The sequence below is a fragment of the Protopterus annectens genome, chromosome 2.part0 (genome assembly GCF_019279795.1).
Source record: "Protopterus annectens isolate FY-2018-M chromosome 2.part0, PAN1.0, whole genome shotgun sequence".
Taxonomy (NCBI): Eukaryota; Metazoa; Chordata; order Ceratodontiformes; family Protopteridae; genus Protopterus; species Protopterus annectens.
Window position 1 is genome coordinate 292,713,036 of NC_056728.1, and position 72,089 is coordinate 292,785,124.

Below are 72,089 nucleotides of genomic sequence, written 5' to 3' on the forward strand. Positions count from 1 at the left end.
CAGGAATCCGTCCCTCCAGCATCTTCCAGTTATTGTTGTGGTAAGGTTCTGCTCACTACAGTGTGTGGCTCACTGTGACATGGATTCCCATAGGTGGAGCATATCCATTAAGCCTGAGTTTGACGTGGCTGTGTTGGCCAGCAGAGATCATCTCTGAGTAAATGAGATGCCACTGAGTAATTCAGGAGTTTATTCAGTCTGGCTGCATAGGGCATATGTTTGAGGCCAGTAATCCCCTTGGCAAAGTACATTCATGGACCTTCCAGCTGTTGGAAGTGTCTTCTGAGGTACATCCCAAATGGGTTATTATACCCTATGATGGGACTGATGAGTGATGAGTAAAGGGGCACTATAAGCCCAGTATGTCTAGATGGGAACCCTTTAGTAATCATATGGCCTACATTGAAGGATGTCCTAACTACTTTGGAGATGTGATTGTGAAAGGGGATATCACTATCTACCTTAGTCCTCAGATACCCCATTACCTCATCCGTATTAAAGTGGCTACCACTTATGTGTTAATATGTGGGTGCTTAATATTCCACAATGGAATGACCATGCAGTTAGTGGCACTTGGCTGGAGGCCATAATGTTGACATCCTGTGTCGGTCTCTGTGAGGCCCCTTGAGGGATGTCTGTGTTAGCTGGACTATCAATCATGGCTCCCAGTTCACAGTCATTGCCAAAAATGGTCTGCCATAGTCCACCTGTGTTTGCCTGTACCTCTGAGAAGTATATGCCAAACAGTAGGGCTCCCAGGACTGAGTCCTGTGGGACACCAGTCATGACTGGTCAAGAGTTGGACCTGGAGACCGCTATTCATACCATGTGGGTTCTGTGTGTAAGCCTGTTGGCAACCCAACCTGTGATGTATGTGTGTATGTACAGGCTGGTGTGTTTATCAATAATACCTGAGTGGGGCATGGTGTCAAAAGCCTTGGCGATGTCCAGGTAGTATGTGTGAACCACCTCTCCCATCATTTAATGTCTTGGTGACTGTATGTAAGACGTCAAACAGGTTCAGTAAGCATGAACTGCACTCAACCAAGATGACCTGGGTTGGGTCACGTGTTTGGAGGTTTCCAATGTCTTTGTTAATGAGTGCCATGAGGATGCAATCCATACCATTGCAGACCAGGTTAGTCAGGCTTATGGGGTGGTAGTTACCATGGTCAGTTGTGATTCCACCTTGACGGAGTGGAATAATCGTTGCCATGCGCCATTGTATGGGCATGTAGCCTGTGGAGAGGCTGAGGTTTAAAAGCTTAATTAGGTGGGGGGGGTCAGATTGTCTTGTACAGTTGGCAAAATGCAGTCTGGGACAACATCTGCCTCCATTGACACTGTGTTCTGCTGTTAGAGAAGGCCATTTTCCACCTGTGTGTCTCTGATGTGTGGGATACTGTACCTTTTGGGTAGTGTTGTGGGCTCTTTAGGGGGTGAAGTATGCACTAAATGTATCTGCAAGGATGTTGGCGATATCAGTAGTGTCAGCATATTTTGTGCTATATTTCACTGGCAGAGTGCAAATTTGTGTGTCACCACTTAGATCCTTGACATAGCCAAAGAAGGCTTTGTGGTTATCTTTCAAATCCTTACGTATTTTCCTGCTAATGTTAGCCTTGGATGATGTCATGAGGGACCTACGTATCATACTAATAGTGGTCATGTATGTCTGCCCTTCATGGGATTTGCTGTTTGTCTGGAACACTGTCCTACTTCTGTAATATAGCCTGTGTATTGTAGAGTTCCACCAGACCTGTGTCCTTGTCTAGGAGGAGAGAGTCTTGGTTTACCAGTGATGGCATGAGCCATACATCTGCGTAGGTGCTTATAGATTGCATTTGTAAATCTGTCTGTATCATGAGCAGTGTTTCCCCTTAGCGTTTGGGCTGCGAACCCCCCCTCCCCTGTCACTAGTAGTGTAAATTTATCTGTAGAAAAGATATACACTGTGGTTTCTGTGGATGGGGGGATGCTTGGGTGTGGAAACAGTGAATAGTTCATGGTCAGTTCTAACCAGTGACCGGTTAACCTTGGCTGTGGTGCACTTGTTGCCCATGTTGGTGATGACCACTTCTAGTATGTTTCCACCCCTCATTAGGGAGGTTACCATCTGATACAGGGCATATGAGGTGATAAATTCCACAAAGCGCTGGGCCTGGAAGTGAGCACTTCAATAAGTTTCCCAGTTAATGGTAGGATAGCTGACCTCGACCAATGCCAGGGTGTGCATTAGAACTGTCATGTTCTCCACTGTCTCCAGGTAGGTGGATTGGTGGTCCTGGGTCATGGAGGGTGATCTGTAGCAGGCCACAATTTACATTGCAGTTGTGGCTGCCCCAATAACCTTGAGGTGTAAGTATCCCTGATGAATATGGCTACACCCCCTCCATGTCTGTGTCAGTACATGTTCTGTGGCTGAAATGTGTGGTATGGGTTGTAGTCTGGTAGTGCTGCTGTGCTCTCAGGAGCCTTAAGACAGATCTCAGTTACTGCTCAGATGTTGACATTCTCCATCCTGAGGAGTGCTGTGAGTGCGTGCATGTTGTGATCACAACCGCTGGTGTTGAGTAGCATAACCTTCATTGATTCTGGTATTGTGCTGTTTACGGAGCTGGTATTCACCTTTGAGACTCTCCTAAAAAAGGCAACATGGGGGCGCCAATAGCCTTCGCCAGTATTCCAAAGCCTAAGGCTGACACATAAGCTGGTATGGTATTGTTGCATGCATGTTTCCCATCTGTACTTGTTTCTCATCTCTTCTGTAGGTAACCTACTGGTATGCAATAGAAAGCCTTAAACTTATGCAAGTCTTCTAGTTTCCAAGATAGGCTTTTGGAGTGACTAAGTATCAGTGTTCTGTATGTTCTTGCTGTACTTAACTGTTTCCTGACAACATGGTGATTTCTCAATGTATATTGCGATCTGAAAGTCTGTTTATTCACATATTATGGCTGTGATGGCTTGCACTTTAGAGGTTCACAGGCTACTACCTATCTGACCAAGGGCAATTAGAGGCATAGCTACAGTGTGTTGGCTTTCTCCGCACCATTGATGAAGTAATTGAGTCTCTGTCAAGCATAGCCAATGAAGCAATTCCAGGCAGAGTTGCCAGAAGCTGTTGAAGACTGGGGTGGTGGAGGGTGATAGGGGCACTTAGTGATCTAAAGAGGGCATGTTAATGTGACAATTCAACACCATTCAATTTCCCCAAAAGGTCTCGCAGCTATCAAACTGGACAGGCTCCCCCACCCCCTGGCTGTATGGTTCTGGGACACATGATCCCGGGGTGTATATTCTGTTACCCATTCACACAACAAGGTTTCCTATGAAGTGTTTCAGTGAGGGGCTATGCCTAATGTAGTTAGGAATGTAATGTATTGTCTCACATTACATTTGTTATATGCTGTTATTTCAAGAGTAAGTGAAGCTCAGTGGGTTTGGGGGCCTCAGCCCTTTACTTAGCCAAGCTTACACATAGACATCATCTAAATAGGAAATAGGCGGAAGCAACGTTAATGTCAGTAGTGTAATGGTTACAGCATCTGCATAGTATCTGTGCATTTGAGGTCCCAATCCCAATAAAGTCAGGGATGTTTATCATGTTAAAAAGTATACCTTAACCACAGCTTGCATATATAGGTAGTAATCGTCTGTATAATAAACATTCAAAACACCCATATAAACCCATGTGTGCTGGAGAGTAAAGTCAACGGAGAATGTAATGTTATGTAAGCACAAAGTGAGATGTTACTTCACTGAAATGTTTATATCCTGAGCAGTTAGCGGATGTGACCATGTTTGCGAGCACAGGTTATAAGTTACAAAGGTTGTTTAACTGTGTTTAACCACTGCTATAATGTCACACAAACACTTTTAAACATACTTACAACTGCTTAAATGAGCCTTATTATAGAGTAAAAAACATTTTTAAAGTATCGCAGGTGTTGAACCCTGGACCATGCACACTATAGTCATGGGACTTATCACTAAGCCATCTGAGGTGTATACATGTTTCATGGTCTTTAGAATACACCTTATACCATATACATTCCACTGTAATGATCACAAATGGGACAGTCACTTTGTGTACATATGCACAGTACATTGTAATGTACTGTAGTTTGTGAACCAACACATTCAAGACTACATATGTATTACTGTTACAAATTAATATAAACAATATATATACATATCTATCTATATATATATATATATATATATATATATATATATATATATATATATATATATACATCAATAGCCATATATATAAACATCTATGAACACACTCTGTGACACAGAAGCACTTCAAAGGAATTGGAGTGTACACAAAACACAGGCAGCTCTGGTATTATAACTGTTGATATTAACCTAATTCAACATAGAATGGATGGTTGTTGTGTATGTGAAGACTGGGGTGGGGGAGGGATGATGGGTATTGAAATCATGCATCAAGGAGAGCCTGGCTCGGATGTTCAGTAAGTGAACTGGAGGGGTATACATGGAGTATGGAGACAATATAAAAAGGACACAAAACAAGAACCTTTCTCATTCATAATACACCCTGTCATGTCACATTGAAACACCTAATTTCACAAGCATATGAACATTAACATGTATCAGACATATGTACACCAACTGACTGTCACATTTGTTTTCAGTAGTGAGGAATGCCTGTAGTAAAATGTATATTCTAAACACCATAACATTTGCATGTATCTCAGATGCCTTAGTGGTAAAGTCAGTGACTGTGGTGTTCATGGTCCCGGGTTCAAGGGCTGTTAAGTTCTTTTGAGGGCCAGAATAAGGGCTGTTGAATGCAGGCGAATTAAAGCACTTTTAAGCGGGTTTCCATGGTTTTGCCCGATGGTAAGCGGCGCTGAAACATGATAAACGGAGAAGCGCTTCACAGGTTTAACCTTTGCTTAACGTCGTGCAGACCCCAGGCAAACCTGCTTACAACCACTTAAATGTGTGTTATTCACACATTCCCTACCAGTGCCTACTCCGTCCAGGATTAGAACCCGCAATCATGGACTCCATCCTCAGAATAACCTACCACTAAGCTACCGGAGATGTATTTATCCCAGATGTGTATGCAGACAGATTAAAACACAAAATGGAGGAATGTGTTGAAATAGGACAACCCGCCATGTACCCAATGAAAGGTGTATGCTTATATATATATATATATATATATATATATATATATATAGAGAGAGAGAGAGATACATAGAGACATGTCGATATATACAGATCTACATATATATGTAGATATATAGATAGGTTAAAAACATCTACATATCTATGGATGTATATATTATATATTATATCTATAGACATATACACACACACACACACATGTATATATATATATATATATATATATATATATATATATATATATATATATATATATATATATATATATTTATGTTTACACAAACATAAATGTGTGCAGATAGCATCCAAAGTTTTCTTATCTGAGTATAACATGGACCATAGCAATCACACATTTCGCTCCCTCCCCCAAACAATATGAACATAACATATGAAGAGTATATGCCAATACACTATTACAAATATGTTCTATGGACACAGTCACCAACACAACTGCAATGACTGCAAATATCCATGACAGAAATACACAGACAGTTTTCATTTAGCAAAACTTTATTACATTCCAATGTATTGCCAAAAGGATTCAAGGACTAACAGTACCTGCATGCTATGCAGGAAGCATTTAACAGTGCCTTAATGAATCAGCCTGCAATTACCATAGTATTAGTCCACTAAGGGATATGTGTTCACATAGGGAAAGAACACCCACACACAAAAAGTGTTCCTACATACCTGCATGTGCTATGTACACCCACCAACATCTCCCCCACAACCAAAATAATTACATCAATACATACTGTCATACCATAACCAATTATTCAACTACTGTACAACATCTGCTGAAACCTTAACATACCTGGACACAGACACACTTACATGGCCCTGTGTGAAATAGTTGCTGTTATACAATTGAACAGCTGCTGATGTTACACAGTTTGTATGAACTAATCCCATTTCAGAGGGTTGAATGGTTCATGCACCAGCAAGTGTTACCGAGTACTGATTATCAGCACAGTATGATACACATTAACACCAAACTAAATATGTCTGGTAAGCACAGTGTAAACCCCCTAACATTATATGCATAGCTATGCAGCCTTAAGCTGGTCAAACATCCTGGCCAGACTGAAACATATGCAAAAGTATTAGGTACAGACAAACCCTGCACAAGTAGCAATGTTCAGAAATATAACAGCAGTACTCACATTTAGACCAAATCCTCTAGGCATTACACACAACATATTACTGTTTATCTCCATACAGCTGTTGCAATAGATTTCAAACAACACTTCCAGGCTGTATTCCTCACAAGTAAGGCAAAGGGACAACACCCAAGTGGAGTACTCAGTTATACTCCACTGTAGCCATGGTATTGGCTAAGGCAGTAGCAGCGCAGCTGATGTGCATGCAATTAGCTACTTAGGAACACCAATTGGTTATCGGGATAGCACATGTTACTGATCTGTAACTATAAATGCTTGCCTTGTTACACATTTAAACCATCTGTATCTACCTGTAGCACAGTACAAAACACTGAAAGACAAACCGAAAACAAATATTATTCTAGTCAATAACACCTCCAATTACTATGAAGGTATGTATAACATGTAGTATGTCTGTGTATGTTGTACCTGTTCTAGAATTACAGTGTAATCAATGCATATAGTGGAAAGAGCTATCTTGTAGCAATGTATTGTTGAGCAGTAGTAATGCTTGTAGTATTCTATGTGTGTACTGCTGTAGGTCATACTGCACACTCCGCATACACCACAAGGGATGATATGAGCTTGGAACTCACCAATTCGCTTTCAGCCACTGTCAGTGTCAGGATTGGTCCAACAAGTATGTGCTATAACAAGGGATAGTATATGTCGATATATTGTAACAGTCGACATATGTATGGGTGTATAAGTAAGATGAACATGTCAAAGGTGGGCTTACTGTGCAAGTATGGTTTGCATTGTGGGATATTGTGTCAATAACTGTGTAATGTACAGTATTTTAGGCAGATCTGTATTCCATTCTACATAGCATTTCTGTTATGTTATGCAAACAGTAGTTATGTCTATTGGCAATTACAATACTCAGTAACAGGATACATATCACTTGTATTCATCTGATGGCTTAGCAGCATGATAGCAAAGATAATTGGAAGAGCTAGGTAACTATCCATGCACATAACACATGTAATATCCACCTCTTTAGTATCGTTTGCAAGCAATAACAGCTGTGCATGTGTACATGTTATGCAAATGTGGAGTGACCCTTTTTTACAGGTCTGGGCCAATGGCTATGTGCACACCTACATAGAGTGGATATTGAGAGTACAGACACACTGGTTGAACTACCAGGTTTGTGTAGCCTAACCTCTCATTGCCAACCTAACAGCCACTTGCACATACTGTATGTAAGGTAGTGCACAGTACTGGTAATGAAACAGGTTGCATATCATCTTTAACTCCAGTGTAACATCTGCAGTAGGACTGTAAGATGTAGGAGACTGCTGCCCATGTGTAATAGCCGCTTCATAGGTGATGGCTTACACTATCTGATTATATCCTGATCATGTTAGTAGTGGCATCAGAGTCTATTGATACATGACTCTGTTTGGGGAGTGGGTGTCTGTGCCCAGCAGAGCTCATGGTCCTGGTGGATATGTGAGTATATACTCAGAGAAGGAAACAGACCTGTAGGTACTTGCATCATCTGTAATCAACTATCAGGATGTGATGTGCTCCTCAGAGGAGGATTGCTGCTAAAGGTAGCTACAATGTTTCCATAATAGCCAGTGTTGTCATGTCCATAACACAAATATTTACATATGAGCATCACTGTCTAAACCATCTTCATAAGCAATAAGTAAACTAAATACAGTACTTGGTAATTGTAGTACTGAATGCTCATACAGTCATGTCCACTAGTCAGATTCTGTTGTTTATTAATGCCAGCTTTGTGTATGTGGCCATCCTGGGGGAATGTAATCTCTATGCCATGTACACTGCCAAACCCACCTAACACCACACCCCACACATTGTCTGGGATGCAGCTACAGGGGTAAGCTGGAAGGCAGTCCAGTCTACAGCCATGACTAGACTGGACAGTCATTAGTTGTAGGTTAACACATGCATCTCATCATCACAACCAAAACATACACTTACCAGAACACACTAAGGACACCCACACACACTACCAGAAATCACACACATTCACAGACACTTCTAAGTATCTGGCCAAACAAGTGACCTCCCAAGCTGGAAGAGACAGACAGCGAAATACACAAAATTTATGACATAGTTTGCATAATTGTGCCACACCTCAGAATACGTGGCCGGAAACATGCCCAACAGTACTTATTTGTGAATGCAAACTCTAGCACTATGTTTCACACCAACCTATACGAGGACATACATACTGTCAGCTGCCTATCTGCCATGATTAGCCACATACCAATACATTCAGACCACCTTTTGAACTATACACATGACTCTGGCATATTCCATGTTGTTGTGCAAGACCTGTGCTGCAGTAACCTGGACTGCATGGAAACACATGTAGGAACTGTCAGGTCTTGTAGCCCATGCAGGTATGTCCCAAGGCCTGGGTAGCATTCTGCCATTGGCCAGAATGATACTGCAGTACAGGGACAAAAGGGCTGTATTCCACAGTTGTCTAATATAGTGGTACAAGTCAAAGGGTATCCAGTATCTGTCTGCCTGAGATAACATGGTTGACAGACCATGATGCTTTGCCAGACAGGGCCTGCACCTGTCACCCCTGGGAATCTGGATACTACCTAGGGCTCATGCTTCCCCTATAATGCCTTCATCATGCACAGTTCAAGTGAAGGTCCACTGCTGTTACAGGGACAGCCAAGCAATAAACTGCAGGTCTCGCTACACAATGATACATGTCAGAAACACTATATGGACACACATATATCAATCCCTAATATGGAGAACATATCTGTGCAGTGGCTGAGACATGTTTCAATGCTCCGGAGAGCACACCTGCATGACCATGTTATAACACATACCTCACCTCTTGCCCATTATCCTTTATTGGAACACACAGGCCGCAGGTGTGTCCATATTCCTGAAGGATATGTACACCCCCACGCTAATTGCACTTGCATAACATCAGATGCATTATGCTGAGCAACTACCTTTGTGCCAAAGTGGGTTTCAAACTGCACCTTGCGACAGATCACCCACCATGCCGCGGATTTCCCAACTGTCATAATGTGCTGTAATGGGGAAGATTAGGTCTGAGACAGAACCATAATAATGGCTACTCTCCACTATTTCATTATTAACTGAGAAGACTCCTCATGTACTAACACTTGCGCTCAATGCATGTTGGATTCCATCAACCTCAGTGACCTGGATCACAATAGTCACACAAACAGGGCTAACAGTATGCTACACATAGTCAGTCTCCAATGCCAATGTTATGCTTCCTATGAGCAAAGTGGTGACTGTCATGGCATCCACACAGATGGACAATGCATGTGCAAATGCTGAATCCTATACAAATGAACCTTAAGCAGTCACATACGTGCAGTGATTGTGCCATTGAAACAGAACCAGGATTCAACCAAACACAAACTCGAAGGCAAACTGGTAGTACCATGCTTTAAACTGTGCCACAGATGGTAGTAACTTTTGCAAGAGTGAACACACATGAGTGTAGGTGATCCCTGGTCAGCCTCAGTAAGATACAGATACACCATATAAAACCACACAAAGCTACTGTGAAACTAATCAGCCACATATTATGAGGCCAAGCACAGAGCATTCTATAGCTGTGTCATTAATTGTAATGGTAATGACAAGACCTGCCGTGCTGCACAGCACTATGGCATGGGAAGTACTGCACCTACAGAAATAGCACCTGTTCATCCAGATAGGGTCTTGGAGAAACTAAACCCACTCCCACCTCCCCCTCAACAGGTACACATAGTTGCTAAGTGCCTTCCATTGCTGGGCTGAATAGCTGCAATGGTCGGTGTTGGGGCTTAGATGTCAGTGCTGATATAGTGGTGACCTACGTGGCCACATAGTATGCCATGCCTAGGACTCAATATTAGTAAGGTATATATCCTGCACAGCTATTTCTTGGACTATGAACTTTGAAGACTTGGCAGATCTGACTACTCACTGCCAGCATTAATCCTGAAGTATTTTAGGCCCTATTGTATGGTGTGTTAGGCATCATTCCTGGAAAAGCGGTGGTGGATGAGAGACTTAGGGTGTGCATTGCCTTAAACAGCATCTCTTGTACTGGGCAGTTGAAGTAAGGCAAAGTTGAGGTGGATTTTTAATACAATGGCTTCTGAAGATCATTTCAGAAACAGAGTCCTCTGCATAGAGCATATGCACATGCTTGTGGAGCAACAGAGACAGAGAGAACAGCGGATGGTGTGAATCTACATAATGGTGCAGGAAGAGGCCAGGAAGCGGAGAAGTGTGTTTGCTTTAAGAGAATACTAGTTTGGTGGATTTAGCAGTTTTACAAAAGACGGACTGGGAAGGGACTTTGCTGAATTCTACCACTGGTCATAAGGACTCTTTTGTCCCCAGAGACTGTTTTTTCTCCAGTGACCCAAGTGGGCTGGTCTGATAGATTTTTCACAGCTGCCATCAGTTAGTGGACAGCAGTGATGCTAATCTCTGGTGGAAGCGTACCCTAGGTGTGCTGCACTTCTTATATGCTGTACAAAAGCAACAAACAGGATTCGTGCCCGCACAAGTAAGAAATAAACCAAAGGGCGACAAATCTGTTTTATATGTTGTATACATTAGTTATTTAACTGTATCTAAATAGAATATCAATAGTATAGAAACCCTACTATTGTATGCATTTACTATCTTATCTATTTTGACATTGAAATATTTATTTTAATTGTATTCTGCCTGACGTTGTTATTGCATAACGTAAAAGATTTTGTCTATACTGCATGTAATTAAAATTAAATCACACTCTCACTCCATCAAACCCAAAACACCCCCTATTCAAACCACAAAACTTCATATAACTCTTCTCCTTCTACAACCATCCACAGCCCTATAACACAGAGAACTCAATTACCATGTTACCAACACCACTCTCCCACAACCATATCATTCCATTACTCTTGCCTTCTCTATCCATCTGTCTTTACTTTATCTCCATCATTACCACTTATCACCACCCACTTAACACCATGTACTGTATCAAATCACCCACCCTACTATACGCCACAAACAATCCCTCCACTTATCACCACCCACTTAACACCATGTACTGTATCAAATCACCCACCCTACCATACACCACAAACAATCCCTCCATACCTGCAAACACACAACTAATTATCTATTACCCTTTAATCTTACAACTCACCTCTCCTATCCATTATACCTCACAATCTAAAAAACACCTTAGCCTCAAATACCACTTCCTAACTATATTCTTCCTTAAAACCATCACCAGCATTGCAGCTCAACTACTACTAGGAGGTGATATTCACCCCAACCCTGGCCCAACAAACAACACCCATACCACACCTGACCCCAATCTCCCATTTAAACACAAATCCACTGATTTACTCATACTAAACCTAAACATCTGTAGTATCATAAATAAAATGGAACAGTTACATGGAACCATCTCTGTATATAATTCAGATATTATAGTGATTACAGAAACATGGCTTAAACCCACATTAAAGATAACTTCATAACTCCACCTGGTTTCAATATATTAAGCGTAGACAGACCTCACAGAAAAGGTGGTGGCATTGCCCTCCTTTACAAACTGATAACCAAAAGCAGGGACCAATGGTGCAAAAACAACCAAGAAATGAAAGAAGGCACCACCAACCAGGAATGAACACGAACCAATAAAGGATCCAAAAACAGTTTATTCCACAAACGCTAGTACAGTTACAACACGTTTTCGTCATCAACTTCCTCAGTGAATGAAAAGCAACCACTGAACAACCCTAGAGGAGCTTTTTTTTTTTTTTTGGGAAATAGAATGTTCACTACCAGAGTGTGAGGTATATTGTAGATTCCTTATCACTCACTGGCTTGATAGTGGATTGCAGAGATGGTTCTCAGAAAGCTACATGTATTATCTAGGGGAAAAAAGTATTCCTGAAAGCTGAAACTGACAGCAGCCAAGCTCCTCTAGGGTTGTTCAGTGGTTGCTTTTCATTCACTGAGGAAGTTGATGACGAAAACGTGTTGGAACTGTACTAGTGTTTGTGGAATAAACTGTTTTTGGATCCTTTATTGGTTTGTGTTCATTCCTGGTTGGTGGCGCCTTCCTTCTTTACAAATCCAATTTAAAAGTTCAGCTACTTCAAAAAGAAACCCCAGATTTTAACACTGCTGAGACCCTATTCACCAAAATCCTACTAAATCAATACAAACAACTAAACCTATTCATCATTTATATACCACCAGGCGACAACATTAAGACACTAGAATCAATACTCCACTGGGCTTCCCATTCCCTGTCCCAAGAAACTGTACTCCTAGGTCATGTCAACATAGACTGAAACACCATACACTCACACATCGCCACCAACCACATAAACCTATATAATTTCGTACAACTCATACACCCACCCACAAGAATTGACAAAACCACCAAACGTGAATCTACCTTAGACTGGATCCTGACTAACCAGCCCAATACTGACCACCTATCCAGGATACTACCTGATTCCCTCAGTGACCATAACCCAACCATTCTCCTTCGGCACAAACTAAAAACTACCAACACCCTCAATTTCTTACAAATCTGCTCCGACAAAAACTTCTCCCCAGTACAATTCTCAGAAGCCCTAAAATCCTGTGTCTGGGCTCCTATAAAAACTCTTCCCCTGGATATTGCAGTAGAACACTTTAATGACAAATTGCTAGGGATTTTAAACCAACTAGCCTCACTGAAAACAATAAGATTGCGAAGTAACCCTGCTCCCTGGTTAAACAAAAAATCTTACTCAAGACTAGAGACAAAGCTTGGTTAACTTGTCAAAAATACAAAACTCCCGAAACTAGACAAAGCTTTGCTGAGCTCAGAAATAAAGCAAAAAACAGGTCAGGTTGGACAAGATAAACCACTATATTTCCCTACAAAGAAAACATAACAACAACTCACAGAAATTCTGGGCTGCAGTGAACAATATCCTCCAGCCTGGAAAAGTCAACACACCACCCCCAGATATCAAAGGTATTGATTCACATATAGCCTTTAGTTTCAAAAACTACTTTACCTCTTCAATACTGAACCTGGTAAGTGCAATATCACCCACAACCCAACCTCAACCCTTAAACTACCAGATTAACTCCACCCCCTTCACACTCACCCCAGTACCAACATCTACCATTCAAAATCTCTTAGCTAAACTCAAACCTACCACCCTAGCTGCTGACAGTCTTCCAGCTAAATATCTACAAATTGCATCCAAGGCCATCACCTACCCTTTCTCCCTACTTATTAACAGATCTATCACCCTGCATACTATTCCTTCATTATGGAAAACCTCATATATCATCCCCCTCCACAAGGGAGGTCCATCTACTGACCTCTCCAACTACCGTCCCATTGCAATCCTATCACCTCTCTCAAAAATTCTAGAAAAATGTATCCACCATCAAATCCTTACCCACCTGCTAACCAACAGCCTTCTAACTAAAACCCAGCATGGATTCAGACCTTCCCATAGCACCAACACTGCCCTAATTAACTTTTCTAATACCATAAACTCGCACAGGAACCAAGGAAAGCTGGTCACTGCCACCTTCTTAGACCTATCCAAGGCATTTGATACAGTTTTCCATAACAAACTCCTCACCTGTCTAGCAGAACTCAACCTTGATGACCCCAATCTGCAATGGTTTAACAGTTACCTAAACAACCGGTCACAATCTGTCAAATGGGGCAACTCCATATCCCCCCACTCCCTGTCACATGTGGTATTCCACAAGGTTCAATCCTTGGCACCCTTCTCTTCAACATATTAACAAATAATCTCCACCTAGCTACCACTAAAGCCAACATTGTCCAGTATGCGAATGACACTACCCTAATCTGCTCAGCAACAAACATCCAATTACTTTAAAGTAAAGCCCAAGAATCATTCACTGAGGTAGAGAACTGGCTAAACAACTACCAACTAATACTAAACCCCAAAAAAACACAGCTAATACTATTCCACCCAACCAAACACTGCAATGCCACCTTTACCATCATGTCTACCAATAGCACCCTCATCACTCCAGTAACTGAGGCTAATCTCTAAGGCTTCACTATTGACCATCAACTTAAATACAACAAGCACATATCCCAAACTACCTCTAAAGTCCATAAAAAAACTAGGTTGCCTATATCGTTGCAAACTATTCCTAACCCCTGAGACTAGAACAACAATAGCCAGAACTAATCTCTTATCAACACTACTTTACGCCTCTCCAGTTCTCACCAATATTAACAAAACCAACCTGAACAAACTCTCTACATGCTACAATAAAATAGCTAGGTTCACTGCCAATAATAGATCACATTCCCACCATTGCCTGTCCCTAACTAAACTGCACTGGTTAGAATTTCCATCAACTGATCATAGCCCATAAAATTTTGTTCCATCCAGGGAAGTGCCCTGCCCTTGCCGACATGCTAAACTTTCACAACCCTAAAAGGGAGCTGCGTTTATGTATCAAAAACCTGATTGAAGTTAATCCATGCAATAACAGTTCTGGGGAGGCCTTATTCTCCCGTGATGTTGCCAAAGCATGGAACAACCTCCCACCTGAACTCAGGCTACAAAGTCACACAGACACCTTCAAAGGCCTTCTTAAATTACACCTCAATACTAACCCTCTCTGCAACTGCAAACCCCCCCCTTTGAAGACCCACTTTTCCATATGTAAGTGACCTGCTGAAGCCTTTAATGCATACACTATACTCTCACCTGAAATGTACTTTTTGTATATATTGTAAATAATGGTATTACTCCTGAGTATCTTATTGTTCTACATAATTGCTTTTTGTACTTCATTGTTTCTCTTATCTTGTATGCCAGTTTTATTGTTATCTAAAGCATGTATGTACACTTTTATTTCTTTGGAGCTTTTCTCCCGAGGACTCCACTCAAAAAGGACACATGATGTCCAGTCGGACTTATCCTGGTAAAAATAAATGTTAAATAAATAAAAAAATGTACACTACAGAGCGCCTGTAATAACAACTATGCAGGTACAAGCTACACTCTCTAAAGCCATACATACAGCTTTCATCGGACCTGTCAATATCCCAGGGTGTATCCTACACAAATGTAAGAACAATCAGTTCTCCACATACACATCATGTTCAATCATAGCTCCATGTTAGGCTGTGTACACACTGAATGGTGCACAGCAACAGTTATCACACCCCACAAAGGGGGAGACACCACTGATAATGGGAAATAGTGCACTACTACCCTGCTGAGTCTGGTCTGTAAGGCCATGAACCATGATCAGCGTATTTGACATACTCAGTACAGATGTAGATGACAGTAAGGTTGATTCACACAGCATATCATGACCTTGCCAGGTCTTAGGACACCATCACCCATACTGTGTTCTAGCTACACTCAGCAAACTAGGTGTATATTCCTATATCACAGGAGTGGTTGGCAACTGGACTGCTGGCAGAACCAACACTACAAAAGGTGTCTGACTAATACACGCACATCAAACCTATGCAAGCCACAGTAATACAGGGTTCATTCCTGGTACCCCCCTTTGTTATCTATGCCACACAGACTAACACAGAAGGCATCTGCCTATTGATGTTTGCAAATGACTATGAACTAGGAGCAATAGTTGACTCAATGTGTGCTGCGTTCAACATACAGAAGGGCCTTTGTGTGTCAGATGTGTGGTGTGTGATGTATGGCCACAATCTGACAGCTAAGTATTGTATTGTCATCCCCTATGTTAAAAACCCTGTACCTATGGACTACCACCTAGGCAGCGGTCAATGTAATGGCAGCTGTGTATGTATGGGATGCAGCTGGACAGTAGTCTTTCCTTTGAAAGTTACTTCACCACACCAGTCAGGTAGTCGAATGTGGCACCCCTAATCATGACAGGGTGCCATCCATGAATATAGAAATAATTGTTCAGCCATACTCAGCACTCATGTGACCCATAATAGAGCACATATTTCCTTTAAGGGTTATTGCCCATGTGTAGATGGCCTACACTGCTCTTCCCAATCCCTAGCTCCACTATGTAGCATGCAGCCTACCCTGAAAAAAGCCATGTCCAACCCAGAGATGTTGGACATGCTACACCTAACACATCCTGATCCCAAATAAACACATACTTCATGGACATCCACCTTTCTAGGACAAGGATCACAACATGCCTGACAGATCTCTGTCCCATACACTTAACATAGTTTTGCCATACTATGCATCCCTGTCCAGTGAAGCTGCACATCGCCCCTCTCTGTGACATGGTGTGATGACCGCATGCCAAATATATCAGTAACCTTGTGGATCAGTTCTGTGGCACTGCTTGAACTGGCCACTGAAACTTACCTGTCTGTTGCCTACAACTAGGTAACCTGTCTGCCTAGGCTCATAAATGGCCCAGGGCATATAGCCTACTAGTTCATTATGACCATACATGCTATAGTTGATATCCAACCCTGCAAATACCATCAGGCTAGCTATTGTCCCATGTGTTTCACGTGCAACACAGGCAATACATGGCAGGATGCTACACAGCTGTACAGTGCCATATAGATGTATATGGCAAAACACATACATGTAAAATATTCTGTGAGTAAATCTGCAGGGTCACATGTCACATCCCTAAAGGCTATGTATGACTATATATGTGACATATACACAACATTAAGGTTGATTGCATTAATGAGAACACATCCAGGCATGTGCTGATAGGGAAAGACACCAGTACAGGCAAACAGACATGCCCACATAAAGACAACATCCACATGGAGTATGAGCAATGTCATCACATGACACACACATATATGGTGATAACATCACATCACCAGTAAGTGTCAAGTGTGCATGACTTAAACATGACAGTGATGTTAGTGTCATGTAGATTTGCAAAGACTTATTTGTAATCTTAATAAATGTGATACACATGTATGTTCAGCTGTACCTCTGTACTTCTCTGTGAGTTACTGTGACCTGTCTCCATCATTATGTATTTCAGGTATACCGCTTAGCAGGCTGCCAGCATACACCCGCTTGGAGGATGAAGTCCTCATCCCATACCTCCTCGATAACCATACAGCACTCTTCAGCCATGTGCCACAGGATGCACAGCAGCGGGATGCCCTGTGGGAGGAACTCCACAGGAGGGTAAATGATGTTGGTGGTCAGAATCGCACCTATCAGCAGGTGCGCTGACACTGCACCGACCTCATAAGATGGGCAAAACAGTGTGGTAATGCAATCATCAGGGAACAAGGTGCAACAAGTAGGGGGAGCCACTCACCCAGGCCCCCACTCACATGTACCGAAGAGCTACTGGCCAACCTGGGGGCACCTGCAGACCTCCATCCACAAGCTTTAGCTGGTATTGTGGAGGTGGGTATCTCTCAAAAACCGAGCCTGGAGTTGCCTGGTAAATCAGTACTGCACATATAACACAACTATATTTCACATAGTTACATGTGTTACTGTACAATATGTAATGAAACATCAAATGCAAGGCGTGTATGCACACATGCCACATACTATAGTCTGCTACTCTATGTATGCACAGATGTGCATACTCCATAGTATAGTGTATTGTACTGGCTTATTTGCTAACATGGACATTGCACCCTGTAGCTGTCACACATGTGTGGATAATGATCTTACTGCTGTGTCACTCCTGTTTAGGTACCTCTGGCATTTTGCAGTGATAGCAGCCTGTGTCAGGTGGGATTGCTATTATTTACCAGGCTTGATAATGCACAGATCATATTAATTGCATGCTATCTGCCATAACGCACATACACATAATGTATGGTGGTCCTGTTAATAGACATTGGTCAGACCTGCAATGCATCACAGTGATTACCCGTGTGAAACAATTGAAGACTAAATGAAGCACCTACACTAAACCTTCCAAACTGTCATTGCCAGATGTGTGGACAACTGTGAATACAATGGTGGAGGTGTGTTTCACTGTAGGGACATGTACTACATATCAGCATTACACATGTTGGGAATACAAACAGTACTGTACAGAGAGCATATGTGTGCACACACTCTAAAAGTGTTGGAGCTGGAGTATGACCGGCCCACCGGATACACCCTTGTTGATTATACCCTTGCTATGAATGTCACACAATGTCATGTGCTATCTGACATGTCTATGACATGTAGTGGGCTGACTGCAACACTGCTCAACTATCCTGCAAAACATGATGTCTCACACCCCATACATACCACCCTTTGTCTGCATAACCCTGTCTTCAGTGGAGGATATGACATCTATGGGTGTATGTCATATGGGATAACACTGACATGTGAAATAGATGGCCATCACAACCATTGGACAGAACATGTGTACACATGGCCATGGAGGATGGCCAGAGACATGAAGCAACACACACAGTAGAAGTGATGTACATGTGTGTACACCGTGTTGTACATTGGCTGGACACAATACTACTATGGCCTTTGTGTAATGGTGATATTGCAGATGTGAAACACTAAACATCATACAGGCTTGTGCACAGCTTGTGTAGTCATAACATGAAACCACCACATAACATGTCTGAAACATCTTGAGTGTGTCACAACATGAAAGAATTCACGTATACAGTATCCAAATACATACATGTGTTGCACAACATACACATACAACCACATCAGGCCACAGATACTGTATATTCACCTTGCTGGTGTCAGACATCACTGTCATGCCTGCTCCTCATGTGTGTGAGGTACACAGATGGCATGTGGGACATAGAGTACTGCTAAGTTAGCCATGTGTGGGCATAGTTGCCAGGCATCAGTAATATGATTGCAGATGTGCAAGGGTGTCATCCGTATACCCTTCTGTGACCTGTGTCACACATTCCACATTAGGGTTTAGTGTGTATACACGTCAGTGACATGGGTCACATTCCACATTAGATATGTATTGTATGTGAACACAGTCATGGCTATGAACTGGGTCAGTAACTCACACTGTATAGCAATACTGAAGCCACATGATGCCCTGCAATGGCTATGCACATCAGCTCAATGTGCAGTATGTCACTGCATATTTGTCGAACGGACAGACAACACTGTGTCAGCTGAAGGCTCATGTTAGTATAACATGTCCCTGCATTGGGACACCATTATGTTGCACATCTATGCATGTAATTCAACACGTCAACAGAAGACATGTCATACTACATGTGATTGGCAAGGTCATACACCACACATCAGGCCGGTGTACTGTAAACGAGTGCTGATCTGTGGCACCATTGCAAAGTAGGGACAGCCATGTCAAACATGTGTGTACAGCTACATGCACAATGTCTGTAGACTCAGCTCAGGGTAGGTGGAATAATGTTAAACAGACATGCCCTGCTTTTGGGGGAGATATGCAAGCTAGGGCTCAGTCAATCATAGTATTCAGTTGACATACCCTTCTGCTCATGTCCTCACACATAGGGGCAGTGGTAAACACAAAGCATTAGTGGCAGATGTACAAAGGTCAGCGATGGTCTGTTAACATGTGGTGTATGTTGCCCACACCATTTCAGTGCAGTGCAATGGTGCATAGTGCATGCATTGTGTTGCAGGTATGGGGCATAAGCTACTAAAACAAATGGTGCAATACAAGTATGTATGCTAACCACCACTATAACTGCGTAAGGTGTATGCCGTCTGCTATAACACATGTATGCTGTTGTGTGCAACTCAAGGATGTATGATAACTACTGCTATTATTGTCTATATTGAATGCCATTTGCCATATCCCCTGCATGTTGGATGCCTTTGGGTGCCATAGCATGTGTCTGTGTGTGTCTGTGTGTGTTTGTGTGGTATAACTTGTAATGTACAGTTCTTGTCTTCCCCTCCTGCAGTCCACCTGATGTTAGTGTCCCCACAGACTCTAGTAGTGATGATGTAAGTATGACTGAGGCACTGGCAAGGTTGTCAGAGGCTGAATCTGTGCCATTGGTTGCCATTCCACTTGTATCCCCCTCATCCTCGCACACAGTTCCACTGCCTACACATACCCCATCACCTCTGGCCATAGAGGAAGGACAGTTGGCGGGTGGTAGCGTAGAACAGGGAAGTGTGGCGACTATGGAAGGTGTGCCTGCACACCATGATCCCAGTCAACTGACTGGTGATGTCCCACACAGGCATGTGTACAGTGCTGCTTGTAGGAGGACCACTGGCCAACATGCCCATGTGAGACAAAGAACATCAGCTGTTTTCACTAGATGTATGTTTCGGGCTGTAATGGAGGCACAGGCATGTACTGAATGGCACAACAGAGAAGGTCTGAGGCTTCAGAGGTCTGCTGTCTGTTCATTAACTGACAACATCCAGGCAATTGCAAATGCTCACCATCATATTGCAGATGTTTTGGATAGACGATTGGGTGACATGGTGGAAGTACTTGACCATGGTATGTCAATCCTCGAACATGGAATGTCTGTGCTGGAACATCTGGTAGGAGTGAGGCGTCAGGCACTTGGATGTAGGTCAGCTGCATCACCTGTTGAAGGTCTAAGTGAACATGCTACTGCACATGCCCACTCCCATAGTGGTAGTAGCAGCAGCAGTGCAGCTGGTGCTGTGCAGTCCACACCAAGACAGAGCAGGCCATGTGCACGTGGTCCTGGATGGTCCTAGTGGACATGTGTCATCAGACAGTAGCCAATCTGGAGCTATGCCTGGTAGTTCCCATGCAACCCCTGGTAGGCGCAGGTCACGTGGCTGTGGCTGGACACCGTGAACTGTGAAACCTGCCTTGTACAGTCTGCAGCTGTCAATAATACCCCTGTATAGGCCAGCCACATGCCAGACCTGTGCGCATGCATACACACACACACACACACACAACAGAAACAAGTGTAGGGCACCTCAACACACACATGCATAACATCCACACATGCCCAATGATATCACAGCCCCTAACACATACACATGATGTCATCCAATGGCACAGCCTAGGCCTCTGGCAAACATTATCACACTGTGCATATGATGATGCCTGTGCCGCATCCCTGTCATCCACACCATCGGTGCAGGGACATGCTCATATGGTCTGATGCACAGGGTGAACATACTAGGTAGATAATTGTAGATTAATATTGTTGAGTAGTGTTGAAAGGCAGCACACATACCATGTATTACAGTTTTAGAATGCTTTTTGCACATTTGACAGTATGTATCATGTGTAACAACATTAACAGCATGTTGATCTTGATGTTCTGCCTTCCTCTTTCAGGTGTAGTTGCATGTGCTGGGGAAGTCAGTGTTTGCGGTTAGTGTCCCATATCTACATGTTGACTACTCACAGGTCTGTATGACAATACCTGCATGCACTTTGTAGCTTCCACATCACAGTTATAATCTCCCATGTTTCAATTATGTTTACAGTTCTAATGATCCAAGAGCATGACAGCTGTGTAGTAAGCTACTCTGTTCAGAGCCGTCACATCCATAGTGGGTGACATCACAGGTATAGCTAGTTACCTGGAGCGGAGGTAAAAGAGTGATATAGCTGGACAGTAGTCTTTCCTTGGATAGTTACTTCAGCACACTAGTCAGATAGTCGTATGTGGCACCCCTAATCATGACAGAGTGCCATCCATGACTATAGAAATAATTGGTCAGCCATACTCAGCACTCATGTGACCCATAATAGAGTACATATTTCCTTTAAGGATTATTGCCCATGTGTAGATGGCCTACACTGTTCTTCCCAATCCCTAGCTCCACTATGTAGCATGCAGCCTACCCTGAATAAAGCCATGTCCAACCCAGGGATGTTGGACATGCTACACTTAACACATCCTGATCCCAAATAAACAAACACTTCATGGACATTTACCTTTCTAGTACAAAGATCACAACATGCCTGACAGATCTCTGTCCCATACACTTAACATAGTCTTGCCATACTTTGCATCCCTGTCCAGTGAAGCTGCATATCGCCCCTCTCTGTGACATGGTGTGATGACCGCATGCCAAATATATCAGTAACCCTGTGGATCAGTTCTGTGGCACTGCTTGAACTGGCCACTGAAACTTAGCTGACTGTTGCCTACAGCTAGGTAACCTGTCTGCCTAGGCTCATAAATGGCCCAGGGCATATAGCCTACTATTTCACTATGACCATGAATGCTATAGTTGATATCCAACCCTGCAAATATCATCAGGCTAGCTATTGTCCCATGTGTTTCACATGTGCAACACAGGCAATACATGGCAGGATGCTACACAGCTGTACAGTGCCATATAGATGTATATGGCAAAACACATACATGTAAAACATTCTGTGAGCAAGTCTGCAGGGTCACAGGTCATGTCCCTAAAGGCTATGTATGACTATATATGTGACATATACACAGCATTAAGGTTGATTGCATTAATGAGAACACATCCAGACATGTGCTGATAGGTAAAAACACCAGTACAGGCAAACAGACACCCACATAAAGACAACATCCACATGAAGTATGAGCAATGTCATCACATGACACACACATATATGGTGATAACATCACATCACCAGTAAGTGTCAAGTGTGTATGACTTAAACATGTCATTGGTGTTAGTGTCATGTAGATTTGCAAAGACTTATTTGTAATCTTAATAAATGTGATATACATGTATGTTCAGCTATACCTCTGTACTTCTCTGTGAGTTACTGTTACCTGTCTCCATCATTATGTCTTTCAGATATGCTGCGTAGCAGGCTGCCAGCATACACCTGCTTGAAGGATGAGGTCCTCATCCCATACCTCCTTGACAACCATAAAACACTCTTCAGCCATGTGCCACAGGATGCATATCAGCGGGATGCCCTGTGGGAGGAACTCCACAGGAGGGTAAATGATGTTGGTAGTCAGAATCACACCTATCAGCAGGTGAGCTGACACTGCACCGACCTCATAAGATGGGCAAAACAGTGTGCTAATGCAGTCACCATGGAACAAGGTGCAACAGGTAGGGGAGGCACTCACCCAGACCCCACTTACATGTACCGAGGAGCTACTGGCCAACCTGGGGGCACCTGCAGACCTCCATCCACAAGCTTTAGCTGGTATTGTGGAGGTGGGTGTCTCTCAACCACCGAGCCTGGAGTTGCCTGGTAAATCAGTACTGCACATATAACACAACTCTATTTCACATAGTTACATGTGTTACTGTACAATATGTAATGAAACATCATCTGCAAGGCATGTATGCATACATGCCACATACTGTAGTCTGCTACTCTATGTATGCACAGATGTGCATACTCCATAGTATAGTGTATTGTACTGGCTTATTTGCTAACATGGACATTGCACCCTGTAGCTATCACACATGTGTGGATAATGATCTTACTGCTGTGACCTCCTGTTTAGGTACCTCTGGCATTTTGCAGTGATAGCAGCCTGTGTCAGGTGAGATTGTTATTATTTACCAGGCTTGATAATGCACTGATCATATTAATTGCATGCTATCTGCCATAACACACGCACACATAATGTATGGTGGTCCTGTTAATAGACCCTGGTCAGACCTGCAATGCACCACAGTGGTTACCCATGTGAAACAATTGAAGACTATATGAAACACCTACACTAAACCTTCCAAACTGTCATTGCCAGATGTGTGGACAACTGTGAATACAATGGTGGAGGTGTGTTTCACTGTAGGGATATGTACTACATATCAGCATTACACATGTTGGGAATACAAACAGTACTGTACAGAGAGCATATGTGTGCACACACTCTAAATGTGTTGGAGCTGGAGTATGACCGGCCCACCGGATACACCCTTGTTGATTATACCCTTGCTATGAATGTCACACAATGTCATGTGCTATCTGACATGTCTATGACATGTAGTGGGCTGACTGCAACACTGCTCAACTATCCTGCAAAACACGATGTCTCACATCCCATACATACCACCCTTTGTCTGTATAACCCTGTCTTCAGTGGAGCATATAACATCTATGGGTGTATGTCATATGGGATAACACTGACATGTAAAATAGATGGCCGTCACAACCATTGGACAGAACATGTGTACACATGGCCATAGAGGATGGCCAGAGACATGAAGCAACACACGCAGTAGAAGTGATGTACATGTGTGTACACCCTGTTGTACATTGGCTCGACACAATACAACTATGGCCTTTGTGTAATGGTGATATTTCAGATGTGAAACACTAAACATCATACAGGCTTGTGTACAGCTTGTGTAGTCATAACATGAAACCACCATATAACATGTCTGAAACATCTTGAGTGTGTCACGACATGAAAGAATTCACCTATACAGTATGCAAATACATACATGTGTTGTACAACATACACATACAACCACATCAGGCCACAGATACTGTACATTCACCTTGCTGGTGTCAGACATCACTGTCATGCCTGCTCCTCATGTGTGTGAGGTACACAGATGGCATGTGGGACATAGAGTACTGCTAAGTTAGCCATGTGTGGCATAGTTGCCAGGCATCAGTAATATGATTGTAGATGTGCAAGGGTGTCATCCGTATACCCTTCTGTGACCTGTGTCACACATTCCACATTAGGGTTTAGTGGGTATACACCTCAGTGACGTGGGTCACATTCCACCTTAGATATGTATTGTATGTGAACACAGTCATGGCTTTGAACTGGGTCAGTAACTCACACTATATAGCAATAGTGAAGCCACATGATGCCCTGCAACAGCTATGCACATTAGCTCAATGTGCAGTATGTCACTGCATATTTGTCGAACGGACAGACAACACTGCGTCAGCTGAAGGCCCATGTTAGTAAAACACGTCCGTGCATTGGGACACCATTACCATACTGCAGATTGGAAAGGACACCATTATGTTACACATCTATGCATGTCATTCAACATGTCAGCAGAAGACATGTCATACTACATGTGATTGGCAAGGTCATACACTGCACATCAGGACAGTGTACTGTAAACCTGTGCTGATCTGTGGCACCTTTGCAAAGTAGGGACAGCCATGTCAAACATGTGTGTACAGCCACATGCACAATGTCTGTAGACTCAGCTCAGGGTAGGCGTAATAATGTTAAACAGACATGCACTGCTTTTGGGGGAGATATGCAAGCTAGGGCTCAGGCAAACATAATATTTAGTCGACATACCCTTCTGCTCATGTCCTCACACATAGGGGCAGTGGTCAACACAAAGCATTAGTGGCAGATGTACAAAGGTCAGTGATTGTCTGTTAACATGTGATGTATGTTGCCCACACCATGGCAGTGCAGTGCAACGGTGCATAGTGCATGCATTGTGTTGCAGGTATGGGGCATAAGCTACTAACACAAATAGTGCAATACAGGTATGTATGCTAACCACCACTGTAACTGTGTAAGGTGTATGCCATCTGCTATAACACATGTATGCTGTTGTGTGCAACTCAAGGATGTATGATAACTACCACTATTATTGTCTAAGCTGAATGCCATCTGCCATATCACCTGCATGTTGCATGCCTTTGGGTGCCATAGCATGTGTCTGTGTGTGTCTGTGTGGTAGAAGGTCTGAGGCTTCAGAGGTCTGCTGTCCGTTCATTAACTGACAACATCCAGGCAATTGCAAATGCTCACCATCATATTGCAGATGTTTTGGATAGACGATTGGGTGTCATGGTGGAAGTACTTGACCATGGCATGTCAATCCTCAAGCATGGCATGTCTGTGCTGGAACATCTGGTAGTAGTGAGGCATCGGGCATGTGGGTGTAGGTCAGCTGCATCACCTGTTGAAGGTCTAAGTGAACATACTGCACATACCCACTCCCATAGTGGCAGTAGCAGCAGCAGTGCAGCTGGTGCTATGCAGTCCACAACAGGAGAGACCAGGCCATGTGCATGTGGTCCTGGATGGTCCCAACAGGGACATGATTCCAGTGGACATTTGTCATCAGACAGTAGCCAATCTGGACCTCTGCCTGGTAGTTCCCATGCAATCCCTGGCAGGCGCAGGTCATGTGGCTGTGGCTGGACACTGTGAATTGTGAAACCTGCCTTGTACAGTCTGCAGCTGTCAGTAATACCCCTGTATAGGCCAGCCATATGCCAGACCTGTGCGCATGCATACACACACACACACACACACACACACACACACACACACACACACACACACACACACACGCATAACATCCACACACGCCCAATGATATCACAGGCCCTCACACATACACATGATGTCATCCAATGGCACTGCCTAGGCCTCTGGCAAACATTATCACCCTGTGCATATGATGATGCTTGTGCCGCACCCTGTTATCCACACCATCGGTGCAGGGACATGCTCATATGGTCTGATGTACAGGGTGAACAATTGTAGATCAATATTGTTGAGTAGTGTTGACAGGCGGCAGACATACCATGTATTACAGTTTTAGAATGCATTTTGCATGTTTGACAGTATGTATCATGTGTAACAACACTAACAGCATTTTGATCTTGATGCTCTGCCTTCCTCTTTCAGGTGTAGTTGCATGTGCTGGGGATGTCAGTGTTTGCGGTTAGTGTCCCATATGTACATGTTGACTACTCGCAGGTCTGTATGACAATACCTGCATGCACTTTGTAGCTTCCAAATCACAGTTATAATCTCCCATGTTTCAATTATGTTTACAGTTCTAATGATCCAAGAGCATGACAGCTGTGTAGTAAGCTACTCTGTTCAGAGCCGTCACATTCATAATGGGTGACGTCACAGGTATAGTTAGTTACCTGGAGCGGGGAGGAGGTAAAAGAGTAATATAGCTGGTGACAAGGGTAAAGGCCAGTGGAAATAGTGGCTTCTCATTGGGAAGCGGTAATACCCACTGCCAAGACAGGATGCAAACACTGACACATCCACACACTAAGGGATTCACACACTCAGTAACACACACTCTGACACACACACACAGTTGCCAGTGTTCAGATGAGTACCCCTGCCTATGTGCAAATCATCATTATAGTACTACACAATAACAAGATGCACCACAGAGATTGCACATGTACAGGCAGTCAGAATGGCCTAAGATCGAGGACATCAACAGGTTTACTACAGTGCAGTGAGAATATGTGGGGAGGGGGGTTTCTGTAGGCTGTGTAACAACAAGTTGCTCCCCAGTGTACATGTTAACAGATGGTTAGAATGCCCATCTAAGATTGATGATATCATCAGGGATACTAGATTGCATTGAGTGGATGGGGGGAAGGGGCATTAAAATTTCACTATGGTAAAATACAGCCTTACTCCAGGGACCTGACAGCCATACGCACACACACACACACACACACACACACACACACACACACACACACACACACACACACACACACACACACACACACACACACACACACACTGTGGCATTCACAAAGATATACACCTATGTCACACACATACAGACACTTGACATGTGTGAGGTTCAACCACCTGCCTATGCCTTTATATCTACACTTTACTCTGTACTCATGTCAACAACAGTGTTCAGGAGAGTGAAAAACATGTGGGATGCATTCCCAACCATATGTGACTTATATTGACACACACACACCCACATGTGCCAGTACTGTGAATCAAACACCTGCCTATCTCATGATAGTTATTACAGAAGTAAAGCACTATCACATTCACTACAAAGCATACTGACTCTTTCCTTTGTCAACTGTGCTGATATATGCACAATGCATGCACAGGGGCGGTATTACTGTTACAGGTGTCAAGAGGTTTGCCTTTAGTGTCACCCTTACTGCATTCTACATTGTCTGTCTTCCAGTTCAATTAACAAAACCAGACCTTAGAAGTTACACAGGTTATTGTAGGAATGGTTGTATTGTTGTTATATTGTATGAGTGTGGGATGTACATATCCAGGGCAGGTACAATTAGGTCATATACAACTATGAGGGCGTTGTTTACTGGTGTACAGCAACAGTCAACTGTGTTAATGGTGACAGCATCTGTGGGACTCTGGTATGTGTACAACTGAGCTGGTAACAAACAGTGGTATTATTGCATTGCATAACACATTATGCAGCTGTGTCTGTACATGGGTACTTTGCACAGTTGATGTAGGCCTAGGTACAGTCCACCAATCAAAGGTTATCTTGTGGTCTACCATACTATGTCATACCACATATGGATGTGTGTTGGTAGTCTGGGGACAAGGTGGTGGATGTATATGAGGATACAGCCTAGAATGCAGAGTTTGCCACTATCACCTGTACCTGACTCATCTGTGATGAGATATGTCATCAGAGTAGTTGTCTTTACATGTGAGTAGCCTTTATGATTATGTGGACACCACCACCTGGAATGGTCCATACCAGTGTTATGGCCCACATGTCTGGATCTGAGTTACATGGTGCTAGTGCAATTGTGCACTACAGAGCCTTCAGACAGGTGTTCCTCAGTGCACAGATGTCAGTATTCCCCATTGTAGGTTCTACATTGAGCAAATGGATTACAAAAGCCACACATCTAGCACTGGTTAGCATAAGCACCCAATGCAAATGTCTTGTAGGTGTCAGGGTGTTACTTCTGTGTAGGACATTTGCCTTGGAATGCGACTATATGGGTAAATGCGACCTAGGTATTATTCACTCACTTAAAACATGGATGCATGTGCTCTGTGTCTAAGGCTTGTCATTCAGTCATGACAGCCCGGAATGACAGACACTGGACAACTTCATAATAACAGCAGGACATTGGCTCATTGTTTTGGACTAGCAGTTGCCACTCATACAATGACATCACTGCAAGTGGCAGTAATGTGCTTGGTAGCAAATGCCACATGTAAGGTGACGGACAGCAGCAGACATTGTGTATACATCCATTGTGAGATATACTTAGTGTAGCAGTCCTGCTAATAATGACAACTACTAACACAGCCGGGAGAGGTCATCTTGACACCTGCACCTCAGAACCATTACACAATGTAGCTCACACATTATGCTTGCACATGCCACTGTTCCAGGTATAATGCCACTGTCCACAACCTATCAATGTATGCCTTTCAGGGCAGCAAGGTGTGTGACACATGCTGTAGATAGCATCCACCTGTGTGTCCCAGTTAACTATTGTCTGTCACGTCCACACATGCATGATTGTGTCATATATATGTCAGTACTCCATGTATGTGTATGCATGTGTATCACACAGCACAGATATATAATTTACAGACCACATGCAGGTATCTGGCAGTAAACCAGTATAATATGCATATATACTGGCAGGTAAGATGTACATAGCTGTAAACCTGTGTGCTTACAATAGGAGTCCATTACAATGTGTTCTGTACATGTAAGTGTATGAGCATGCACACTGTGGCCTTCTGTGGTTAGAATCGGAGTGCATCCAAAACAGCCCTGTGCTACTAAGTGTATGAGCATTCCCACTGCCACCTTGTGTAATTTGAGTCAGTGCATCCAAACAAACCCTTTGTTACTAAGTGTATGAGCATGCCCAGTATAACCTTGTGTAGTTGTAGTCATAGTGCATCCCAAATGGCCCTGTGCTAGTTAGTGTATGAGCATGCCCACTGTCACCTTGTGTAATTGGAGTCAATGCATCCAAACAAGTTCTGTGATTCTATGTGTACGAGCATGACCACTGTAACCCTGTATAGTGATAGTAGTTGTCCATTCCACAGATGGGCATACACCAGTTCAGGTTCCTGTTGTGCTACAACTATACCTCTTAGGCTTACCTATGTACTACATGCAGATGATGTGTTTTGTTTGTGCATACAGGTTGTAATAGACACCTAATTTGAACACACAGGTTTACAGCTATGTACATCGTGACTGTCAGTATCCCTGTTGTTGTCTTCAATCTTAGAAGGGCATTCTGACTACCTTAGACTGTGCAATCTCTGTGGCACATTTTGTAACTGTGTAGTACTTTAATATTGATCTGTAGATAGGCAGGAGTTCTGATCCCACCACTGGCAACTGTGTGGGTGTGTTTGTGTGTGTGTCAGCAAATGCCTGAGTATGTGTGTCAGCAAATGGCTGAGTGTGGGTGTTTGTATTTGTGTTTGCATCCTGTCATGACATAGGGTTTTGCTGCATTCCAAAGAGATACCACCTTTTGAACTGACCTTTATCCTTGTCAGCTGCTAAACCTCTCTTCTCCCCCCTTCCCACTGCAGTCCTCTGATGTCACCCAGCTCAGAAGCGGAATCAGAGTAAGTGTAATTGTATGTGTTCTGTGGCACATACCCCAACTACATACCACTGTACTAGTTACCTTTACATAGGCAAGATGTGTATGCACAATACTGGCAAGTGTGTGCGTGTTTGTGTGTGTGACTACCCTGTTGACTACCTGTTGCCAGGCATACACATATGTAATGTCTTTTAACATGCTGCACTCTATGGTAGCCATCTGTGGTGATTGGTGTCTACAAAGTATTACATAGTTATGAATGGTAAAGAATACACAGTCAAGAACGACTACAGTTGGGTATGTTATTTTCCTGTGTAACTGTCGAGCAGTGACACAGAAGTGGTCACCAGGGTGTAAGTCCATACCCATCATTCCCCCACCCAAACTCCACAGTCCCTGGGGGTAGATTACATTAGCCATCATTCCCCACCCCAAACTTCACATACACAACAACCATCCCTTCTCTGGTGAACTGATTACGATTTAAATGTTATAAAACAAGATATGCCTCTATTTTGTGTACACGTCAGTTCCTTTGGAACCCTTCTGTGTCACAAAGGGTGTTGAAGGCGATATATATATATATATATATATATATATATATATATATATATATATATATATAAATATATATATATATATATATATATATATATATATATATATATATATATATATATATATATATATATATGGCTATAGCTGTGTCTGTGTATATGCATACATGCATATATATATATATATATATATATATATATATATATATATGTGTGTGTGTGTGTGTGTGTGTGTGTGTGTGTGTGTGTGTGTGTGTACACATCCCGTAGGTGCATATATTTATATATATATATATATATATATATATATATATATATATATATATGTAGTTATGACAGTTGCACAGATGTAGACTTGTCTTTGTTGTTTCACAAAGTACAGTACATTTAAGGGTACTGTACATATGTACACAAAGTGACTGTCCCATTTGTTTTCAGTACTGTGGAATACCTGTAGTAAGATGTGCGCTATAAAATCCACAAAACATGTATACAACCTTGATGGCTGAGTGGTAAGTCCAGTGACCTAAGTGTGCATGGTCCAGGGTTCAAGTCCTGCAAGCCTTGTTGATACTGTCAATTAGGACTGAATAAGATAATTATAAGTGGATATAAATGTGTTTTCGTGGCAGTAAGCAGCAGGTAACAGACATGTACAACTCACAGTACACTTGAAATTCCCTTCTTTGGCCATTCTGCTGCTGTCACCCACCTACGAATACACCTCTGGGACTGCTGTAATTCAGTAATCTCTGTGGTGCATGTTGTAACTGCGTAATGCTGTAGTGTGATAAACTATCTTGGTAAGTGTTCTAATCCCAGACAGGCCAACTGTGTGTCTGCCTTAGAAATAAACAATGTTCTTTAGAGTATGCACACTTTTTACAATTCACATACTCACCTTTGTCAAGCCTGCTGATGTCATCCACCTAGAAATACACCTCTGGGACTGCTGTAACCACGTAGTCTCAGTAGTGCATGCTGTAATTGCGTAATGCTGTTGGATGATAAACTAGTTAGGTAGGAGTTCTATTCCAAGACATGGCAGGTGTGTGTTTGACAGTCAGTGCCTGTGTGGAGGTGGCTGTGAGCGTCTAACCATTGGACATGTTGGGGAGTGGTATTTATAGTTTTCCTATATGGTGTCCGTATTATATGTCACAATGTCCACCTCATGAGGAGTACAGATGTCAGTCAGCCAAGGGACTGTGTTGGCAAGCCATACCCCTACATCTGGCAAAAGGCTGGATGAACAAAGTATGCAACCCTACTATTACCCGGAATACGTTCTGAACCCATGTGTCATACACAAACACACTTGCCTAGAATATCCTGCTATGTTGCTAGTACCCTGCACATTTATGACAGATAATAGGCATGGTGTGATTGCAGTGGGCTGCAGAGGGCATGGCACCCTGTCCAGCAGTACATTAGGCACATAATTGCGGACAATGTGCCTTCACTATGTTCCCCACTGGATGCCTTCAACATATGTGGTGCCACCAAATGTGATCCACAAAGGCCATACAATGCCTTACACAATACCTTACACACATGCCCTGTATGGACATATGCCACTGACACCAGGGAATACCTGTAACATGCTATCAATGCAGGTGCAGGGTCAACCTGCTGTTTGTTAGCAGGTCCTGCCACAATAGGCCAGTATTGGCATATCTGATGATAACAGTCTGTGTAAACAACATGTGCCAGTCAAACCAGGTACACTTGTACATGTCTCTGTACATTATTGTGGGATGTGCACATCCCAGGCAATGTCCATGTCAAGGACTATCACACCCAGACATGGCATGCATTGCAAAGCAATGGGCATGCACAATCTTAAGCAGGATGACAGGACAGTTCACACAATACCCATCTGTGTGGGACATTGCAGACACTACACCCCTGAATCACACTGCACACCATTGTTGTGTGGTGTGATGCCAAGGATTACCCCTCACTCAGCCTTGTACAGCCATCTTGTGCAGCCAACCACTACACACCTATGAAGCAATGCACACATGCATGTCAGTACTGGCACCTTGTGTCTGCATGTGGGGTATGATGCTCCTTACCACAGTCACACCCAGTATAACTCACATTGGCATACCAACTGATGTCAGACACGTTCACATGCCCTAGCCCATAGAACCTCAGGATATCCCCTGTGGTGCCTGTAGTACCTGTGCATTACTGCAGTGTGGCAAACTAAGTAGTTAGGAAGTGTATTTGTGAGCCTGGCAAGGTGTGGCAATGTGTCTGAGTCCCTTAGAGAGTGTGGTTGTGTTGATAATGACATCCGTTCATGTGACAGTCATGCGTGCTACACCTAATGTATGTCTACCATACCTCTGTTGCAGATGTCACTCACTAGCACGCATATATGTTCTTACAGCACACCACCATGTCAGCTATGTGGCACATAGAGTAACTACATGCACTTGTAATAGTAATGGCTAGTCAGTCAGGGGTTTGAACCCCTGTGTTGATAGGTGTGTGATAGACAATGCTTGGGTTTTAGTCTCCAAGCCCTTCTCTAATGTACTTTGTTTCTGTCTGTCCCTCCCACACACTCTCTGGTGGATGTTGAGTTGTACACCTGCTCAGCAACAGTTTGTGTTTTTTCATAGGTTCATACTAGGCTATCTGCCCTGAGGCAATTATAAGCCTAGCCCGATTCTGTATGGCTTACGCCACCCCTTGATTTGAGTATACTGTGCCCTTTAAGGTTTAGTTTACTGTGCCTCTGTCTAATAGTGACACGGGAGTAATCCCTGGGACAAACCTATGATCCCCCATCCACCTATCGAGATTCTTCTTGAAGAGATTCAGTGAGGTGCTCTGCCTCACATGAACTGGAATTCTATTCCAGAGCGAAGGGAGCCTCTGGTTTATGAACCTGTCCCTCCAGCAAGTTCTATTTATTTCTGTGCTGAGGTTCAAGTTCCTCAAGCGTGTGGCTGTAAGGGATTTAGATTTACTGAGGTGGAGCATGTCCATTAATTCTGGATTTGACATAGCTTTGTATGTCAGGCATAGATTGCCTCGAGTGAGGTGATGGTCATGATCAGGTGATGGCCTCTGCACATATTGAAGTCCTTCTCTAGCTGATTGCATGTGGAACAGCTGTGGTGATGTTCCCATAGCCAATCACATGAAAACGCAGTACAATATCTAGGAACATCATGTTGGTGTTCGCCCATGATAGTCGCTGTGAGTCGAACCTGGATCTGGTGTTTGACAAACAGCATCACAGATGATATCTGGATATTCCCCAAACAACATACATGGTGGAAAATAGCTTAAAGAGTGGAGGGTGATGTGCCAGACATGACTACAGCATGTAAGTATAGCTATGCTTCATTGAGACTACTGCCAGTTTAACAAGTTTTGTGTGGTAATAGCTATTCTGCATGTTTTAAAACTGACAAGACAGTGCTCTGTTTGTGAGGAGACCCCCATCTGTAGGGCCATCTGTGGACTGGTCAGTGTGTGGAACCATTTGTTTCTTGTGTTACTCACTGAACACACATTTGTGAACAGCAGAAGCATAGTGTGAGGATTGCAGTCAGTACATGGTGATAGTGATGAGAGTTACTGCCATCGTATCCCTGATTGGACATATGTCACATGAAACAGTGGTATGACAGTCACTGTCTGAGGTTCTCACGGTGACGTGTCAATAATGGGCCACTGTTCATAGCTGCAGTCACAAGTCTTCTGCACTTTGTACAGATGTCATGCAGTATATATGCATGTGTTGTGCTCCCTCTGCAAATGTATGTCATCTGTTGTGTTGGGTTGATGGTCATATCTATGTATGCTGTCATAAGTAATCCTGAATGCTGTTGAATATTACTAAGCCATATCTGTGGTAAAACTGCAACACCATGGGCTGTATGGGATTGGAGGTCCCAGCAGAACCTCCTGTCCCACTTCAGCTGGCCATGGCACTGGGCACCAGCACATCTGGGGCCCTGCCTTGGACCTCCACCTCTGTTGGCTCTGCACCATCTTCTGGTGGAACCGCCACTGAGGATGGGGCTTGTCCCCCCTGGGAGTAGGTCCAGACAGGAACTTGTCTGCTGTTGTACAGTCCTAGGCGTGGTGCGTAGGAAGCTCAATAAGGGGTTTTGAGGCCAGATACACCATCTCAAGGGCAGAGTGTCACATTTAGAGGGTGAGCCTGCCCCTCCTAGACAGCCCCCAGCACAACCACCTTTGTGGCTGTTTTGGTGCAGTAGTGGCTGCCCATGGGTGGGGACCTCCGTCCCACTGTTTCCATCTTGGGGCTCATGGGCTTATGACTGCCGAACAACCCTCCCCGTCCAAGGTGTATTCCCCCACATGTGTCACATACCGACCCTGCATGCTGTCTTGTCTGTCATCCTACCCAACCTATCCTCCACGAGCATACCTTTTCTCCTTCCCCCACATCCCACTCTCACCCTACGGAAACAAAAAGCCAATCTGTTCCTAGAACAACATTTGCCCCATACATAGCTGTCCATTTCACACACGTGTCCACTGGACACATGTAACCTTTTTAATTTCCAAAAAAATGCTCGATGCCAACGTGATCCAACCAAAGGAAGATGAGCAAATACAGTCAGACAAAAAACCTTCGGAAGAATACTGCTGTGTTCTTAAAGTGTTTTATTAAAACCAAAGAGAACCAATGTATCCAAAAGATGTATCCAAAAGATTAGCGCTTTCGGGTGTTAACCCTTCATCAGATAAAACACAAGTAACATAAACCACAATTTAAAATAATGAACATCCAATCAGACACTAGTAAAAAACCCGCCTGTTTTTCAGAGTGGGTTTCATGGGGATGATATCATTGAGGCCCGGCCTCCTATGAGCCATGAGCTCTATTATCCATCTAGATTCTATGAGCTCAGTGAGTTGTTTGATGTCCCCCCCCCCTTTTATTAAGTTTAACATTTGCTATAGCCCTGAACCTAAAGCTATGTGTAGGACAATCATTCACATGCCTAAATAGGGCATTGTGTATATCACCATTTCTAATGGCTGATAAATGTTATAACACCCTTACTTTTAGCATGTTATTGGTCTTGCCCACATAAAAACATGGGCAAGATTTACAGTCAGCCAGGTAAATAATGTCTTCGGTTCTGCAGGTTGCCCTAGCCTTTAGCTGAAATTTTTTTCCTGTATTGGGATGTATGAAGGTGGTATCTTTGTGTATATGAGTACATGCCTTACACATCCCACAGGGTACACTACCAGCTTGTGTAACATACTGAGTTTTTTCAGTGGAATGTTCCCCACAAAGAATATCCTTCAGGTTCCTATTTTTTCTATATCCAAATATAGGATATGGGCCTGTTATATTCCTAATCTTATCATTACTAATCAGGATATTCCAATTTTTCTTTACTATTTCGCTGATCTCTTTGATGTTACTGCTGCATGTGAACGTCAGCTTGAGTCTTTGCTCACCTGCTCTACCATGTGTAGGCTCCATTGTTAATGGATCTGAGGAATATAGCCATGGTTTATATCTCTGTCCCCTTCTGGCCTTACTGTTACAGATAGCCTTATTGACCATATTCGCCTGATACCCCCTATCTTGTAAAAAACCTTTTAACCTATTAGTTTCTCCTTCAAAACAAGAGTCCTCAGTACAGATCCTGGAAATCCTACTCATTTGTCCTTGTACTATACTGGGGGAAGTGTGACATGGGTGCATACTATCGAATGATAGAAGCGTATTTTTCCAACATTCCTTTCTATGTAGACCAGTTGAAAACCCTGAACTGGTTTGTGTTATGGAGACATCCAGGAAGTCTAAGTTGGTGTATGATACCTCCTTAGTAAACCTGAAGAAGTCAGTGGTAGAATGTAGGAAAGTGATGAATTGGTCCAATAGAGAGGTCTCCCCCTTCCATAAAATAAAAACGTCATCTACAAAGCGTTTGTACAGTCTAATGTTGGATTGCCAAATTGGGTTATTGAAAATATACTGGTTTTCCCAGAAGGAAAGCACTAGATTAGCATAAGTATTAGCACAGGGTGTGCCCATGGCTACACCCTGTGCTTGTCTATACAACTGTTGTGGACCCAAGAATACATTGTTGTCCAAAACCAAACTTAACATGGTTTTTATTAGACCTATCTTGTCTTCAACAACATCCCGTGCTTTCAAAAGTTCACCAATGGCTGTAACACCATATTCATTATTTATAACTGTGAATAGACTCTGTATATCAAGAGTCACCATGAGATATAGGTCCTCATTCGGTCCCCTTTGCACTTCCCCTAGTGCTTTCAGAAATCCCCCAGTATCTATCAGCATGTTATCCATGCTATCAACAAACGGCCAGAGTGTAGTTTCCAGCCATATTGAAATATTTTCTGTCACCCATTTTCTCCCTGACACTATTGGTCGTAGGGGCAGATCATTCAAAGATTTATGAATCTTTGGTAGCCCTTTGAAAATGGGGGTAACCACTCCTTCAATTTTGAGGAAGTTGTATAGATCCTCATCAATTACCATGTCTTGCAAAAGCTGTTCCAGAACTTTATGTACCTTGTTGACTAATAGTTTAACATTCAGACGGTTAATCGGTATATAAGTCTCCAAGTCAGATAATAAAGACCTTAGCTTATTCTGATAAAATATGATGTCCGTTATCACAATTGCACCCCCTTTATCTGCCATTTTTATGGTTATATTATTGTTGTTGCTTAAATCATGAACAGCTTGCTTTTGTACTAAGCTTAAATTATAGTACTTTTGAGTGAAGCCCCTCTGAAAATATTCTAGGAGGTCGTTCTCACAGGCTTTTATGAAAAGATTCATTGAGGCAGTGAATGTAGGAATAAAACTACTAGGCTGTCTCAACCCCATCCCATTGGCATTACTGTTACCAAACATATTACGTAGAGCCACAGTTCTACAATACAGCATAAGAGCCATCACTATTTCGTGATACACGCTTTCTCTACTTGGGACAAATGATAGCCCCTTATTCAAAACATACAATTCAGCTTCACTCAAACAATAAGTAGATAAATTATATACAATGTCATTATTACCAGGAATAGTCACTCCAGAGTTCTCTTTTTGTTTTGTGAGTCTCTGCCTTCGCTCAATGAGCGTTTCCAGGCCCCTTTCTTTTTGACAGGGACTGGTAGACTGTTCAAAAAATACCGTTCAGTCGTTGAATCCTTGGGACGAGCCCCCAGTCGAAAATCATCATTAGTAGAGGTTTCCCTTCGATTAGTCTCGATCTCCATAGTTGTTTCCTTGTGGTTAAACACTAAACCCAAAGTCTTTTGCTGCTCTGTACCATTTGGTTTCACTAATTCACTGGCATCAGGAGCAGAAGCATCAGTCAAGGCTCCCACTGTTGATGGAGTTTCGACTCTGTGGGTGGCTTCAGTGTTTAAGATGACATCATCATTCGTCACCAAGTCGCCTCGTTGATGAACAGCCTGTGGCTGCTGTTGTGCGATACTACATGACTCTGTGTCCCTCTTTAATCTCTCTGAATTATTCAGAGTAGTTGGAAAGGATTTTACTATGTTGCGTGAATGAGAAGGATATCTGGTGTGATTGTTACCCTTCTCCGACTGTGCTATCCTGGGTTTCGCCCATACAAAGATATTCCCCCTGGAGAAATCTTCGTGGTCTCTTCTTAATTTATTCATTTTAGTTGTTTTTAACTTGTTTTCGTTATCCGATAGGGAGTTGTAGGTGTCATCAAGTTGTTGCATATAAGTGGCCCCTTCAAATTCATTAAGGAGCTGATATTGCAGTTTCTTAACATCTTCTTTTAACAAAGCTATTTCAGGTGCAAAGTAGTCATTCAAGAGCTCCATGTATTGGAAGCTCATTTTAATGTTTATGAGTTGCCACTTTGCCAATAGCTCGGGGTAACGATCCCCTTGTGTTGGCATGCATAAAACCCTCATGCCACGAGGGACTATGCCATATTGTAAGCATGCTTCAAAATGAAAAGTCTGCCACTGGAGACGTTGCAGTCTCCCCATTTTATAACTGTAGTCTTTCAAAAGATCATCAAAATTTTTGTCCACTATGGCAGGAACAGAACTATTTAAGCCAATGTCTTTAAGGGCCAAAAAAAACATATTAAGCAATGGGTTATCCATAGATATAAGGTTCACAAGGTTCTTACCATTTGCATTCTGTCTCAGTTGTCCATTCTCAAGTGTGTCATTGGCAGAACTTTTTTCTGTAGACATAGCAGCTCAGCACCAATAGAGCACAAACACAAAGTAAATCCCAAAAAATGCTCGATGCCAACGTGATCCAACCAAAGGAAGATGAGCAAATACAGTCAGGCAAAAAACCTTCGGAAGAATACTGCTGTGTTCTTAAAGTGTTTTATTAAAACCAAAGAGAACCAATGTATCCAAAAGATGTATCCAAAAGATTAGCGCTTTCGGGTGTTAACCCTTCATCAGATAAAACACAAGTAACATAAACCACAATTTAAAATAATGAACATCCAATCAGACACTAGTAAAAAACCCGCCTGTTTTTCAGAGTGGGTTTCATGGGGATGACATCATTGAGGCCCGGCCTCCTATGAGCCATGAGCTCTATAATCCATCTAGATTCTATGAGCTCAGTGAGTTGTTTGATGTCCCCCCCCCCCTTTTATTAAGTTTAACATTTGCTATAGCCCTGAACCTAAAGCTATGTGTAGGACAATCATTCACATGCCATGTAGGGCCATGTAGGGCCATCTGTGGACTGGTCAGTGTGTGGAACCATTTGTTTCTTGTGTTACTCACTGAACACACATTTGTGAACAGCAGAAGCATAGTGTGAGGATTGCAGTCCGTACTTGATGATAGTGATGAGAGTTACTGCCATCGTATCCCTGATTGGACATATGTCACATGAAACAGTGGTATGACAGTCACTGTCTGAGGTTCTCACAATGACGTGTCAATAATGGGCCACTGTTCATAGCTGCAGTCACAAGTCTTCTGCACTTTGTACAGATGTCATGCAGTATATATGCAAGTGTTGTGCTCCCTCTGCAAATGTATGTCATCTGTTGTGTTGGGTTGATGGTCATATCTATGTATGCTGTCATAAGTAATCCTGAATGCTGTTGAATATTACTAAGCCATATCTGTGGTAAAACTGCAACACCATGGGCTGTATGGGATTGGAGGTCCCAGCAGAACCTCCTGTCCCACTTCAGCTGGCCATGGCACTGGTCACCAGAACATCTGGGGCCCTGCCTTGGACCTCCACCTCTGTTGGCTCTGCACCATCTTCTGGTGGAACCGCCACTGAGGATGGGGCTTGTCCCCCCTGGGAGTAGGTCCAGACAGGAACTTGTCTGCTGTTGTACAGTCCTAGGCATGGTGAGTAGGAAGCTAAATAAGGGGTTTTGAGGCCAGATACACCATCTCAAGGGCAGAGTGTCACATTTAGAGGGTGAGCCTGCCCCTCCTAGACAGCCCCCAGCACAACCACCTTTGTGGCTGTTTTGGTGCAGTAGTGGCTGCCCATGGGTGGGGACCTCCGTCCCACTGTTTTCATCTGGGGGCTCATGGGCTTATGACTGCCGAACAACCCTCCCCGTCCAAGGTGTATTCCCCCACATGTGTCACATACCGACCCTGCATGCTGTCTTGTCTGTCATCCTACCCAACCTATCCTCCACGAGCATACCTTCTCTCCTTCCCCCACATCCCACTCTCACCCTACAGAAACAAAAAGCCAATCTGTTCCTAGAACAACATTTGCCCCATACATAGCTGTCCATTTCACACACGTGTCCACTGGACACATGTAACCTTTTTAATTTGCATCACAACATACTCCAGTTGTCCTCACCCCTGTCTCTCAGGCACACGATCGTGGTATGCACATGACTCCTAAAGGTTCCAGGTACACATGATACAGATGGCCCCATTGTACACACGACCTTACTGGTCCCTCTATGGTTACCCCATTTACCTTTTTCATGATAATGTTGCACACAGCACCTTGCAAGAGTACTGTTCTCACATAATGATTGGACAGGAACTGTTGTGTCAATGTAAATAAAATGCACAGAGTGATGTATTTGGCTAATGTACAAATGTCTGCATGTATTAATGGCACATTTCTGTCTGAGGGAGTCTTGATATTACATAGGACAACGTCACTACACAATACAGGTGTTGCTGGTGTTTCCCTTTTCATTCCTTTGTAATGCTTTGTTGTCACATGGGATGTTCTTGATATATCTATATATATATATATATATATGTATGTATCTATATCTGAACATAAACACACACACATACATCTACATGATGGAATACATTTCCTATACTGAATGACTGTGCTGGATGATATGTTTGTGATAACATCCGCTTTCTGTATATCTGCCATGGCTTAGTGGTAAATCACATTGGCTGTGGTATGCAGAGTCCTGGTTTTGAGCCTTGCAGAGGCTGTTTAATTTGGTCTGGGCAGAACAATGCCATTGGATACGGAGTGATTGAGGCACTTTAAAGCAGTTGTGAGCAGGTGTGCGTGGATTTGTGCTGAGCTAAGCAATGCTAACCTCCGGTTACAGTTTCTTACACTCAGTTAGCCTCTGTATTGCTTCACCAGTGTGATACTCGCATACTGGTGGCCAAACAGACTTACACCTGCTTGTTCCCGCATTTGCAAATGCACTGCATTTGGTGTTTCCATCTGACACTCACACCCCTGGGTAAGAGTGAGGACTACGCTATTACCTTGTTTTGCCTATTACATCAGATTACATGCCTATAGTATCGGGAATGGTTGCCCATTAGGCATAAGCATGCCGTTTGACTGTACAGAATCCGCGGCCTGTCCAGAGATTGATTCATACTATTGGTGTGTTCCTCTTACAATCTGCACCTGTCTGGCTAATACATGGGAACTGACACCATTCAATACAAACAAGTAATTGGGTTTTGGAACCCACATCCTTCAGCCGAGTCATGCTGCTGCATACCTATTATTCTATCATCTTTCTAGGGCTGTAAGTGGAATATGTGCTTTCTGTCCCTATCAGACCTCTCAAATGATTGGGGAAAAATATCAACTGAATCAGGCATAAGTCATGACAACATCAGGGACAATCAGGGACACATTTAAAATATTGGTGCTATTAACTTGACACATTGACAGACTCAGAGCATATGAATTAATACACATTTTCTGAGGTAAATAAACGTTATAACTCTTAATTGTTGTCATTATTCATTACGTGTAATTCACCACCTTTCCTTCAAAAGTCACTAGTTTTAGGAGGGGTTAAGTGGGACAGAGTTAGAATTTGAGTCAACATCAGGGAAGTCCCTGGAAATCAGGGGCAGTTGAGAGGTATGGTCCTTATTTATTCCCCCAGTGGTTTATGCCCTGTCCAGTGGATTTGCTCTTAGGGGTTGTGAGGTATGGATGTAAGCTATGCCCATTTCAGAATATTACTTACACCCCCAGGGCAGTCCTAATATGACTGTGCCAGCCAACACCTGCACGCCTAGGGCCATAATTACATACCCATAGTTCCCCCACCTGCCCCTTCTCTACAGCACTCATCCTTACTGTGGGTGCAGGTGGGGTATAAACACACCACTACACACTGCCCACTCTCCGCATGTCGGGACACATGTCGCACGTTGTGTCGACCCATGGGTTATCAGGTTTGCACAACCTACTGGTCCATATACGTTTACAGCCTGGTTTGATGAATCATTACAGGGACTGACTGCGATGATCAGTAATTTTTGGGGTATCCCACAAGGGACACTGATGTCTTTGTTTCAACATTAGACCTGGCAGGTCTCTCCCACTGGTAGTATCTTGCCAGTGGTTCATAGGTTCATAGGTAGGTACTAGGCTATCAGCCCAAGGGCCTACGTAAGCCTAGTCAACAAGGTTCCCTGGCTTATGCCACCCAAGAATGTTATTTTCCTGTGCCACTGTCGAGCAGAGACACAGAAGTGATCCACGGGGTGTATTTCCTATTTCCCATCCACTCATCAAGATTTTTCTTGAAGAGTGCTAATGAAGAACTTTGTTTGACATAGATGGGTAGCCTGATCCAGAGTATGGGAAGTCTCTGGGACAGGAATCTACCCCTCCAGCATGTCCTGTTTATTGTGGTGACAAGGTTTAGGTCCCTAGAGCATGTAGCTCGGATGGATTGGGATTTGTTTAGGTGTAGCATATCCAACAGCTCTGGATTTGACATAGTTTTATATGTTAGGCAGAGATCACCTCGGAGTAGTCGATATGCTATGGAGTAAAGCTGGAGTTTTTTGAGGTGGTCAGTGTAGGGCATTTGTTTGAGGCCAGTAATCCTCTTTGTGAGGTACTTCTGTGACCTTTTCAGCTGCTGCAGATGTCTTGTGAGGTACATTCCAAAAGGGGCGTTGTACTCTATAATGGGTCTAATGAGTGTCGAGTAGAGGGGAAGAATGACCTCTTTTTTCCTGGATTAGAACCCTTTAATTATGAGGTGTGCCACGTAGAAGGACTTCCTGACTACTGCGGTGATGTGACTATCAAAGGAGAGACTACTGTCCACCTGGGTCCCAAGGTCTCTTATCACATATTCGGTGTTAAGTAGATTGCTGCCTATGTGGTAGTTCATGGGTACAGAGTTTTTACCAAAGGGGATGACACTGCACTTTTTGGCATTGAGCTTGAGACCATGGCTCTGACACCAGGCATCTGTCTCAGCGAGGCCCTTCTGTAAGATGTCCACATCATTTGGGGACTTGACTATGGCTGCTAGTTTGCAGTCATCTGTGAACTTCATTAGCCAAAGGCCTTCTGTGTTAGCCTGTACTTCAGAGAAGTAGATACCAAACAGGAGAGGTCCCAGGACAGAACCCTGTGGTACTCCACTTGTCACTGCTTTGAGGTCATATTTGGAGTCTGCAACTTTTATAGTGTGAGTTCTGTCAGTGAGGCAGTCGGCAACCCATCTTGTGACATAGGGATTTACACCTAGTTTTGTGAGTCTAGCTATAATTCCAGAATGGGGGATGGTGTTGAAAGCCTTGGCGAGGTCAAGATAGGCTGTGTGAACCACCTTACTCTCATCTACGGCTTTGGTGACTGCCTCAAAGAAGTCGATCAGGTTCAGGAGGCATGATCTGCCTTTCACAAACCCGAACTGGGTGGGATCCAGAGTTTGGAGGTTACCAATGTCTTTGTTTATGAGTTCCATGATGATACATTCCATGGCCTTGCAGATCAGGCTCATCAGGCTAATAGGTCGATAGTTCCCAGGATCAGTGGTGGCTCTCCCTTTGTGGAGTGGGATAACTATTGCTGTGCGCCATTCAGTGGGCACAAAGCATGATGCGAGGCTATTATTGAACATGGTGCTTAAGCGGGGAGCCAGTTCATTCTGAAGTTTGTGTAAAAAGCAGCCTGGAATGTTGTCCAGTCCCATGGATGCTGTGTTTTGGCTTGGGAAGCAGTGGCGTGTCTGTGTCTCACCAGCCTAGCTGGGGGCAGGTTGATGCTACGTGTTACATGTTTGTTGATTGGACCCCTCACCCCCATATGCACGGCCTGTGAACATATGTAATTCATAACTGCTGTATCATATCCTAGCTATATACATGTGTATATTTATAGTCACATTGATATATATATATATATATATATATATATATATATATATATATATATATATATATATATCTACATTTCTATATACAGATATATCTGTATATGTATGCATATATGTATATATTTATATACTGCTGTCTGTATATATCTAACAACAACATATGGGTCTATGGGTGTCTGCATATGTATATATCTATATGTGGGTATGCATATATATTTTGTCTCTGTATGTATACATTTGTACAACAGAGAGGAAGAGGTATATCTCTATGTTGCTATGGGTAGATATACACACACATACCTCTACATATATACATCTACATCTGGTTATTCCATTCCTTGCCATGTAGATTACACTTTGCTGTGGTGGGACTTGTAGCTGGTGTGGCTGCTCATTGGGCAATGCCTCTGCCCAATGAACACCTTTGCCTACATCCCTGGGGCTGTCCATATAGGCCCACATCAACCAACACCTGCATACCTAGACCCATAACTAGCTACTCATAGTTCCCCCACCCGCACCTCCTCTGCAGCACCCATCCTTACTCTTGGTCCTGGTCGGGTCTGAACACATCACTACACCCTGCCCACTCTCTACTTCACGGGATCCATGTCATACATTGTCTCAACCCATAGGTCATCAGGCTTACACACCCCAGCCAGAATGTTCAGCGTATCACCTTCTTTTGATCTTATATCAATTTTTGGAGTGTCCCGCAAGGGACGCTCCTGTCTGTGTTCCAAGATTAGATTTCATGGGTGCACTGTGTACCCTCCCACCCTCCCCAGTTGTAGCCTGCCTGTCGTCTGGGGAGCAGTGGACTATTTACATTGTTTGTGGGTTTGTGTGTATGTTTCCTGTGTCCAGCTGGAGGGGGGTGTAAGGTCATGCTACATGTTTCATGTTTTTTGCTTGGGCCCCTCACTTCCATTGGCATAGCCTGTGAACATATGTCATTCTTGAGTGCTGTTTCCTATCATAGCTGTATATCTGTGTATAACTACGCACACACACACACACACACACACACACACACACACATATATATATATATATATATATAAATATATATATATATATATATATATATATATATATATATGTATATATAAATAAATATATATGTATATAGATATATATACGTATATATAAATATATATATATATGTATATATATATGTGTATATATAAATATATATATATATGTATATATAAATATATATATATATATATATATATATATATATATATATATATATATATATATATATATATATATATATATATATGTGTGTGTGTGTGTGTGTGTATAAAGATATATATATAGTTTTATATATATATATATATATATATATATATATATATATATGTATACATATATATATATATATATATATATATATATATATATATGTGTGTGTGTGTGTGTTTGTCTGTAAAGCAATTAAAGCAATGCATACCCCGCACAAATGCACTTACACATGTTTACTGGTGTTTATATATGCTTAAACCTGCTTACTAGTGTCTTATTCATTATGACACTGACACTTCGCTCCAGTTCACTTTTAGTTGTTATTTTAGAGGTTATACAGTGGACAGATGTCGAAATATGTTCATGTAAAGATTACCGATGGAAAATGGTATGTGCTCCAGTGGGATTCAGAATGGGAATGTCTGTTCATTAGGCGGATTTTCTAACCAATACACTATTGCTGTGCTGCTTCATTTGCATATATACCCATATACCCATGACTCCTGGTTCCCCAAACACCCACCCCAACACCTCACTAACACTGCAGTCATCCATTCTCCAAATGGATTCATGGTGTATCCACATCACTACACATTGGCCACTCCCTACTCCTGTAGACCCATCCCATTGGTTGACTCAATCCATGTATCCTCAGAAATCCCAAACTTTTAGTCCACAAACATTGGTGACATGAGTGACCAAAAGGACACTATTCATAAGTTTTGGGTTGTCCCACATTGGGACACGCATGTCTTTATTTCAAGATTAGACTCTATACTTCATTAATAAGTATGACTATGTGGTAACGCACACGTTACACATGAGAGCCTAATTATGTACGAGTTTGGCGTAATTCTTTTACAAATAGACTGGTTTAGTAATTGGCGTTGCCTTAGCAGGCAGATCACAGGAATGATTCCATGTGTGAGAAAGTCCTCACATTTGATTTTTTCAGCACAGCACTGACGTAGGACATTGTACACACTTCTGCATTTTAGCAGTTTCGTCCCTTCCCTCTTATGTACAACCTATTATTCTATCTACTGTTGTGGTTTGTAAGGGCACATTCATGTTATTTATGTCTGCAAATGGAATGAATGTGTTACAGAGAATGTACGTCTTCATATTGATGTATGCATGTCTGTATGCATATATACTTATAACGAATTTGCTGACCTCCACGAGGCGGTCCAATTAGAACCAGCCCATCCAACCCTGACACGCCTGGATCCATAATTTCATACCCATAGTTCCTCCACCCCACCCGAGTTCAACATACACCCATACCATCCATTGTCCAGTTGCTATTGCAGCCATGACACACCTCCACACATTGCCTTCTCCTGAGCGTTAGGAGCCCTACACGTATGTTGTCCCAACCCATGTATTCTCAGGCTCTCCCACCATTTAGTCCTTGAACATACCTGCCCTTGCTTGTGTAATGGTCAGATGGCGAAACATCCTATTAATTTTTGGGTAGTCCCACCAGGGACTACCCTCTGATTGTAAAGTAGACTTAGCAGATCAACAATGTTACTCCCACTGGTAATATCCTGCCTGTGGTGTGAGTAGCAGTGCTTTGATCACTCCTGCCCAGCTTGATATGACATACGCTGACAGCACTATATAATACTGGGGTTGCTGTTGAGTCTCTTCTCATTCCTTTTGTATGCTTTATTGTTACGTTGTTCATTCTTCATATATATATATATATATATATATATATATATATATATATATATATATATATATATATATATTATATATCTGTACATACTATATACATTTCCTATGCTGGGCACTGCTTACACCCGCACAAGCACACTCAGACTTGTTTACTGGTACTTATATATGTTTACTGCTGCTTATTTGTGCTTACACCTGCTTACTAGTGACTTATTCATTATGACAGTACCATTTTGATTGAATGTCATTTAGTTAAACATCTCATGTGATACTCTTATGTCAGTTTTACAGCAAAACGGCATTATTCTACATGGAAAATGATATGTGATATTGTTTGACCCAAACCGTGAATGCCTATTCATTAGGCGGATGCTCTAAACAATACACTGTTGACGTTTATGTTGATTCTGCATGTTTTTCTCTATTTGAATGATTTTGATGTGTAAGCTACACTCAGCGGAGGGCAATGACATGCAAACATGCTGCGCCTTGCTTACACTTTCGATATTGCAGCAATACAAGTGTATAATAGGGACACGGGGAATCTAATTGTGAAAGTTCTAGGAACGGGGCTCAACATTCCACTACATGCTTGTATGTTTACTACTTCGATTTTATTTCACTGTTCATGGACACTCTTGTATTCTTAGCATACATTTCAGTATCCATAGACACTGAATTACTGACTTACTATTAGGGAGGGCTCTAATAGTAGGCATAATAGGTTGTGCAATGGTCCAGGCATGTTTACGCCTCCGTAAAGCACTTGTACATGCCCCCTGCACTCGCATACATTTCCTGTGCACATCGAGGGTGCGGCGGTGTGCCCTCATACATATTCATATGGTGCTGCTGCACCATCTGTAATGAGGATGCTCGGCGCAAGGCTAAAACCGTCCTTGCGCCGAGCTTCATGAATCCCGGGGATTTCCTCTCTTTACCATAAACTTTCTATGAAAACTTATTTTATTTGAAACACAGTTAGAATGAATGTTGTAAAGCTTTCATGTTTACTACAGAATCCATAATTTCACAGTTAATATCATGAAATCAGGAGTTTAAGCATAACTTTATATTTTGTTTATAATAGTGTTACCCATCCTTTCCACTTCACTTAAAAATAAAAACATGTCATGCAGTGATGCTCCTTACATCATCTAGAAATTGTCTGCAAATTTTTTTATGTTGCCCCCCACAAGCCATATTACCACATTGTTTTGCTAAACAAACAAACAAACAAACAAACAAACAAACAAACAAACAAACAAACAAACAAACAAACAAACCTATGCTTCAAAAAAGATGAACACAGATCTCAGTTAAAATCATTAATATAGACATTTGAACAAACATATTTTGTCTTCTGTAATCATCATCTTTTCCCCATATTTTTCTACAAGGGGTCGGTGTGTTATGTTAGCTGTTACAATTTCTTACGATTTAGTGCCACTCACCTGCCTTCTTTGATAGTCATACCTGACTGTCATGTCTTCTCAAACACAGTTCATCCATCTCTTTGCTGGACATCCTCATTTCCTCTTGCCTTCTTCCTGTCTGTCTCGAATCTTCTCCCTCAGACTGTCTTCTGCTTTTCTGCACACGTGCCCGAGCCACCATACTCTCTTTTCTCTTTGACATTCTCTGCATTTGATGCTACTTTGGAATCTGCTCTGATCAGACCTCTCAACTGTCCTTGATCTTCAGGGATGTCCCAGATTTAGACTCAGATTTTAGGTCTGTCCCTCTTAATCCCTCTTAAAACTGGTGACTGTTGAAGAAAAGGTGGTGAATTGCCCTTAATAAATAATGATAGTAATTCAGAGTCACAGATGCTTTACGTCAGAAAAATCTATATTACTCCACATTATCTTATTCTGCAAATATTTCAAGTTAATAGTACAAATATTTTAAACATGTCCCTGATTGTCCCTGATTATTTGAGGATTTGTCCCTGATTCAGTTGAGATTTGTATCTGATCGGTTGAGAGCTATGACTCTGATGTCCTTACTTCCTCATTTTTCCCCACAGTGAAACTCCTGCCACCCAGCTCAGGCACTTCATCTCCATACTTCTAGCTTCCTCAACTGTACTTGCCTAGGTTTCTGTACTGTACAGTAGTACTGGTTGCACCACTGTTTTGTACACCTTACTTTTCAGCTCATTTAGCATTCTTCTGTCATACATTACCCCAACACGGTGTGCCAGTTGGCTGCAAACCCTCTAATTTTAGCTTTGACATCATTATTCAGACTTCCAATCTCCTCAACCACCCCTCGCAGATACTTGAAGCAGTTTACCTGTTTCATTATTTTCCCTTCTATCTCAATTCTCAGCTTTTTTTGATTTCGCCAAGTTGTTGCCATTACTCCTGTCTTGCTTAGATACTGTCTGTAATGCCAAATCATATGCATATAGCAACTCTGATGATCTGCCTCTCCATCCTGTTTGCTGATATAGTCCATCACCAGTATAAACAGCAGTGGACTCAGTGCTGAGCCCTGATGCACACCCACTCCATCTTGCAAGTGTGTAGCTGCATTTTCAAATTTGAGCTCTCACTCTGCCCCCAAACCAAGATACAGCTTCATATAAATTACTTTCTCTTTTGTTTTCAGTTGGCATCCACTAACTGTCAAGCCAGCCTCCTGTTGATATGCTGACTCATTTATTCCTTCATATCCAGGGTCTCAGCTTATTGGGGGGTGTGTTGGATTTTACACTCAGCCGAGAAGTGAGGTAGGATCTGGGAGTGGTGCCATCATCCTAGATGGGCATTTTTCCTCTAGTCTTAAGCCCCTCTCCCAAATGCTAACATCAGTGTTAGGCTGGGCAGGCAATGTTAAGTAGCCTGAGTGTTTTCCCTGCCCCAGGTCCATCAAGTGGCCTTCCCTACTGTTGTTCTTCTGCCACCCCAGCTTGGAATCTTTTCAATGAGATCTATCCTTCACTAGAGAGACACTTAATAATGTCCCTTCTCCCCAGGACAAGCATGCTTATCCCTCTTGCCAATCCCATTAAACACATAAATTGTTTATACTTGGGTCACCTTGGCCACAGTTGGGACTTTTGTAACTTACACAGAACATGCCTGAGAGACAGATGTGTTGCCCAGACACTGCCTTTCCTATGGAACAGGCTTCCCAGCCATGTGAAGCCAAGTTCATCTCTTAACCAGTTTAAGCACAACCTAGACGAGTAGATGGGAAATAAATTTACACTGGACCTGGCAACCATGTCCCTTATGGACAGAAGTAGCTCATACATGGCTGGTCCTCAATGTCTGATTTGAATACAAGACATCATTATTCTTTCAGAAAAACTTGGTTAGGCTTACAAAGCCCCCCCCCCCCCCCCAGTGGTTAGGCTAGTAACACTCTGTGCATCTGTAAATCTATGAATGTTTTGTTCCCTTACTCCTAAAATGTGAGGTTTGTTGCCAGTCATTGGGGATTGAAGTAACTAAATAATGACATACATTTGAGTTTTAGACTTTGTTTCCTTCAGAAAATTTATGCTGACACAAATCCTTCATAATTTTATAAGACCAATATTTAAAATCTGTTTCTATTTTTGAGCCTTTGTTCCCCCTTTATTTTAGGCTTAATCTAGATTTTTTAAGGTAAGAGGTCAAGAGGTATGCAAACCTCTTTAGTGTTGCTGCCACTGATCGATTGATCTCACTCTGTCTCTCTCTCTCTCAAACACCTCAAACACACATACTTGCACTTCAGAAAATGCATGCAAACACAAATCCTATTGTTCAAGCAACTTTGCTGGCTCATGACAACAATATTTAAAATATGTTCCTATTATTTAAACCACTGTTCCCCGTTTACTTTTAGCTCTATGCAGATCTCTTGAGCAAAGTGGTCAAGAGGTATGCAAATTTCTTAACTGCTGCTGCTACTTCTCTATCGCTCTCACTCTTCATACGGTCTCACATACACACACACACACACACACACACACACACACACACACACACACACACACACACACACACACACACACACACACGCACACAAACACATACATTTCCACTTTCATGCACATAGGCATGCATACACTCACAGACAGTAACATACACATATGTACGCACACTTTTTTCTGTTTCATTTGTTTTTTCACTCGCTGAACAGGGGAAGAGCTGCTTAGTGAGAGTAAAATAATAGCTTTATCAATTTCAATCTCACTCTCATGCATGCATACACCCATACACCCAGACATAAACACACACACACACACACACACACACACACACACACACACACACACACACACACACACACACACACACACACACACACACATAATTTTTTTATTTGTTGTTTTTAATTTTCTTGTTTTACTTTACACTCACTAAACAGCAAAAGTGCTGCTATAATGGTGGTCACTATGTTATTTTCAGTCCGAGCTCCACTGCAGCTTAATATGCTGCTGTGAAACAACGGATTTGTTTTTCAGTAGGCATTACCACTAAATTAACACCTGCTGGAGAATGTTAATTCTCCGGTCAGTTTGCCAATCTACAGGTTGCCCATTCTCTAATGTAATTTACACCTCATTATCACCTGCTTAAGGTCCAATTAAGGGGTAGGTGTGAAAACATGCACCTTTTGTTAAAATCTCATTTAGATGGAAATGCCAGTGCAGTCTCAAATCCTTATTTTAGAATATTTTTTTTAAATAAACCATGGGACTTCTTCAGGGTCCTAGATTAACCCCTCTTCCAAAGAGGTTGTACTGAAATCAGTACAGTGTGTATGCCTCCCAACATCCTTTCCCACTGGGAACCCCTCTGTGAGACCAAACTATTTGTACTTGAGTCACTGGGTCTTTCTGCATAGCCTTCACTAATTCGTCCAGTGTTTCTGGATTTCAAACCACCATAGGACTGCCTAAGTCAACTTTCTTGGGACCTTGTCATAACCTTTCTCCAAGTCTAGGAATGCCCAGTTGGATTCTTTCCTTGTCTCTAGCTTTTTCTCAACTATCTGTCTCACTGCAACCATTGGAGCACTTGTGCTACATCCTGATCTGAATCCGAATTGCCCATCTCCCATCTTGCATTCTACTGCTCCTTGTATTCATTTATTAGTTACACTCTCCAGAACTTTCATGCAGAGTGACAGGAGTTTGATACCTCTGTATTGTCCACAGTTGTGGATGTCCCCTTTGTTCTTGTACACTGGCACAAGTATGCTTATTTGCTGGTCTTCTGGAGTATGCATTTCTCTCCACAGTGCTATGAATACTCCCAGGAGCCATTCTCCCCCAACATCTTGAGCTTATCAGCTGTGACCTCATCTGAACCTGCTGCCTTCCCTGATTTCATTTTCCTTAGTACTGTTCTTACTTTTTCTGTTGTAGTCTCCTCCTCTTCTTTCATTGTATGCTGTGTTTGGGGCAGTAGAGCTTCTGTGGAGTTTTCCTCTTTCAGAAACTGCTCAAAGCACTCCTTCCATCTGCCTTTAATTTCCAGTAGGCTGGTGAGAAGTTTATTGCTGGCATCCCTTATGAAGTGTGTCTGATGATACTCTTTTATCTTTCTGTCTTTGCTTTGCAACTGGACAGAGTTTCTTTGTGCCATCTAGCAAGTCATTTTCCAGAAGCTGGTAGATTGCCTGTTTTGCCTTGTTCTTTACTATTACAACTCCTCTCTTAGCCTCTTTGCTAGTCAATCAGTATCCCTTCTTAGCCTGGACCACCTTTTCTCTCTCCCACATTTTCCTGTGCATGTTTCTTTTGATGACTTTGTGGACTTCTGCATTTCCACCACTAGCTTTCCTTGTGTATCTTGCTTCCATACCTGACTTGGCCACATATCTGTTTTGTAGTCCTCACACATACTGTTTTGAGGCACTGACATTCTTCTCCAACTTTACCAATCTCCTCCTCTTCCTGAGGTACTAGAGCCCTGAGTAAATCCTTGAACTCTTGTGCTTTCTCTCCAGTCAATTTCCAGGTCTCCAGCCTAGTCTGTATTGACTTTAGAGCCTTCTCTGACCACTGCTTGCAGAGATTGTGGCAACCAGTGGTTTATGCTGGGACCGACTGTTTCACTGGAGATGACTTAAGTTTGCAATTGTTGATTCTACCTCAGTGCCCTTTCCTTACTAGGAGGAAATCTGCCTTCATTGCATGTAAACACTTTTGTATGTGATTATTTGAGTGTCTCTCTAGCTGAACCATGATTTGACCACCATCAAGTCATCTGTGAGACAGAAATCTAGAATGGCCTCTCCTTCTTTATGTTTGTTATATTATTGAGAGGTACTCATAAATGTACTCAGCTAAGTCCATGAAGTATGACTACAGAAAATCTTACCAGCAGTATGCACACACCATATTCCAGCTTCTGGCTAGATGTCCTTCATTTCTCCAATCTCGCCTTACCACACTAAATGTCCTCACAGCAACATACTGTGGTAGATGGTGAGTTATTCTGACCTTAATAATGTATGACATGCTGGGACATCATCAGTAGTCAGGATTCATAAAAAGATAAGCTTGATTTCTTAGCTATTTGGCACTTTTGACAAGAGATTCAATGTGGTGTCATATGGATGGTGTAGTGGTGCAGTAGTTTGCATTGTTGCCTCACAGCAAGAGGTTCTCATGTTTGATCCTTGGCTAGGGTGCCTTCTGTGTGGAGTTTGCATATCCTCCCTGTGTTCATGTGGGTTTCCTCCCATGTTACATAGATGTGTTTCTGGAGTGTTTCTCCCTGTGCATCTGCTGAAAATTGATCTGTTCCAAGCTGGACTTTCCTGGTAAACAAATAATGAATAAATAAATATTGTCGATAGCTATATAGTTCTGCATGCTTACCCCAAAAATCCTTATCATTGTTAGGCTGTGTCTGTACTTTGCTCTGCCAAACAACTACCATAAGTGGATAGACTCGCAACAGTGTAATCTCTACACTTTTACTCAGATGACAGAGCAAAGCTAATGGACACTCACTCAACTTTCTGGGTTGGCCTTCAAAAACCAGGTTACTTCTAAACTAAGCTCGGTCATTGGCAGAGTAAGTGCAAAAAGTCAATAATAGCACATAAATTGCTCATATTTATGAGATAGGTTTGGGCAAGGAAAATTGGCTTATTGAAGTATTGTAAAATGAGTGTTCAAAGTGCACTGTTTCTGCAGCAGCAAGAAATATGCTGGCATTCCCTAGGTCTTGAGAGAAATGCTTGCTGTGTATAAGTAGCTTCACTGTTCTGCAAGGTATAACTTGAGAAGCAGATAGAACTTACAAACTTGTCACTGGGCTACATTTGTTTGTCAGTCTGTTTAGTGCACACTATAGTGAATTGCAAAGCAGGTATGTTTGTTTTTCAACTCTCTGACTATAACAATGAAAAAGTATTTTCTAACAGTTGCCCGTCCAGTAAGAACTTAGGTTTATTGCAGTTGTTATCATTTGCATAGTAGTACATTTTTGATTTTTTGTAACGTTTTGGGAATGTATTCAAATTAATTTATATCAAGAGACCATAGTATTGTTGCAATTTTATGAATACTAGTGAATGCTGGGATAGCCTCATGATCCCCATGATCGTAAACTGGACTAAGCAGGAAGTCAGAGAGTGAATGAATGAATGGATGAATGAATGAATGACCTTGAGGGCATGTTGTCGAAGCCAAATTTTGAGGGCAGTCAAGTTGAGAGACACAAAAGTAAAGATATAGCTGTTGGAAAATATTGTGAATGACCAAAGCATTGTGTAAGAATAATGAAGATGGAAGCATGGCAGAAAATCAGGGACAAACTGCACAGGAACCCTTAAAGCTGCCAATGAGGCTATTAGTATCACGGGTCTCTTGACTAAAAATGAATACATTTCAAATGCAAAGACCAATGAAGGAGCTAATGGAAAGGACATCCAATCTTGAAAGCAGGAGCAGAAAGGGTAAACAAACTGAATGGATAGCATGCATCACATCAGTGAGAGGGAGAAAGACCTTTAAAAGTCACTCCATGGACTTTAGAGATAATGAAGTCAAAAGTATGTCACCTAAAGATTAATTTTTCATGAGAGTTACCCATTCCTACTAAATTTCACAGAAAAAAAAATAAGTTCAAGCTAAGGACCTTATAATGAGATCATATTTAATAAAATTCACATCAGAGTGCTGATGTGGAAAGGGTTGCTGTTATTACACTGAGACACTAAGATAAACAAGCAGGAATAAACAGTCCAAGTCAGTGTAATGATGAATGAAATTACTGAAGCTTATGCACCAAAAAGTATTTTTGAAGAGTGGCAGGTGGGAAGAGTTATGTATGAACATTGTAGTATGTTAAATTTGGGTTACCCCTAATTACTGAGCTACTCTCTGTTTCAGCTGCAAGAGTATGGGATCGTTGAGCAGGAAGGTAAATCGTTTGGCTTACAAAACAAAAATGTACATCTAATTTCATTATTCACATAAGCCCACTAAACAGAAGTTCCTCATTTCACAGCAGATCCTAAAATATCAGCCTAGTTAATTGAGATGTTCAGAGTCTCATCTTCTACAATTGAGATTGATGAAATCAAATTCCGAACTATACTGTCAGAAATGCATTCTCTGTGGTGCTGCACTTGACGATGAAGGAAGAAAATGCATTTATATACTAAGGTATTGCACGTGAATTTTATTCCTGCAGCGATACCGAAGAAGGCAAGTTAATTAAATGACTAGCATTTGCAATCTTTACACTTACCTCTAAAATGTACTCAAATATGGGAAAGGATCTGGTAACTGTGCAATTTGTCTGGATTTTAAAAAGGGACTTTAAGCCACAGTTGATTAGTGCTTTTTTTACTTCTGTTAGATCTAAAATCTTGGGAAACTTTATTTTTTTATATCCTTGTGGTGTGCTTACATTAGTTTTGCTATTTCTGCTGTTTTTATACAACTTTACCTGTTTTTTTCACTTAACTACTGTTTGAAATGTCTCTTGGTAACGACCTGTTTTGGTCTGGGTTAGAGGTCATCTTGGAGAGAGCAGTGTTTATTGCAGTAAGAGTAGTTTTATTGCTGCAGTTTCTGGGTATCTGTGTATGACTAAGTCAAAGTTATAGCCATTTCTTTTTGGTTCTGTTGCTTTTCTTGCTTCCTTTGCACTGTGCCCAGCTGTGCTGAGGACGTCACTGCCCAGGCTGTAGCTGATTCGTAGGTAAAGTGTGCCAGTAAATTTTTTCCCTAAGTTAGTACTGAAATAACATCTTTCTTCATATCACAGGTGCTGTGCTTTGTTGTGTTTTGGGCCGAACCTTATTGCAGTCCCTTCATTATCCCCCTTCTTTCAAGGCTGTAATAACAATAGTGCTGGGCATCGTGTAGAGATAGTAATCTAACTCCCTTTCTACTCCCGGCCTTCTAACAATTGATGTCCTAATGCAGTGCAAGAACTGCCTCATGCTCACTAAGACTGAATTGCTGCTCATCCTAGCCAATTCTATATGTGAGAGTCATCTCTCTTCCAGCCTGAGGCATACAGTGAGCATTGCACTCCCTCCCATACAGATGCAACATCCTCACACAGACAACACAAAACTTTCATAAGCTGATGACATTTATAATCACCACCCAAGTGTCCTAAAACTCTTATGACTAAGATTAAGGTAATCCCCCAGTTTCACCTATTACATGCACCTCCTCATCAACATGTTACCAAAAACACAGCATGCCTATGTTTAGTACTCATAAACCAGCTTTTGGAAGCATCTTTGTAATTGGTAACACTTTTTTAGACACATTGGCTCCATGCTCACCAGTCTGAACAAGGTTAGGGTTACAGTTAACTGCCTTTCAGGTGCCAGGGTTGCACATATATATTACTGGTTCTCAAGACCTCTCCACCACATATGAGTATGACTATGACATGATAGTAGTCTGTATGAGATTAGATGATCTGACATGAAAACCCTTGAAGGACATGCTGCAGCTTAATACACAAGCTTCAGCGAAGAATAAGACTCTGGCTCTGAATGATATCCTCTCTTCACTGAACATGATGCTAGATTCAAGGAAAAGATGATTGGGTTCAGTAATTGGCTAAGAAGCTTGCATCATTCTAGGGGGATCTAGTTTGTGTCACCCTGGGACAAGTTGATTAACAGTTCAACCTGCTTTGCAAAGGATGATCTACACCATACTTCTCAATTTTTAAGAATGCAAACTCTGGACAAAATCAAAAACAATGAGCAAAGACCCAAAATCTGGGTCAGATTTTAAATATTGCTTTCATAAACTAAATGACTAGATTAACAAGCTTTACATTAATATTCATTTTCTGAAGGATATGAACTCTGAAACTCAAATATCTGTCATTATTTAGTCACTTCATTCCTCAATGATTTTCCAGAGAATCACAAATTTTATGAGGAACAGACCCAAACTATGAGGCAAAATCTAGACATTCTGGAAAACTAGACTATGGTTACACCTCTCATTCTAGGGATTCCATATACTGGCCAAAGTCTGTGCTCCCCTTCTGTGCCTTTTTAAACAGAGGTCATCTAATGACCATCCCAAAATAATAAACAACTTGAATCCCAAGTTGGATGTCATTGTGGACCTTTTCAAAGCCAGGAGCCTTAACTGTGGACTGCCTTATTTGGAGGCACTTCTTCATCTGGAACATGTCCATGTTTGTGTAAATACAGAGACATGGTTCATATGTAAAGACAGCACTACCTTGGTACCTTGTTTTTATGCCTACTACACCTTTAAACTGCTGTGGCAGATTTTCAGTGTTCATCTGTGACAGCATCCTTTCAAAAGTGAGCTCCTAGAACTCTAGCTCACCTTAGGGAAGTCATTCTTCCAACTTAAAACTTATCAACCCCTGTCCATGGCCCATCAACCCCCGTCCACAGCTCACTTGATTATGAAAACTTTCTGACATTCCTTAAAAATATCCCTGTAAGCAATGGTTCATTAATCTTAGGCAACTTCAAGTATGCCTCCATAGACTGGAGTAACTACACTACCAATGTAGGACATGCCCAATGATTCTTGGTCTGGGTTAACAAGAACTCCCTGGATCAACTTGTCCTGAATCCCAGCAGGGTTGGAAACATTCTTGAACTGGTTCTAACAAACATTGCTCCAGTCTATTCCCTCTCTCTGGTCAGTCTCTCATTAGTTAAGTTAGATTGCCTACTGGTAGCCTATTACCCTCAAAACATCGACTCCCCTGGTAACCAACATTACCATCTTTATAGATTTCAGAAAGACAAATCTTTCAGAATTATATGGCAAAATCTCTAAATTCACTCACAAAACTCCACACTTTACCTGGGATATGCAGCCATGTACACTAAAGATCTTTACGCCCATTTAGACAAATGCATTAATCTGGTAGTCCCCACCAGAACCAAATATAGTGGTACATTCAAAAACAAACCACCCTGGTAGTTAATTGATATTTGTGTAACAGAGGGAAGAAACTGTTCAAATTACCATTTAAGATTAGGACCCCATTGCATGACAATAATATTAAAATCCTCACTTAGAAACTGAAGACACCAATATGGACCACCAAAGTATCTTATGAATTGAGGAAGGAGACAAAAAGTCAGTCTTGCTTGGATGACCATCATAGGTTCATAGGTTCATAGGTTCATAGGTTTATACTAGGCTATCTGCCCTAAGGCATTTATAAGCCTAGCCTAAAGTTTTGTGGCTTACGCCACCCCTTATGTTAGAAATAATGTGCCCATTAGTTTGTTGTGCCTCTGTCCAGCAGTGACACAGAGATGATTCCCGGGGTAAACCTATGATCTCCCATCCACCGGTCAAGATTTCTCTTGAACAGAGCCAGCAAGGTGCTCTGCCTCACATGGACCGGGATTTTATTCCACAGCATGGGGAGTCTCTGGGTGATAAATCTATCCCTCCAGCACGTCCTATTTATATCTGTGCTAAAGTTTAAGTCACTTGCTCTAGTGGTTCTGGTGGATTTGGATTTTTTGAGGTGGAGCATGTCCATTAATTCCGGGTTGGTCATGGCCTTGTATGTCAGGCACAGGTCACCTCTGAGCAGACGGTATGCAACTGAATAGAGTTGGAGTTTCTTCAGTCTGGCAGTATATGACAGTTTTTGGAGTCCCTTTATCCTTTTGGTGAGGAACTTTTGGGGTCTCTCCAATCATATCCCCATATATGGAAGTTGATCTATCTATGTATTTTAGCTGTTAGTAGGTTTCAGTATTTCCTTAAGTTAGAGTCAGCTAGGTTTATTTAATGATAGGTTAGATTTTTCTTTTAAGTATTTTGTCTATACGGGGAATTATTGTTTTTATAGTCCTTTACACTGCATTTACTTCTGCATATTTAATATGCATCAGCATGGCCTCGCTATTCTTTAAGTAAAGTTTTTATTTATTTGCTCATAAGTTCTCGTGATTGAGTATTGATGTATTATTATTTATTATCTGATTAGAGGGTATTATTTAGCACCATTTGTTGTCAAACTGTTGTGTTCACCTCCAACAAAGTTAGAGCCCTTAAAAGCGTATTACTAGTGAGGTATTAACTGTATAATTTATATTTGGCTATTAATAAAGAATGATACAGCAACCTGTGTCTGAGTCCCTAACATATCTAGAATAGAGGCAGTTTTATTTTGCCAGGAAAGAAAGCTGTGTAGATTCATGTGTGTGTGTGTGTGTGTGTGTGTGTGTGTGTGTGTGTGTGTGTGTGTGTGTGTGTGTGTGTGTGTGTGTGTGCATGTGTGTGTGTTTAAAAATAATAACTTGTTTGAAAGGCATTTACCATGGGTAAGGAGCACTGGGAGAGACTGAGTTTCATTGTAGGAGTGTTGCTAAATGGACCTTGTCTGCTGTACCAAAGATTTAATTCTATAAGTGGTTAGTGAGTACTCCTAGTCTGGCTTTGAGTGATGGAAGACCATACCCCAGTAAGCAGTGGATATTCCCTTTATGCTTTTTAGGGCAGGTTGCATTTGATGAACTGGTAATTAAATACAATTTGTGTGCACTTGTTTTACTATTTGTCTTTTGAGTACTACTGGTGCAAGTTGTAAAACAATCACAACTATTTAGGGCAGTTGAGCAGATCCAACGACTCAGACTCCTACTCCTGTCTTGTAACAGTATAATGAGAATAAACACAAATTATACAATTGAATTATTGCAAAAGCTGAATGCTTCCTTTTTAGATAATGCCAATGTATAAGAGAAATACAGTTTGGCAGAATCATTCATGTTTTTATGTTTGGTGTAGCAGATCAGTCTGATAATGATGACATTTGCATCTCACCACTGCCATCCAATATGTGGGAGATGACACACTTCTACCATTCTGTAATGGCCTGTCTGATACTTATGGGGTTTAAAATCCCACCACTGCTAACCAATATACCACTTATGTATGAGAGGGATAGGAGTCTGAGATGGAGATGACTTCCAGACACTGGACCCAACCCAGTTTGGTTTCGTCAAGGGCAGATCATGCCTACTGAACCTGGTGGACTTTTTTGAGAAAGTCACTAAAGCAATGGATGAGGGCACAATTGTTCACACTGCGTACCTTGACCTGGCCAAGGCATTTGACACAATACCCCACTCAGACATTGTTAACAAACTCAAGAGGTAAGGTACAAATCTGTATGTCACCCAGTGGATAGCCAACTGGCTCACAGACAGGACCCAGGAATTTAGAACTGAGGAGTCCACCTCTACAAAGAGGCCAATCATAAGTGGAGTCCCTCAGGAATCGGTCCTTGGACTGGTCCTTTTTGGCATTTACTTCTCAGATGTCAACTCCAATGTCAGTGATCTCTGGCTGACTAAATTTGCAGATGATTGTAAATTAGGAGCAATCATTGAATCTCACACTGACACATATGTTCTCCAGGAGGGGCTGACAGAGACAAACAACTGATGTCAGAGGCATGGACTAAAAGTAAATGCCAAGAAATAAATAATAGTATCCTTTGGGAAGTCATCCACCCCTGGTAACTATCATATTGACAACACAACCCTTAGAGCTGACCCAGAAGATAAGGACTTAAGTATACACATAGATAGTAATCTAGTCTTTGACCATCGTGTGTCTACAGTTGTGAGGAAATAATTATATATTGTGCAACTTATAAACAAAGGTATGGCATCTAAGTCCAAGGAAGTTATTGTTCCACTGTATTTGGCATTCATCAGACCTATCATTGAGTACAATGGCCCCTTTGGTATATACCTAACCAGGCATATCCAACAAATGGAACTTCCACAGAAGTTCCTCACTAAAAGAATACAGGGCATAAGTAAAATGTCCTATGCAGACTGCCTTAAGGCACTATTCCTGTATTCTGTCTCCTACAGGCTTTTGAGGGGAGATCTATACCTGGCATACAGACCATTGTCAGAGCCCATTCTGATGGATCTCATACATATGCACAAAACAAACAGCACCAGAATTACTAGTTCTAAAGACTTAAACCTTGCCTGTGATATAAATAGGTCCTACTGGGGAGATAGGCATGTATCCCAGAGACTACCACGTCTATGGAACAGGTTCCCCATCCACGTGAAACAGAGTTCCTCCCTAACCCAATTCAAGTTCAACTTGGACAATCGGATGGGAAATCATAAATTCATCCCTGGTTTGGCACCTATGTTTCTAATGCACACAGGTAAATTGTAAAAGGTTCATCTCCCAAACCCTTGCTTACACTTATCAAGGGTATCAGAACTTGTCACATATTTGGGATGCGTGGCTAGACTTAAAAAGGCCCTTGTGGTCATTAGCCTAGTAAACATCTATGAAGCTATAAGAAAAAGAAAAGAAAGAAAAAAGGAAAGCACTGGCATTTGTATATTAAGCCAGTTGTTTCTACCCTGGCAGCATACATAATAGCTTTAGCATGTTTATTTTTGCTGCACCTTTGTGACAAAACAGTTATGCCCATTGTAGTTAAAATATGAATTACCCACTCCTTATCACTGTGTATTGCTTTACTATAATAAAAAACAAGTTTGTATGTCTGTTTTACATGTTCATAGAAGTAATGTATTCTGAAAATTGTATGTCTCCGATGAACTGTTGCAAGTTTACTGGTGTAGTTCATGGGAAATCATGACTAGTTTACTTAATCAGCTTCAGGAAAGGAAGGTCTGTTAAAGAAAAGCTATATAACTCAGAAACACCATTCAATTCATTACTGATTGTTATTCACTGTCAGGATATCTACAATATATTCCTGAAGTGTCATACAACATGAACAAGTGGCCATGTTAGGATGTGCCTGGTGCTGCTGTGCTAATGCCATATACAGACACAAAGCATGGGAAGCCCATATTCTATGTGTGTGAAAAAGACTTGTGTGTGTCTAGCTGGGGGAAGAGCAGAAGGAAAAAAGTGTCTGGTACTTCAGAAGTGGGCTTGTCATAGATATTGTCAATGTGGTATGGCAGAAAAATGGAAGAATCAAGCCCCATTCCCAACTAATTTAAATAAGATGTGTTATTTGATGTTTTTTACCAATGGAACAGTCGGTTTCCCTGTTGGTAAGGCAGATCGGACTTTGAAATGGGTGCCAAAGGCCATTATCTATGTTATTTGCACTGTTCTTATGTGTATCTACCGATGATTAGATCTAGGTTCCAGACTTAGTATTTAGCTGGTCAAGTAAACAGTAAAGGCCCAAGAGTGTACCTTAAGGGACATCTGAAGTTATTATAGAGGAGTTGGAATTAGTTATGTTAACCAGCACCTTTAGGTATCATCCTCTTGTCCCACTTGTATGCATGTCTTCTGCAGGTCTCTCTGCCTCTACTTAGGAATTAACAACACAATATTGCAAAGTCCAGAACTGCACTGCTATTCCTTCAACAAGCTATCTTGACTAGACAAGGTTTGGGTGCTTGTAGGTATTTCTGGTACACCAGATGATTAATACATTTGTAGTTCAAAGATCCTGTAATATTGTAATGACCTGCAAGTTTTGCGCTGTGTTCTTTAACTCTGCATAAAAAGTGCTTGCATAGTTACTGTATGTAAAGCTGCACAGAATCCAAATAATTTAATAGTTTGTTCTTTAATAAACAAACCCACATGTTCTAAAATGAATAATGCCTGTGCTGCATAGGTCAGTGCATACTTCCCATGCTTCATGTGGTGTCACTCAGTTTAATATATTACTTTGGTGGCAGGGCGTGTTTCCCTGCCTGACATGCACCATTTAATGCTCACTACAAGTGTTTTTATTCTCTGTTGAGCTTTACAGACAGAATGCAGCTGAATTAGAAAGTACCCTTTAGTTATACAAATGGCACTTAGACATCTGCATTCATGAAAACTGATCACTCTGCACAACATGTGAGTTAGGGTCCTCTAAATTATTGTTTTATTTCCTTCTCAGGAGCTCCTGTCCCCTCCTACTCACCTTTATGACTTACATTTTGCATTTGAAAACATTTGCATCTCATCCAAATATCAAAACTCATATCTGCCACAGTTAGCTTTAGGCTCGTTGCCAAAATATTGTTTATCCCCCCCATGGTCCTTAGCTACTCTCATGGTTTCCCAAACATTATTTTATACACCGGTATGCATGCATTTTTTATATACAACTTGGTTCTTGTCTGAATGGTCCAAGAACAACTATGCAGTTACAAATAAAGACAAAAAAAAGCATATGTGGTTTGGGAACTCTGATATATCATACAGTTACAAGTTGGGTGACAAGAATATATAAATAATAGCAATCACTAAATACTTGTGTAGTCTTGCTAATAAACTAAATGTTAAAGAACATATAACTGGATTAATAAAAGAATGTTTTAAAACTATGAACTGTATTATGAAATATTTTAAGGCAAAAATGATTTAGGTAATGAAGATTTTATGTATTTGAATTTGATAATATTCTTTAGAGTCCCTGACATAAATAGTTACTAGTAGGAATAATGTTGCTACTCATTTATGTTAAGTTGTGGAAACATCACATTTATTTCCTGAGTGGGATCATGTCAACTGTTTTCAGAGCTGCAGGTACATGATTATACCTATTATACATGTGGAGATCACTTCTGTTCCATACTCTTTGTTTGACATGTTTGTGAATCATGGCACCAGGCTTAGTCATTCATGTTCATACCTATTGTATATTGGGACTCTTTAGGTATTATGCTGAATGTGTTTGCATTCTGATGGGGCTGATGCACTTTTTTTGAATTAACTAGGCATAAAATACGGTTTTGTCATGTAGCAGCCCTGTGTAGTTAAATATGCTTATGAATAGCACTCATTCTCTTTAAATAAAAAATTGATTGTGAGCAATGTAGTACTATTCTGTGATACCTTTCTGTGCAATATACAGTTAAAGCAGCAGTGCTTTGCACATTAGGTATTAATGTAGGATGTTTGGGGAAATAGTTTGCGTTACATTTTACTATGATAAAAAACAAGGTACGGCATTTTAAAATGACTCCAGAAAATGATGTTTTGCATCGTACTGTCCAAAAAAAAGTCAGGATAGGTACAGTTGGAAGATATTCATTTACACTAATCCCAATGGATTGATTTCTGGCTCTTCCTGGTGCTATACAGATGCCAGATATGAAATATCAACAAAAATGCAATCAAATTTAAATAAGATACAATAAGCTCACAAAAAATAATAAAAAAGTACACATAGTGGAATCATAAAAATATTATATATAGAAAAGATACAAGTTAACCATTGGTTCTAATTCAACAATGTGAGATTTATTTACCATATAAACATAATGCTGATGTTTATCTAGGTAAATTGTTGCATTGCTGAAGGCAGAGTATGTTGAGAAATGAGTGCCCAAGTAAGAGGAGGTTAAATGATTTGATATTGTTGGCAGCATAGTGTTATTTTATCATAAAAAGCATTATTCAGAGACACCTGATGGGGGATGCCCTTGAGAAAAGACTTTTTTTTTCTTCTTCAGGATGATGAAGAAATAATGTACACTCTTTTAAAATTATTCTAGAAAGCAAGTCTAGCTAGAGATGTGATATTTTTCTTTGCATCTCATCTTGATTGAAAAACCAAATACTGTACGTTAAATTATTGTGAAAACCAATATTTGATACTGTACTGCAGGGAAAACAAAGAAACGGCAGATATTGTTACCTGATATTATTCTGTGGTAAGGATGACTAATCTTTAATACACAATACAGGATGCATGTAGAGGTTATTGAAAGGACAGAGAAGTAACATATTTTATTTTGAAATTATTCTGGAAGGTAACATTTGACACTGTAGTATTAAATAAACAATGAACTGCATGTACACTGTTAAAGAGGAAATCACATGGTGGTGTCTCTGTCTTCACCTTCATCATACAGGTCACTTCTCCTCATTAACACTCATGACAAATGCCCTGAAACTGTATTGTGTTGCCACTACTTACAGGATCCATTTATTTAACTTGTCCTGTTATTTGGGGGTCATTGATAAGGGTGTTAGAGCTCTGATAGGACAGCAGTCACTCGAGGTGTGAGGTAGAGAGCCTGTCTGGACAATGTTGTTGGGATTATTAATAAGTATCTATTCACGTGTTTATTTCTTGCCAGGGCTTTTGCTATATCTTGTCAGAATATTTATAAGTTGAATGAAACTATATAGATTTAGACAAGGGGAGGGAGAGTCTTGATGAAAGGTAGACCAGTAAACATGTATATGTCCTAGGATAATGGTTTCATGTATTAGGTGACCATGAGCCCGGGACAGATTGTCCTCAGTTTCTGAAATGTTTTAGTTGGGGGAATGTATAAGGATATGATACAGAGGGACTTGTTATTTATCTGCCGTACAGAAACAACATTTTCCGTGGGAGGGAATCTGTGAACTGTTTTAGGATAGAGAGAGAAAGAAAGAGCAACCAAGAGAGGAAGAGGGAATTAACTGAATGCTGTATGAGAAAAAGATGGTTACCTCACCAACACTTTTTGTTGTATAGTCAGTTATATGCATGCTATATACTTGGGGAGCATTTCATGATTGTTAATACTTGGTTATAGTCAGTTTTCACTCAAAAATAAGGATATATGGTATATGTAGTTGCCTCCAGTAGTGAAACTCTGCCATTCCATTACAGAGACATCTAATACTAAGTTGAAGACTTTCGGTGTAGGTCTGGTAGTATTCCTGTTAGGTGGTACAAGACACAGTTTGCATTATGGGTTTGCAGCAGGCTGTAGCAGGGCCTGGGTTTGGATATACATCCTCACTAAGCCAATGTTAGTGAGTAGAACGGCAATAGTTTTATTTCAGACTATGAGTTTTTGTTTTACTTTAATAGTAGTTAAAGGAATTTGTTTAGTATGTAAGTAAGGAGGTTTTAAGCAATGCATAGTTGAAAGAGTAAAACAATCCATGGAAGAGTGGAAAGATGATACCCACTGCTTTCATTGAGAAAATCCATGCTAAGTATGTGTCAGTGTGGACAGATGCATAAGTAGGTGATGTGAGTTGACGTGGGACAAAAATACTAAGAAAACAATAAGGGGGATACTGAACTGCATTATTATTGAGTTGGGGTACAATATAGTAACTTGTGTATTGGATGACAGGAAAGATCCTTAGTAGGTATTTACTGAGAGGAGAAGAAGTTGAACTTCAGGGGGTTGAAACAAAAGGAGTAAAAGTAATAGAGCAGATATGATAGATATAATAATGGGGTGGGGATAAGAGTTGCATTGAGACAGAAGGAATACTGTGTTTGAGGATGTGCGCTTTATGACTGAGGAGGGGGTATTATGTGCTCTTAAAAAGAAGTATTTAGTTAGCTGCAGTGACGGAATGCGTTGGAGAAATTATGTGGACAGAAGAAAAGGGATAGTAGGACATGCAATATAGGAAGCTTAGAGGTGGGGCGTGTGGCTGTGTCGGTAGATGGATTATAATTATGGAGATAGCAGGCATTAAAGAGCAGGGGGTGGTGTCATATGATTGGAAAGGGGCAAGGTTGGAGGACACTGGTGAAACACAAGATCAGAGGTATGAATGTGTGAGATGATAGGATGTGGTAAGAGCTGAGGTATAATACACTGGTACTATAAATGTAGAACAGTAAGTGAGACTTGAGTGTAGGGTTGGTAAGCATAGCAAGGCCATGCATCTCAAGACTGAGTGAAGAGGAACTCTACCCAGCATGAAAAAGTCAGTGTTAAGCAGGGGAAAGTCTGTGGAGGCCAGTAACAAAAAAAAAAAAAAAAAAAAAAATAGCCTACACCACTTCATCTGTCTAACATACTACTGGTACAATTTTGCAACCCGAACCCTAATAGTGGATGAGCACATCTATGGCAGGGAAAGTAATGTCCACTTACAACATGCCAAAAATAGTGACCTCAGACCATGGACTGATTGTTTAGGTAGTGCGTTTCAGGAAGAGTTATTTAGGGGCTGTTTATGATGCCAATAGAACGGGTAAGAGCAATGCACAGTTGCCACATGTGCTTCATGTAGGAGATGAAAAATCAATGAGACTAAGTGTTGTAGTATGGAAGGAGCATATGGCAGCTATTCATCTACTGGAGGAGCAGATGGGCCTTATAGCAGGATTTCCTGGCATTTTTGGTCATATCCTCTGGCAAGAAAACAAGTGCTTCTAAAATGCATACCTATACATGCTGCTTTGACTTTAGGACATGGTTACAAACCATTAATGTAGCAGTGGTGAGGATATGTAAAAGAAAGTCACACTGATTCAGGTTTCCCTGGGATATTGCTTATGCCTGATACAAAGTTGATGAAAAGTACTTACTCCAGACCTGAGGATTTGTTAATCCAGTCCAGAGTCTCATCACCAAAGAAAATTTTGTAATTTCACTTTGGTGTGCTTAGTAATAGACTATGAGTTTATTATGTTAAAGCTTCAGAACAAGAACCTCTTTTCAGTAGTGTAAAATATTTGTACATCTATTACAATATGTTTGTAAATTTTAGCCTGGCTCTGTGGCAGAGAGGGATGGAGCCTTGAATGGGATCTATGCAAGCAGGATTTAATTAACAAACCTGACATTGTAGGAACCAGGTAGGAATGGAAGAATGAAGGGGCTTGGCCTATTCACTTCTCTTGGGGGTGGTGGCAGATAGATGTGCTCACTCAGAGGGCTCCCTGGGATGATGTGACCTCTATGCTGGAAAAAGTGAAGAAAATCATCTAAACAGCCAAAGAAGGACCATAAGGTAGCAAAATGGCCAATCAAAACAAAAAACAAATGTACAAAACCGTCAATGTATTATATAACAAAGCTTTCAAGCCAAACAGACTCTTCTTTAGTGTTAGTTTAACTAACAATGAAGAAGAGTCTGTTTGACTAAAGCTTTGTTGTATAATAAATTGACAGTTTTGGACCTTTGGTTTTTCTTTTGACTTCTATGCTAGAGACAGGGAAACCACATCCTGTGCTTCAGGTTTGGATGGCAGGCTATTTACTAGCAACATCAGTTGTATGAGTGCAAAACATTCAGTATCACAGCTTACAGCACATCCCCTTCTTTTGTATAGACAAATGTACTTGAGGATGTAGGACAGTAAATACCAGAAAAAAAAATCACTGAACATCCACTGATGGCTATCTAGATGTTGACCCTCTCGACAGATTCTCCTCAGTGGTGAGGGAAAAATGGGTCAGGTCACTGAGAAAGAATTAACGACCTGCAAGCACCAGGGTCAAAAAATAAGATAAAAAGTATGTCAGTAATTTCTAACTGTAGTATGTTTGGATATTTGTCTTTATTTTTTTATTATTAAAAGTGATTATGAGAGTGTCATCTGATCTTCATAAAGGTTGATATTGTTAATCTTTCCATGATGTATTCTCTGCATGCGTGAAACTGCTTTATTGACTTGAAGAAGAAGGGTGAATTTTTGAAGAATGCATCGGTATTTTGTTAAAGAATGAATGGTCATTTACCTCCTGTTTTCAAAAAGAGGAAGTTTGTAGCACCATATGTGTGATTTGTAATTCTACAATTACAATGTTATATATTCACATTCAATCTAGAAAGTTGAGTAATCACATATTTTTCTCGAGAACTGAAGCAGACTTCTTTTTTACGGCTGTTCTGTGATTGCTATTTAAATACAATTTTGTGGTTTGCACTGTAAATACATTCAAAACCATGTGTGGTATTTTAACGACAGTAACTTTTATCCTTAATGCAGTTTGTAGAAACCAAATTATATCATTCTAGCTAATGGGCTTTTATAGAACATGCCAGGGAGTTACTAAAATCAAATTTTCAGGATGCATGACTCAATGTCTTGTAATTTTGAGATGCAGTTGCAATGTGATGGGTGTGGACAAGTTAGATTTAAATTTCTTATGCAATTTTGACCCATGTAATCAATTCTGTGTAATTTCTGATACCCAATGTTTAACATTTATAACATATTTATATAGTTTAAGGCACCGAGTACACAGTTTTCTATCTGGCTGACTTTGCAATGACTGTAAACTGCATATAACTGGAAGTTTGTATATGATGTAATGTAATGGATGTATTACTTTCTGGCATCTGTTTCTGATTTTGCATGAAAGAATGTTTCATAGATTGTATTTTCCTGCATTGCTTCTATTGTTGTGTGAAGCTAAGGGTATTTATAGATCTTTGCTGCATATTCAGTGTAATTTTTATGTGCTTGTTCCAGCTAGTTGCATAATTAAGCTAATTTGCTAATAATGTTGTACAGGCAAGCAGGGATTCGCTTTGCTGCTGATGGCAAATCGAAGAGACAGTAGTTCATATTTGTTGAAAGATATATATTATCTCCTATTCATTTTATTACATAAAGGTAAATAGTTGGAGAATGCAGGATTTATGTGTCAATATAAATGCAAGCTTTCCAGGCATTCTAGAAGAAACCTATGGGAGGGGGAGGCTATTCAGATATTATAGTAAGATGATAAAATATCATAGTTCTGATCCCAGTACTCTAACATACCAGTTCTGATTCCAGTATGATGACATATACCAATGTAATGTGTTTTGGTGTGGGCTAGTATGAGTTTACTCATGCCTGGTATCATTTTGTCAGGAGGGCATAGGTAAGCAAAGTGCTCAGGCATGGTATACTTCAGTTACACCATGGGTTAGGTTTTATTTGGAGAAGATATGTTTTGAAAGCACATTTGTTTGTTTGTTTTTTTTTTTATGCAAAAGAAAGTAGTCCATGTTTTTTTTTATTTCATTTGTTAAAACTAAATACTCTTTCAACCAAGGTCAGTATTACAGGATACAACTTTGAGGTACTGCGATCATCTGAACTTGTATAATGGCATACATTGTGAAATGTCCATACACCAACTGCCTCTATGAAAAGAACAGGCTAGACATGATTATAGCTGCATAACCTACACCTCTCCTATTCTGAACCAAAAGTAGGCCCTCAACTGACAGTTCTGACAGCTACATAGCAAGAAAAAGAAATAGCTGCAATATTTCTTTCACTACTAAGCAGCAACATTAATTACCTAAAAGAATCTCTTTAAACATTTAAAGCCATTAATATACTGTCATTAAGATATAACTGTAGTTAAAAATGGATCTTCAAAGTACAGGGCATGCATTAAATTAATTCTTCTTTACAAGACAACTGTACCATGGATACTTCTTATAAGGAGTCAAAACTACTTGCTTTTTTGTCTTCTTTGTCAAACATAAAGAGCAAAACTATTGGAAAGATGTCTGCTTTCTCACCCATATATAACCATCTTATACTTCCATATAACTTAAAAAAAAGTAATAAAGTATTTGCAAACATAAATAAAGCTGTTTGATAACCATTTGAAATAGAAAAAACAATCTACCATTTGAAATGTCAGGATGCAATAGACTGAGTCCTTAAACACAGAGACTGAATGGCCCAAAAAATGGACTTACATCTACTAAGTCAGAGAATGCCATTTCACAGAATATTCCCTTTTCTTTGAGGTATGGCAACCTTGGAGTTAGTATATATAAGTTTGGGGGGGTATAAGGGTTGCCCCCCACATCAGGGGGTGCAGGTGACTTGCCTTCCTGCAAAGACATTTAAAGGAGAAGAGTGATGGTGATGGTTCGCTCTTCGCGTCCATTTCCAGTCTTTTGTATTGAAGTGCCGACATTTCAACAGGAGCTGAAATGTTTCAGGTAAAGCACTAATCAGCATTTTGGCAAATCAAATCTAAACATTCACAAGGAAACTAATACCTATTCTAGTGGATTCAACATTTCTGAGCTTAAAGAATAGCAATGTGTGCATATGTATTAAAAAGGGCATAGCTAGGTGTTTTTGAAGCATTAGTGGTCGTAAGACTTTATTTCCTAAATTCAGTGCTACAGTGAGTTTCACCACAATGTGTTGCATGTGTGAGCTGGAGGTGCACTTTTTGAGGGGTTTTGCTTTCATCTCCACTGTGTTACTAATGGGGAGTAGGTA